Source organism: Erpetoichthys calabaricus, chromosome 15 (genome assembly GCF_900747795.2).
Source record: "Erpetoichthys calabaricus chromosome 15, fErpCal1.3, whole genome shotgun sequence".
NCBI classification, from domain to species: Eukaryota; Metazoa; Chordata; class Cladistia; order Polypteriformes; family Polypteridae; genus Erpetoichthys; species Erpetoichthys calabaricus.
This window is the reverse complement of record NC_041408.2, coordinates 4,667,329-4,739,417: the sequence shown is the minus strand read 5'-3', so window position 1 is coordinate 4,739,417 and position 72,089 is coordinate 4,667,329. Positions and strand designations below refer to the sequence as shown.

At 42.8% G+C, this 72,089-nt stretch overlaps 1 protein-coding gene across 1 annotated transcript; it reads left to right on the top strand.

Moving 5' to 3' along the window:
* Positions 1–18,907: 18,907 nt before the first annotated feature.
* On the top strand, positions 18,908–66,324 carry fermt1 (FERM domain containing kindlin 1). Its single transcript, XM_028820877.2, is given in 16 exon segments — positions 18,908–19,067; positions 26,093–26,259; positions 32,563–32,796; positions 36,098–36,241; positions 39,760–39,973; positions 44,320–44,422; positions 47,505–47,612; positions 51,319–51,420; positions 51,422–51,451; positions 58,303–58,352; positions 61,270–61,394; positions 61,766–61,872; positions 62,423–62,650; positions 63,781–63,905; positions 64,072–64,213; positions 65,951–66,324. Coding segments are annotated over 15 exon segments (2,037 nt in total). The 5' UTR covers positions 18,908–19,067; positions 26,093–26,108; the 3' UTR covers positions 66,125–66,324.
* Positions 66,325–72,089: the final 5,765 nt, after the last annotated feature.

Below are 72,089 nucleotides of genomic sequence, written 5' to 3'. Positions count from 1 at the left end.
AGATACAAAGAGGGATAAAAAGCATCTTATGGTCTTCTGCAGGGATCTGTTAGGGAAACGTCCCTACTGCTGCCCCTCCATCAAGGAGATGTTCTGAGATTAAGGGGGAAACATCTGCAAAAGGGGGCTCCCAGCTGACAACCCTGGTGGCAGAGGTGTGAAGGGCAGCAATGCCCGGCAGGTAGAGAGCACCTGTGCTTCCATCTCGATTTTGTACTTGCAGTTCATATCCAATTTGTTTGAAGATTGACCTTTTCTTACTTATCGGGTTGCCCCAGGCTGATTAGAAGATCTGATGGCACAGAAAGTGGACTTGATTTTATCAGTTGAGTGAAGAGTGCAATAAATAGCGCTCGTATAATTTGATTCACTCCAAGCACTAAAGTATTACTGAGCCTCCAGACTTTATTTTCCATTACCTCGTGGATTCGGGGACACAATAGAGAAGGCTCGGTTTTTTTTTATTTTTATGAGCTCAGTTTATTATTACAGCTGTAGGAAAAGCCATAAAGCTGAATAAAATTTGTCCGTAAAGAAATCATCTTCATTGAAAATGTCTTCGGTAATTACCTGAAAGTGTGTTTATGTGTGAAACAGACTCCTGGAGCGCAAGTAAAAATGTCTGCATGTTCCTCATATACACGACTCACCCTGTGTATATATATATATACATATATATATACTGTATATAGGGTGGCACGGTGGCAATAAGGAGACCTGGGTTTGCATGTTCTCCCCGTGTCTGCGTGGATTTCCTCCCACAGTCCATAGACATGCAGGTTAGGTGCATTGACGATCCTAAATTGTCCTAGTGTGTGCTTGGTGTGTGTGTGTGTGCCTGCGGTGGGCTGGCGCCCTGCCCGGGGTTCATTCCTGCCTTACGCCCCTATGCTGGCTGGGATTGGCTCCTGCAGACCCCTATAACCCTGTGTTAGGATATAGCGGGTTGATAATGGATGATTGGATGTTCCTGATGGAGTGTGTACATTTTGCCCTTTCTAGAATGAACATCTTGCATTACTCTCTAGAGATCTACTCCACCTCCATGTGATGCCAGCACGAGAGCTTAGACAAAGTATAGGAGCTCTAAAACCCTCCAAGCCTGTCCAATCTTCTCCTCAGCCTTGGGAAGACATGGCCAGGAGCAGTGGGCCTTCTACATAAGCAGTCTCTGCTGACCCCTTCCTCTAGAAACCATGTCTGTCACACATACTTTTCATTCCAGGCTTCAGAGCATGGCGGGCCCTGGGTAATCAGTACACACTATGACGCCCATGCCCAGGAGGATTAAGGAGACATATTTCATTAAAGACCTTCAAGATATACTGTGATGTCCAGGGCTCTCACTCTCGGCTCAATCCACAACCTTGGACATCTTGTAGTTCATGCCAGAGAGATAATGTCGCATACCCAGATAACTTCTCTAATAGGGCCAATCAAAATGGCCTCTTATTAAACCCAGTGAGGTCACTTATGTTAAATGTCAAGAGGTGCCATTGACTTTGTTTCCAGGAACCAATACGTTTCTGTATTATGTAGGTGCTGGAACACTTTTGTGAATTGCGTTCCCCCTGCACAGCAGGAACTGTAAGGTGTATGCGAAACACGTGACATGTAAAGGTAAGTGAAGCGGTGCAAAGTGAAGCTCGATCAGGAGTCCATGGGGGTAACCTCCACCTAATTGCTTCATTGCACCCTGGACTTGATGGGGTGATTATTACTTCGATATGGTGCATGGTGGGGTGGACCAAGGAGGTGGATATCAAGAATGATGCGGTGTGAAGTACAGCGTGATCGGGAGTTTACGGTGGGTCGATTGGGACTTCATGGGGTAAAAATTATTACTTCTACGTAGTGGATAGCGAGGCACACCAGGGTGGCAGCTATCAAGAATGATGCAGTGCAAAGTGCAGTGTGATGGAGAGTTCACGGTGGGGTGATCAGGACCTCACAGGGGACATTAAGGGAGGCGGCTATGAAAATTGATGCGGTGCAAATTGTGATACTCCATCTTCACTGAAGTCCAAACTACCTAAAGATTTGCAATATGGCGCCAGTGCTTGAGGTCAACCGACCAGCACAATTCATCACCCGACCCCCCAAACACAATACTTCCTGGTTGAACGAAAAGTACACACCCGGGATTAGGGGCTTAAAAAAATGTACCAGGAACTACAAATGGGTTGAGTTCCTGTGGTGGAAATTCTGTTAAAGTTCAAGAGTTTCTAAAAAGTCCAGGGTTCCTGCGGTGGGAAAGCACCTGTAGTCCACTTTGTTTGTGTCGGCTCACGAGAGAATAAAATCTTCCTAAAATACGCAAGAAAGAAATCCCAAAATCGAATTGTCAACCCTGATCCAACAACAGAAATCCTCGTCATCGGTGCCTTCCCCTGATCTCCTGCACTCCTCCACTCCTTTGTTAATCCAGGAGGCTTTAATCAAGAGCAACTTCGACGCCTTCCTCTCTGCCAAAACCCTTTTTTCCAGCTCTCCCCATTCTCAGATCCTTCGACATCCGCCAACCCCTTCTGTGCAGCACTACTGGAATCCGATGGCTTTCCTAAGCGTCCCTGCTTCCCCTCTGGATCTGTTCAGCAGGTCCACTACCGACACTCGGATTCTCTCACCTCCACCACTTCCTTTCTGCTGAATCTGTTTGCCACCCCAAGCTTCTTTGCTCCTTCTGGATCGGTTCAGCTGATTCACTACCAGTCTTCAGTGAGTTAAGAACAAAAAAACTCGTTGCTCTCCCGCTCTTGCCTCTCACTTATCCTCATCTGTAAAACACTTGGGCCTTACATACGTTCCCCATGGCATTTCAGTTCTGTGCAGCCGCCTCTAGTTCAATGATCAGGAGTAATAACCCTGCGTGTGGATCTAATCGGCATACCACTGGTACACGTTATCACCACCGTTTCTCTCATGTGCTCACATGAATCACGGCAGTCTCTTCTCCAACTGTGGATGAGTCGGTATCCCCAAGAACCTAAGCACATCTCCCTAGAACCCTAAGCTCTCACATGCTTTGCCGTGCAGCCAATGAGCATCAAGCTAACAACTCTCTCTTCTCCAACCATGGATGAGTAGGTATCCCCAAGAACCTAAGCACATCTCCCTAGAACCCTAAGCTCTCACATGCTTTGCCGTGCAGCCAACGAGCATCAAGGTGACGGCTCTCTCTTCTCCAACCATGGATGAGTCTGTATCCTCAATAACCTAAGCACATCTCCCTAGAACCCTAAGCTCTCACATGCTTTGCCGTGCAGCCAACGAGCATCAAGCTGATGGCTCTCCCTTCTCCAACCGTGATGAGTCGGTATCAAGAACCTAAGCACATCTACCTAGAACCCTAAGCTCTCGCATGCTTTGCCGTGCAGCCAAAGAGCATCAAGCTGATGGCTCTCCCTTCTCCAACCGTGGATGAGTCGGTATCAAGAACCTAAGCACATCTACCTAGAACCCTAAGCTCTCACATGCTTTGCCGTGCAGCCAACGAGCATCAAGCTGACGGCTCTCTCTTCTCCAACCATGGATGAGTCTGTATCCTCAATAACCTAAGCACATCTCCCTAGAACCCTAAGCTCTCCCATGCTTTGCCGTGCAGCCAACAAGCATCAAGCTGATGGCTCTCCCTTCTCCAACCGTGGATGAGTCGGTATCAAGAACCTAAGCACATCTACCTAGAACCCTAAGCTCTCGCATGCTTTGCCGTGCAGCCAACAAGCATCAAGCTGATGGCTCTCCCTTCTCCAACCGTGGATGAGTCGGTATCAAGAACCTAAGCACATCTACCTAGAACCCTAAGCTCTCGCATGCTTTGCCGTGCAGCCAACGAGCATCAAGCTGACGGCTCTCCCTTCTCCAACCGTGGATGAGTAGGTATCCCCAAGAACCTAAGCACATCTCCCTAGAACCTCAAGCTCTCCCATGTTTCCGTGCCACTGCCTGAGCGACACAACACACTGCATGACCCTCCATCTAAGGTTAGCGTGCTCACTTTTAACTACCAGCGCCTTCTCCTCCACAAATAGTTTAAACTTTAACCCCAAAAATGATCATTTTTTAAATGTTACTTACCCTGTGTGGACTATAGAAATGGCAGAGAAAATCTGTTCATCTCATAACTTTCATGCAGAAAGGGGGACAGCAAACGTTCTCATTATGATAACCAACGTAGGACAACCACAAACAAAAACGTCCTGCTAGATTTCAGCCTGGGTTCCGCACCCTGTGTCATGGACTAGGAGTCCAGCGCACTGAAGAGTTCCAAAGCACGTAGTCCCAGAAATGGCCACTAGAGGGGGAGATCGTCAAATCCAGCTAGTAAGAAGAGTAAACAAGAATGTTGGTATACTGTGTGCACCATAACTCTGGGCAGAGAGCCGATTATGTGAAATATGTAATAAAGTGCTGGATTGATGGCTTGATCAGCAGCATGGTGATGCCCGTCTGGGGGGGTCCTCTGTGAGTCTCTCTCTCTCTTTGTGTCTCCATCTTTCTCACTCTGTTTATTTGAGTTTCAAATGAACCTGTGGTAAACGGGGATGAACATCTCAGACCTTACTGGTGTACAAGAGTGTGTCAGCCTATAATTCCAGTCCTTGTTGGATCCTGACCTGGACTCCTCATCTTCTGGTGAATCCGTACGAGAACAAATGGGTTCTGAAAATGCCTGCCTTTTTGTGTTTTTGAGTCACTTTGAACACAATGACCGGTCTGAAAAGAAACATGATTTGTGCTTTCATTTTTAATTGTCCATCCAACAAATTTGATTTGTGATCACCTCATCTTGTTCAGGATTGCCAGTAGTGCCCTTGTTCTGGAGGAAGCCATTTCAACCATCACTGTGCTCCAGTAACCCAAAGTTACTCACAGTAGGCCACCAGCTCAGAGGCTCACACAGACACAAGGAGAACATTCAAAACTCCACACTGACAGCAACAAATTGGTACGGATAAGACACAGCGACCAGTATGTGGATAAAAAAAGAAAAACACGCACACACCTGTAACAAAATAATGTAGTGTTGGGAAAATGATGTCTACAGTGACAAAACAATAGCTAAGGGTAAACACGGGATTCCATTCCGGCCGGTATGATGAGGTGTGCAGTGACTAAAAATAGCAAAGCACACCACATGGCGCACTCTGAGCGGCTTCTTACATTTTTCATTCATTTCCAAGAATAGTTCATCTTTCATAAATACTGCAGCAAAAAAAGGTTCAGCATGGATGCTTTAAAATGTACCTTCTGAAACAGCGTATGAATGACAAGAAACCATTAAAGCTTTTAACAATACACAATATCCCTTTTATGGTTGTGGAGGTAAGAATGTTATTAGTCATTGTGTGTCACATCCCAGAAGAAAATGGAAATAAAATGAATAATAGGATGTGACCGGTGGCAAGGAACAAGTGTTGGGGTACCAACCTGGCAACTCCATTTAATGATAACAAAAACTGAAAGAAAAAGCAAAATGGGTGTGTGATGCACAATGAAGAAAAGACGCTGATTCAAAATCAACTGATGGCGCTTGCAACTGTCTTGGTTTTGAAGCTCCTAACGGACTTGGGTCCTGGTTGGCAATCAGACACCACCTTCCTGGCGGAGTGAGTGGAAAGGGTGTGGCTTGCTCCACACATCACAGCCAGGCAGAAGTGCCCTCAACTCATTGCTGTGGAAAAAGGAGAAGATACTGCTAGTGACAGCGCCCCCTCTCGCCATGGAGTGGTAGTGCTTTCCTCAGTCCTGGGATCAAATAATAATTTATGTTAACAAATACCTTCACAGAGATTATTCTTTAATACACACGCAACTGAAATTACATCTTCCTCTTCCTTCCACATTTTCAGGTAAGCTTTGTCCTCGGCTTCTCAACACTGACCCCTTGAGGTGAGGCAGCAAAGCCTTATTATGTCAGACCCGGGAGAGCTTCCGGTGTTACAGCACTGCACGTTGACAGCATTTCCACATCAGGTGGAAGTTTCTTTAAAGTAGAGAAGAACTGTCCCTGCAGGTCCCCCTGGCAGCACCCAAGGAACCCTGCAGGGCTGGGACTGCAGTTCACCAGCCTGCCCTGTGGGTATCCATGCAGGTACCATAGCCTTGAAATATCCCAGCAGGACCGTCAGCCCATGGTTGGTGTCCATGACAATAGATAGATAGATAGATAGATAGATAGATAGATAGATAGATAGATAGATAGATAGATAGATAGATAGATAGATAGATAGATAGATAGATAGATAGATAGATAGATAGATAGATAGACTGCGGTGGGTTGGCACCCTGCCCGGGATTGGTTCCTGCCTTGTGCCCTGTGTTGGCTGGGATTGGCTCCAGCAGACCCCCGTGACCCTGTGTTCGGATTCAGCGGGTTGGAAAATAGATAGATAGATAGATAGATAGATAGATAGATAGATAGATAGATAGATAGATAGATAGATAGATAGATAGATAGATAGATAGATAGATAGATAGATCCTGCCAACTACACTATCTATTTAGATAGATAGATAGATAGATAGATAGATAGATAGATAGATAGATAGATAGATAGATAGATAGATAGATAGATAGATAGATAGATAGATCCTGCCAACTACACTATCTATTTAGATAGATAGATAGATCCTGCCAACTACGCTTATCTATTTAGATAGATAGATAGATAGATAGATAGATAGATAGATAGATAGATAGATAGATAGATAGATAGATAGATAGATAGATAGATAGATAGATAGATAGATAGATAGATCCTGCCAACTACACTATCTATTTAGATAGATAGATAGATAGATAGATAGATAGATAGATAGATAGATAGATAGATAGATAGATAGATAGATAGATAGATAGATAGATAGATAGATAGATAGACTGCGGTGGGTTGGCACCCTGCCCGGGATTGATTCCTGCCTTGTGCCCTGTGTTGGCTGGGATTGGCTCCAGCAGACCCCCGTGACCCTGTGTTCGGATTCAGTGGGTTGGAAAATAGATAGATAGATAGATAGATAGATAGATAGATAGATAGATAGATAGATAGATAGATAGATAGATAGATAGATAGATAGATAGATAGATCCTGCCAACTACACTATCTATTTAGATAGATAGATAGATAGATAGATAGATAGATAGATAGATAGATAGATAGATAGATAGATAGATAGATAGATAGATAGATAGATAGATAGATAGATAGATAGATAGATAGATAGATCCTGCCAACTACACTATCTATTTAGATAGATAGATAGATAGATAGATAGATAGATAGATAGATAGATAGATAGATAGATAGATAGATAGATAGATAGATAGATAGATAGATAGATAGATAGATAGATCCTGCCAACTACACTATCTATATAGATAGATAGATAGATAGATAGATAGATAGATAGATAGATAGATAGATAGATAGATAGATAGATAGATAGATAGATAGATAGATCCTGCCAACTACGCTTATCTATTTAGATAGATAGATAGATAGATAGATAGATAGATAGATAGATAGATAGATAGATAGATAGATAGATAGATAGATAGATAGATAGATAGATAGATAGATAGATAGATAGATAGATAGATAGATAGATAGATACTGCCAACTATGCTATCTATGCTATCTGCTTTTACGAGGGTCAACTTAAAGATGGGGTAATATACCGTGTATATACAGTATATATATATATATACAGTATGTCTGGACAGGGAGGGGGTGTGGCTTGTGAGATCTGATGTGGTCAGGTGTCGTCTGACTGCAGTCCATCAGAGCTGCCAATGGAAATCTCATCCCCAGGTGGTAGTACTTACCTTCTTGGCACCTTGTAGGCACCCCCCTTGTGACAATGCACGTGTTTCCGTTTTCAAATGCTGGTAATCCTGCTCAGGCTCATTGAGTCCATAGCTCATCTTAGCACCATAAGCCATAAAGCAGCAACAAAGTCTGGATGGAGTATCAGACGCGTGCCTTTAAGGAACAATTAAATGACGACTTTCAACAAATAAATGTTATGTGAGTCTGTGCGTTTTGTTGCCGTTTCTCTTTGTCCGTTTAAGTCAGTATTTTTTTCTTTTTTCTTGACCGCATTAAGCTGCAATGGTGGAGTCTTTGTTTCTAAAAATGGCGGCTGCCCTACAGAAGTTAACACGTCGTGCTTATTCATCAATACGAGAGCAGGACTCCAGTATCGCCCTCATTAGGACCCCATCTGTCTGTCTAAAGTGTAATTATTTAACCTGACCTGAAATTCACTTTTCATTCACTTGAGCCAAAGCAACCTTGACACATGAGCCGAGACCCTCGAGAGCCACGCTGTTATGCAGACGTAAATTAACGTGATGTGAGCGGGGAGCCTTTTGATTTCTGTCAGACTTGCTTTTGTAGAGCTTAACATTTTGATTTCTAGGGCAAGCCTCTAAAATGCTTCATAATGCAAAAAGGACATCATGGGAAACAAACTAAGAAGACCTTCTTTGAAAATGTTTCATTGAAATTCCAAATCAGGTTTTGGTTTTTCATTAGCCCTACAGCATGTCCCCCTGGAGCTCTGCTACAAACAGGCCTTCCTTATCCATTTGTTATCCATTCCTCTTCTGGACCTGGTCATTCGGTTACAGGGTCACAAGGAGATGGAAACTTCCCTGGCAGCAGATGGCTTCAGGACACCCACCGATCTTAGCTGCAGGTCCATGGCGATGTGCAATTTTAAATAAAAACAATGTGTTTCAGGCTGCATAGGTGTGCATGTTCATGCGGCCCCCCGATGTTTAGTGGGGGGATTGGTGCCGATCGAGTTTACACATGAGGGCGCGGTTGGTTCCAGTTTCCTCATTGACTCTCCGTGGGTCGTGATTAGGACGCATCACCCACGAAAGAACAAAGAAGAACCTGATCAACAAAGAGGGAAAAGGAAGGAGTGATGAGAAAGACAGCCAAAGGTTAAAAGGAAGGATCAAGAGAAGGAGAGATAAAGAGTCAAAAGTGATGGTTACAAGAACACAAGGCAGTAATGGAGTGCCCCAATGATAATCGCTGAAAGTTTGATGGAAGTCTCAGGTTTTGGTTCTCAGCTGGAAAATGGTGGAGTGCCCCCTCCAGGATGTTGATGAAGTGTTGCCTCAGGGCGAGGAAGAAGAGAACAGGAGATCAACAGGAGGATCAACGCAGCATCAGCAGATATGCAGATGTTGTGCCGGTCAGTCGTGGTGAAGAGAGAGGTGAGAAAAAGTCAAAGCTCTCGATTTACCGGTCGATCCATGTTCCTGTCCTCACCAATGGTCATGACCTTTGGGTAGTAGCCAAAAGAACTGCGTCGCAGATAAAAGTGGTGGAAATGAGCTTCCTCGATACGGTGTCTGCTCTCAGCCTTCATGATGGAGCGAGGAGCTCAATGTAGAGCCACTGTCTCCTCTGCATCGGTAGAAGCCAGTTGAGGTGATTTTTGGGTATCGGATAAAGATGCCTTTCTGGACACTTCCCTGGGGAGATGTTTCATACAATTCCAACCAGGAGGAGACCTCAGGCCAGAGATTCTCTCTTACTGGAACCCTGGAAACAACTCACTATCCAATCAGAGGCGGTGGAGGAGGTGGTGGGGAATAAAGGGACATCTGGGCAGCTTTGCTTAGATTGCGACCAATGTGACCTGAACCCAGATAAGTGGCAGAAGATTGATGGATGGATGGATGGATGGATGGATGGATGGATGGATGGATGGATGGATGGATGGATGGACAAATTGATGACAGATATCTAAAGGAAGCACAGCCTGTCATCTCAAACCCCACCAACAGACTTAATTACAGAAGAACTGCAGGAGGACGCATCAATTTAATACAGTCACAGCGTCACTCACACATGTGGGGACAATTTAGTGTCACTAGGGAGCTTAATGTGCATCACTAGAGTGTAGGACAAAAATGGAGAAAGACAGAGGACATCCTCAGGAGCACAGAAAGAAGATGAATGCACACATTTCATGGAGACATAACCCCAGCTGAAGCTTGAAAGCTCCAAAGGATGCTCCACCATGATGCCAGCAGGAAAGTCAGAGCCTTCCAAAGCTCTCTGTGGCCACCGGGCTCAATGTCAGCTCTGATTGTTGTAGACAGGACTTGACCATAGTGACCTGCAGGAACGGTTCATGAAAATGTGACTCCATTAATGTGATATTAAATCTAAAAACACAAAGAGCTTTCAAATGCTCTTAATAAACTGAACTCTCACCATTAACTCCAGCCTTTTAATTAAGGATGAGCACATCACAGTGCAAGAAACTGATGGCAAACTTTGGGGTTCTACTTATGAAATATTGTGTCATTCCCCACACTTTTGAGATAGTTTGGTTTGGGTTGGCTACTCAGCTTTCCTCGTATACATATGGAAATATGACGTGCCTGAGGTCACCAAGGTAAATTCCAACCTTCATCACTCAGTTTCTCTGGATGTTTTCAAGGAGTTCACGCGTACCAAAGAAGAGCAGCATGCAGCGATCCACTTTTTTATGGGCTGATGAAATGCCGGGGGCCAAAACCCTCGTCAGTTCTTCAGAATCACGGTACGTGCTTGCTTGATGTTATCGTCAGTAGTGGGCATCCAGTTCCTTCTTCATGTTTAACACGTGTCTGACCCATTTGTGTGTTCATAAGAATCACTTCTGAATGCTTTGACAATTTTATTGTCCGGTGCCTCTGGACTCACCAATACGAGAAACCTTCACGTATCTTATATATAAACTTCTACACATGGAAGTGTGTCTGTCTGTCTGTCTGTCTGTCTGTCTGTCTGTCTGTCTGTCTGTCTGTCTGTCTGTCTGTCTGTCTGTCTGTCCGGCCTGCAAGTGAGAGTTGGAGTCAGGGTAAGAGCTCCACCTCCAAGGATACGCATGCGAGGACCACAAAACAAAACATCAGAAAAGAGAGTCACTCGCATATCCGCTAATACAGAAGCGAGGCGAGCACATCAGCAAAACAACACCTCTGAAGAAAGACACTTGCTTAGTCGCTGACGCACAAACTATGCGAGCACGTCGGCAAAACGAATCCTCCTAGGAGACAGAGAGACGCCCGGAGGAGTTCCTTTCAATTACCTGACATCTCTACATTTCATTTTTTTTTCTGACGATTTCAATAGTTTCTAGGATCCCGCTTACAGAGCTAGTTATCTTATATATAAATATCTATGAATGGAAGTGTGTGTCTGTCTGTCTGTCTATGTGTCTGTCTCTGTGGGTGTTTGCCTGTCTTTCTGTGCATTTATCTGTCTGTCAGTTAGTGTGTGTCTGTGTGTGTCTCCCTGTTTGTCTGTGTGTCTGTCTGTCTGCCTGTCTGTCTCTGTGTGTCTTCCTGTCTGTCTTTCTGTCTGTCTGTGTCTCTGTCTGTGTCTCTGTCTGTCTGTGTCTCTGTCTGTCTGTGTCTCTGTCTGTCTGTGTCTCTGTCTGTCTCTGTGTGTGTTGGTCTGTCTGTGTCTGTTTGTGTGTGTCTTCCTGTCTGTCTTTCTGTCTGTCTCTGTGTTTGTCTGTCTGTCTCTGTCTCTGTCTGTCTGTGTGTCTGTCTGTCTGTCTGTCTGTCTGTCTCTGTCTGTGTGTCTGTCTGTCTGTCTGTCTGTCTCTGTGTGTGTTGGTCTGACTGTCTGTCTGTGTGTGTGTCTGTCTGTCTGTGTGTCTGTCTGTGTGTCTGTCTGTTTCTGTCTGTCTGTCTCTGTGTGTGTTTTTCTGTCTGTGTGTCTGTTTGTGTGTGTCTACCTGTCTGTCTGTCTGTCACGGTGTCTGTGTGTCTGTCTGTCACTGTATTCTGTGTATCTGTCTGTCTGTCTCCTATACAATTCTACACCCTTTGACCATTCAGAACCAACCTTTGCACACAATCTCAAACTGAAGTGACGGTTCAATGACCCAAAGCCTACAGCCAAGACAACGCTGTGGTGGCTTCAGGGCGACACTCTGAGTGTCCTTGAGTGGCCCTGACTTACTGTAAATCCCATAACACATGTGCTGGGAGCCCAGAAGATGGCAGTTCACAGTCTCTTCCTTTCCAATCCAATGGAGCCAGAGAGGATAAACTGTCCAAATCCAGGTGTATAAAGCTGGCGGAGACTTAACCCTAAAAAAGAAGTGAAGTTGGAATGGCCGCCAAAGAATGTTCTACAACAATCTAGATGGATGGTCCGAATCTTTCTATGAGTGAGAGATTTCACTTTTTGATTTTCATTAAATTTGCAAACGTTCCAAACATTTCTTTCCACTTTATAATCAGTGGTTACTGAGTATAGACCCAGTCAAGACACCCGCTGGGCTGCTTGGGAGACGACGTGCTGAAGTGCAGCCCTGTTGGGGTCCCTGCTGACTCATAGAGAGTGCTGTCAGGGGAGGACCACCCTACTTTCTTTATGGCCTGGAAGTGCTTGCCAGAAGACATGGTGTGGCACCAGAAGCATTCCCAGGTCTGGCTTAAAAGGAGCCTGTTGCCTCACAATGGGGAGTCAGAGTCGGGGGGGGGGGGGGGGGGGGGGGGTATAGCAGTTAACCCTCAGCGGAGGCAGAATTTGCTTGTTTAATAGAATTATGGCTTCACTTTGGAGAGATGATTGTGAAGACATGCTTGGTGTGAACAAAATTTCCTTTATTCTATCACAACATCATGTCGGATAGTACTGTGTCTGGGGTTTGGGGTTCAGGGGTGCCCCCTTCTGGTCACAACCCATTTCAAATTAAATCTACAACACAGTAAAGTGTGCAGAAAGAGAAGGGGTCTGAAGACTTTCCAAATCTACTGCATGTTTCCAGTTGAGTTTATATTTTATTTACTCGTGAAACAAAGGGCGTCATCCTCTTGATATAAACTGCATATTCTTTATCAAAAAGAACAATCATCCTCTGACAAACCAGGCGGGATAATTCATGCGGTAGAGAGCATGGCAGGACAAAGCCCCCCATGTACTGTGATAGCAGATGGTCTTTAATGCCTGCTTTGAGGATTAGCAGTATAATTACCTTAATTAAAGGGTGTCATCAGAGGAGCAATTTCATTAGAAATTTTACACCAGTACAAAAATATTTTTACGGAACATTTGCTAAATTGCAATTTTTGAGGCTTTATTCCACATGAATCAAACGCTGATTGTTGCTTTGATGAATCATTCTTTGCTTTGAATGACCCATTAAGGAAAAGCCATTGGTTAAATTTTAATGTATAAAATGCTCAACACCTCCTAAAAATCATCTTCCCTTCTGTAAGGGGCCTTCCATACTGCCCTACACCCCCCATCCCAGTGGGTTAGGAGTTTAAAACTTCTAATGGCCTGAAGGTGGCACTAGTGAGCAGACCTCCAACCCACATAAAGACAAGGACACCAAAGGGACAGTCATTAGAAAATGAATTAGAAATATCAAAACTAATAATAAGTGAATAATAACAAACCTAACCTAAGGGGGCTGCCCCCTTCTAATGAGTCTGTGTTTCAGAACAGGACCTCCTCCCGACGCTACGCTTGTTCAGGCCCAGCCAGTACTTGGATGGGAGACCAACCTGGAAAAGCTTGGGTTGCTGCTGGTTGAAGGTGTGCAGTATCCACCAGTATGATGTGACGGCAGCCATTTTTGCACCCGTAGTCTCAACACACATGAGCTGTTAGGTGGTGAACTGATGAGTGACAGTTAGCTAATTAGAGACAGGGGATGATTAGGGTGGGCAGTTTAGCCAGGACGTCAGGAAACACCCTACTCTTTGTGTGCCCAGGGATCTTTCATGACCACAGAGAGTGAGAACCTCAGTATTACAGCTCATCTGAAGGATGGTGCCATTTGTACAGCACTGTGTCCTCATCACTGCACTGGGACATTGGGGTCCACATTCAGACCCCAGGGTAAGCGCCCCCTGCTGGCCTCACCAACACCTCTTCCAGCAGCAACCCAAGCTTTTCCTAGATGGTCTTCCATCCAAGTACTGGCCGGGCCTGAACACACTTAGCTACCAGTGGGCAACCTCTTCTGAAGTTTTTCATTTTCATTATATTTTTCATTCCAACAGATGGCACATCCCAAATATTTCTAATGATAAAATGTATTGTATTTATCACTTCAGCATATGGTACATCACAAACATTAACACAGCTTTGATGAATCCCATACCAAATGGCATATGACAGAGACATAGCAACCAAACAGACACACAGCCACACAGACACACACAGACACTTGTCCTCTTGTTATGGTGCATAAGCTGATTTCCATCTGTCTGGCAGTTACTCCTCGTACCACATGGCATATAACAGCGACATATGTATTGTATTTGCATTCCAACAGATGGCGCATCACAAACATTTGTAGTAACGCATTTAATTGCTATACATGTTTGCAGTGTGCCATCTGTTGGAATGACAAGTGCAATGCATTTTATTACAAGATACATTCCAATGGATGGTGCACTGCTGAGGTCTATGCTGATTACTTTGATTTCAAACCATCTTAGACGGGTGGCTCAGCAAGTTTTAAATGACATCTACAAAACACTAATGTATGCAGACAGTGAAGGGGTCCGAATATCAACACCAGCACCCTTACTTTCTCCCTCGTGACCAGCATGCGGCTAAGCAGAGTCGTGTAGAGCTGTTTGCACGAGCACCAAACACCCAGATATTGACTTGGAGATGTCAAAATCTTTTCTCATGAAGATAAAGTCTAAAAATCAGCAATGATGCAGCTCTGATAAATGAACAGTGGGAAGTGACTGTCTGTGTGAATTGATGGCAGCTCGGATAAAAACAACAAAGAACAGGTTTGCCACAATGTCACTCAAGTACACAGTCTGTAACATCCGTGCGATGACAAATTGGATTATTACTTCAGTCAGTTACAAATGGGATTATGATATACAAGAGCAGCGCAATTGAGGAGGAAGCAGTTGGGAGCACACGCTTGTCACAGTAACATGTTTGTTTCTGGTGAATCCACGGAGTATAAAAATAATAATCATAATAAAAAAATACTGCAGCTCATTTTGCTGCCTGCACAAACTGCATGATGGATGACTATGGGCCACCAACCCATGAAGTACTTTGTTCTGGCAAAACGTGTTCCTTTAAAGAAGGAAAAGATGGATGTGTTGTCATGAGTTACAATCCCCGGAGGGAACAAATCCTGAGTGCTGGGAATAATGAGCCCGATATTAATATTGTGTTAAAATTCTCACGTTCTCGTACAGTGCCCTTCATATCTGTCCATGCCACACTGAAACTGATTCAAAAGGAAGACGCTTTAGGCTGAACAGAACACTGCCCTCTGGCGTTTATAGTTGGCAGGATTAGATAGATAGATAGATAGATAGATAGATAGATAGATAGATAGATAGATAGATAGATAGATAGATAGATAGATAGATAGATAGATAGATCCTGCCAACTACGCTTATCTATTTAGATAGATAGATAGATAGATAGATAGATAGATAGATAGATAGATAGATAGATAGATAGATAGATAGATAGATAGATAGATAGATAGATAGATAGATAGTGTAGTTGGCAGGATCAGATAGATAGATAGATAGATAGATAGATAGATAGATAGATAGATAGATAGATAGATAGATAGATAGATAGATAGATAGATAGATAGATAGATATTTTAGCGTAGTTGGCAGGATTAGATAGATAGATAGATAGATAGATAGATAGATAGATAGATAGATAGATAGATAGATAGATAGATAGATAGATAGATAGATAGATAGATAGATCCTGCCAACTACGCTTATCTATTTAGATAGATAGATTGATAGATAGATAGATAGATAGATAGATAGATAGATAGATAGATAGATAGATAGATAGATAGATAGATAGATAGATAGATAGATAGATAGATAGATAGATAGATAGTGTAGTTGGCAGGATCAGATAGATAGATAGATAGATAGATAGATAGATAGATAGATAGATAGATAGATAGATAGATAGATAGATAGATAGATAGATAGATAGATAGTGTAGTTGGCAGGATCAGATAGATAGATAGATAGATAGATAGATAGATAGATAGATAGATAGATAGATAGATAGATAGATAGATAGATAGATAGATAGTGTAGTTGGCAGGATCAGATAGATAGATAGATAGATAGATAGATAGATAGATAGATAGATAGATAGATAGATAGATAGATAGATAGATATTTTAGCGTAGTTGGCAGGATTAGATAGATAGATAGATAGATAGATAGATAGATAGATAGATAGATAGATAGATAGATAGATAGATAGATAGATAGATAGATAGATAGATCCTGCCAACTACGCTTATCTATTTAGATAGATAGATTGATAGATAGATAGATAGATAGATAGATAGATAGATAGATAGATAGATAGATAGATAGATAGATAGATAGATAGATAGATAGATAGATAGATAGATAGATAGATAGATAGTGTAGTTGGCAGGATCAGATAGATAGATAGATAGATAGATAGATAGATAGATAGATAGATAGATAGATAGATAGATAGATAGATAGATAGATAGATAGATAGATAGATAGATATTTTAGCGTAGTTGGCAGGATTAGATAGATAGATAGATAGATAGATAGATAGATAGATAGATAGATAGATAGATAGATAGATAGATAGATAGATAGATAGATAGATAGATCCTGCCAACTACGCTTATCTATTTAGATAGATAGATAGATAGATAGATAGATAGATAGATAGATAGATAGATAGATAGATAGATAGATAGATAGATAGATAGATAGATAGATAGATATTTTAGCATAGTTGGCAGGATTAGATAGATAGATAGATAGATAGATAGATAGATAGATAGATAGATAGATAGATAGATAGATAGATAGATAGATAGATAGATATTTTAGCGTAGTTGGCAGGATTAGATAGATAGATAGATAGATAGATAGATAGATAGATAGATAGATAGATAGATAGATAGATAGATAGATAGATAGATAGATAGATAGATAGATAGATAGATAGATAGATTTGTCCCAAAGGGGACTTTTTCTTTTTACAGAAGCTCTTTAAAGTAATCCTACAATAAATAACTTAAACTACACATACATTCAGAGTGATACATAACAGCCCTTCCCTTCACTCACTGGCCAGTCTTCACACTCACACCTCGTCCAGCACTGACTTTGAGGACTTTGCTGGCAGAGTGTCACTGGCTCACTGACTGTATGTATGAACTTTCAAAGACTGCACTAAATTCGACAGACCTAAGCTGAATGGCCGCTCCATTGCGCTCCATTTGTTGACCTCCTGTTTACAGGATCTGCTATTCAAGTAAAAGTTTACCTTTCAGCCTCCCTGAGCACAGGTGTGTACACAAGATAAGGATTTATACGGACTATCGTTATTCTCCAAGTACACACCCTTCTTTAAAGTTTTTGTACAACACTGAGATGAATTTATGAGAAAAAATGAACATGGGACACGGAATACAGCCTGGAATTTAGCACGGCAAAACAGTGAAGGGGGGGGGGGGGGGGGGGGGGGAATTAGGGTGCTTTGATTTTCATAGGACTCATGGTATATTGTCACATAATGTTGTTTATATCTTTCTGGTGGTCATAAATAATGAAACTCTCATAAAAATAATAGTCATATGTCCATTTTCTAAACCCACGTTATCCTGAGCATGTCTGCAGAAGAGCTGAAGCCGATCCCAGCAAGCATCAGGTGTGAGGCAGGAACAACACGTGGACAGGCGCCAGTCCATCAGCATTGGCAACAAAATGATAGCAGCAATAATACACGGTGGGCAGTGCTGCTGCTTCAAAGCTCCAGGGTTCTGGCTTTAAATCCAACACCATACAATTGTGTTCATAAAAATGACCTCTGAATGCTTTGAATTGACTTTTGTTTAATTTATTTAATTGTTTGTTTGTTTTTTTATTGTCTGTCATATCCTGACTCACCAGTATGAGAAAACCCCACATATGCCATTCAAAGAGTGGCACCACGTGCGCGGCAGTTCCCAAGCTTATGCCACTACAGTACAGGTCACCCAGCTGAAGCTAAGCATGTTCAAGTCCAGCCAGTATACTTGGAAGGGAGACCACCTAGGAAAAGTTTGGGGTGTTGCTGGAAGAGGCGGTGGTGAGGCCAGTGGGGGGCACTTACCCTGAGGTCTGTGTGCGTGTATTCCAAAGACCCAGTGCAGAAACGGGGACACTGTGCTGTAAAAATGGCAGCATCCTTCAGATGAGACATAAAACTAAGGACCTGCATCTCTATGGTCATCAAAGATCCCTGGGCATCGTTTGAAACTGGTAGGGTGTACCGTGATATCCTGGCTAAATTGCCAATCGCGACCTTGTTCATTTTGGACCGCTACAAATTCCATGTCCTTCATTTTCTACCTATATCTATCATCCCTTCACCACATAACAGCGAATGTGTGATGTGCATACGGGTGCAAGAATGGCTGCTGTCACTGTGTCACAATATCCAGGTGGAGGCTGCATAGCCTACTGGTGGTAGTTAAAGTGGCACCAGATTCTCTATGTAAAGTGCAATATCTATCTATCTATCTATCTATCTATCTATCTATCTATCTATCTATCTATCTATCTATCTATCTATCTATCTATCTATCTATCTATCTATCTATCTATCTATCATGCTGCCGCTACCCTGACTTGAATTAGGCAGGTTTGTGAACTTCCTGTTGTACTTTTGAGACCCGCACTTTACTTTGTATGAAGTTAAACTGACACGCTCTGCTTCCTATCTCGTTTCGACTTGGATGTGTGCGTAATCGATCTATGACGTCACACCAGCAGTTACCCAAACATGAGTAAGGGGCGAGCACAGTCCTGCGCCCGCGCAGTCTACCCGTCTCCTCATGGACGAGCTTATGCGCGCTCGCCACTCGGCGGCGCGCCTCAGGTGAGGCACCCTGTTATTTACCTGCTGCTCGTCCCTGCTTGCGGCATTCCAGACTGGGCGGGGATCCTTCAATCCAGACTTCGTCTGAAGAGATTCGGGAAGAAATCTCAGGAAGAGCTGCGCACTGCAGAGAGGAACGACGCCGGTAAGTCGGAGAAGTGAACTTTTCCACTCGTTTGATTGAAGAACGCGCACTTTTTAATTTACTGAACTTACAAAAAAAGGATCGGCTTCATTCATCCCCTCTTCATGTGATAGAGCAGAGAAGCTAAAGTTCCATCCACAGGAATTCAAACGAAAAAGGTAAGACTGCACCGTCCTGCTCCCATTACACTGCTTCGTATCGGGGGGTGGGATACGGGGGTTGGATCGTAATGAAAGCCGAACAAACAACAGCGATATAGCGCCCGTTTCTTAATTCTTTTATTAAGGAACACATGTCATGGTTTCCCAGTCACTCACTCACTGTGGATTTTTACAAAGGGGAACTTAATTTGGCTGTTAAAAAAACAAAACGAGAAAAAAGGAGCAAGTCCACGGTGATCGAACATCACGTAGCTCTACGATGCTGCTGTTATTCGAATTTCTTTTTCTAACTTACTTTCTCTGAGAGATATTTATACGGTTTTGATCTCCAACAAGACTCAACATCAGCTTTGTGAATGTGCTGGGAGAAAATTACAGTCCGTAATTATATCCAACTCCAGCAGCTAACAAATATAATTGTACTCTGGGAGGAGCACTGGAAGAAAAATAATATAATATATAGTACACTCGCACACATATTCATATATAAATATACTATATAAAATGTGTGTGTGTGTTTTTGTGCTTGCTGGGATGATCTCCGGCTGCCCGATAAGCGGGTAATATAATATGTGTTGTGATGGACTGGCATCCCTGCCAGGAAGATCTCTAAATTCCTTACCTGGCCAGGTGGTCAAGACACAAAAGAGAGAAGGTGAACTTAATATTTGATATAAAAGACTCGTAAAATAAGAGACGTGTATTGGAGAGTGCAGCGATTTATATTCAAAATCATACCAATCAGCAATTGTCAGTCAGTCGTGTAGTTGAATATACTCAATTTCTAGACAGTCCCAAAGAAAACAGAGGTGACCAGGAGTAGTCCATTGTATTGACGTTTATTGCCAGAAGTGCCTCGTGCCTGAGCAAGTAGGTGGTGGCCGTTTGGGAGCCCAAGAGGTGCCTCAGGGTTTCAAACATTTTTTTTTAAACTATTGAAGAAGGCAGCCACAAAAAAGATCTGGGTTTCAGCTGCCCTGACCTCAGGGCTGAGCAGTGGGGTTTTTCCTGTAGCATCTAGCATTTGAATCACTGGAAGCCATCTGCCAATGGACAGTGTAAAGACCTCCAACAATATGCATACCTAATAATACTTGCCAAGGGCCAGACAAGATGGATTTAGGGCAATTACATCAGTTTACTCTCAAGATAGTGAGCAGCCAGACAAAGAGAAATGGTACTGCCAACTTCATAAGATGCCAGCAGAAAAACAGAGGCAGATATGCTGGCATCTGTCTATCTGGACAGGAGACCCTTACCCGGCTGGGAGGCCAGTATAATGTTAGGACAGGGGAAGACAGCCTTCCAAGACTGCATGTCCTAACCTGACATCACTAGGTGGCAGTATTCCTGGGCTGGGGTACCCATATGCACACCGGCAGGGCATGCTGGGAGCTGTAGTCCCATGGTGTTCCATAGGCGCGCAAAGGGTGAGCTGCAGGAATTGGCTGTCCTTACTCTGTGGGCTTTTTACAGAGGCTTAATAAGTAAATATGTACTTACATAAATATTATAACAAACAAATACACACAAGAATTACTAAAATAAAGAACTAAAGTTCTGAGTTGCCTAATGAGGACAGAGTGGCTCCAGTGAGGCACTATATAGGCTGTTTGTGTGAAGGACCCCCATTTGCGTTTTTTGACACACTTCTGCTGAATAATCCATTGGCTGAAAGTCCTCAGCACTGGGGTGTCAAGAGAGGATGTGCAGCATTGTTCATAATGTCATTCAGGTCTGTGTTCATTCTCTGCTCCACTACCACCTCCAGCAGGTCCAGAAGGCATCCTATAATCAAGTCTGCCATTTTAATCAGCTTGTTGATTTAGTGGGCTGCTTCTTCTTTGCCGAGCACAGCACACTGGCCTTCACCGGGTTGTAGAACAAGTAAAGGATGACATTAACTGAATTCTGTCCCATAAGAAGAGGAAAAAGAGTCTCTAGTTCTTCGGTGCTACAACCCAAGCCAGCCTGTCATTGACGTGGACCTCCCGTAACTGAGCCTGCCCATTTTCAATTAGCTTGTAGACTCGGTGGTCCTTTCTTGAAGTGAAATTGCCAGCCTGTCACACCAGAGCATAGAAAGTTGCACTGGCCATCACAGAGCTGTAGAAGATGTGAAGGATATTAAAATAATTAAATTAAAGGAATGAGGTCTCCTAAGAACAAAGAGTCTGCTCTGCCCTTTCTTCTCTAGTTCCTCTATGACAAGTCCAGCCTGTCATTGGGGGGGGGGGGGGGGTTGGGGGGGGCACACAGAACCATCTGAAAATTTCTGCAAATGACATGGCCTGCTGTTAAATGTTCTTGCTTGTTGTAGGTGGACACAGTGCAGAGGAAAGGTGACAGGACTGCCCCTTGTGGTGCTCCAGTGTTGCTCACACAATTCTCGGGTCTCACAAACTGGGGTCTTCCTGATCAATAGTCCATCATCATCATCATCCCGGACACCACAGGCTCATCCACCCCTTCACAGGGATAACTGGATGCCACAGTGCAGCCAGCTTTGTCCAGCCTGCCTCCTCCACTCCAATCATTGTCCAATAGTCAGACTGCAGGGGGTCCAGGTGGTCTTTCGCAAGAGGACACATGCAGTCCCGGACCATCCTCTCAAAGGTCTCCATGATGTGAGTTGTAGGCGCCACTGGTCTGTCGTCGTGAGGTGAAGTGCAGGATGTTTTTCCACAGCAGTGACACATTTTGGAGCCTTAGTGTCAGACTTTATATACCATTAAATAACATAATGATACGGACTCGTGAATCATCTGGAGATGACATCAGTGCTGAGTCAGCAGACATATGAGCTGGCATTCAATTAATCAGCTGAGAAAGGGGCCATTTAAAATAGATAAGCTGCCATAGTCGCATGGTCTCCATTCTAGTGTGGCTAAGGTGACCTTCTAATTAGAGCGAGCTGCCCAAAAAAGCAATGACATGAGCAAAAATCCATTGGGTTGGCGCTGGCCATAGTAGTGCCAGGTAGGTGCTAGTTGGTACCAAGTGTTAATCGATTCTTGTTCTTTATGTAGTTCTTTTAGGGAGCTCACATCCTTCTAATTATCCATCCATTCATTTTCCTTAAGTGCTTTTCCAGGACAGGGTCACAGGGCAACAGGAGCCAGGAATTACAAGGCAGGTACAACACCTGGAAAGGGAAAAATGATCAGACTCATTATAGGCCTCTTTGTAAGCAATTTGTAAAAGCAGTGTTAATGTTTGTGATGAGCCATCTGTTGGAATGACATGCAATGCAGATGTCTTTATTATATGCAAGTATATATCTCTGCAGCCTGGATCCTCCATCCTGGAGCTCCACATCGGTGGAGTTGACTCCAGTGGTCAGTTCGAGTAAGTGAAGTTGACTCAAAAAGGCACCAAAAAGTGTCCAGTTGCAGACCTCCAGAGCCCTACCTGGTTATACTATGGTTAAGATTAGGGTTGCGAGAGGCTTATCTGACTCAAATGATGCAACAGGGTGCCCATTAAGTCAGATTCAGGGTCATCAGACTAATTATATGCCGTTTGGTATGGGATTTGACAAAGTAATGAGCCATCTTTTGAAATCAACCGGATGGACACACAGGTACACAGACATGCAGACACTTATCATTATGTTATATTACTGCTACTCACCATATTGGTGTGACATTAAATTTAACATTGGCACTTTTAAGCACAAAATATTATTATGATTATTATTATTTTAACAGTCGGCACGTTTTTCGAGGTAAAAAGGAACAATTAAGATGAGAAACTCCGATTTAAACTCCGGTTACTATGTGCTGCGCCGCCATGCCTTCCTTACTGTGATGGTGACATCACGCAGGCGCTCGGGTTGGGCGCGTGGCTCACTAGTGAAGTGTGTCACATCCAATATTCTCTGCGCTCCACATTGTCGCCCCTGTTCCTTACGGTTTAGTTTCTCTCTTTATTTGTGTTTTTGGCTTTGTTTGTGCCGCGTCTTCCTCTTTCTAAGGCAGCCGATCCGCGGAATGCGCGTCCGTGCGCGGCGATGAGCGATGGGCTCTGCAGATAACTCGGGGCGCCTTTCTTCTCTTCTCGCCGCGGGGCACGTTCGCATGTCTTGTTTTAACAAGAATCGAGGCAGAATAAAGAGAAAATAAAAGTCGCCGCATAGCTTTCTGAGGAGAGGGCGGAGGAGATAAACGAGAGCGCCGCTTGTTAGCCAGACATTCGAGCGCCAATAATGTGAGGATGATGAGAAGCGCTGGGATGAAATCCTGCGTTTGGAGTGTTTATCAAAAATTAAAATCAACTCTTTAAGATAAAGAAATAAAGTTGTATGAGATCGCTCATTCATTCATTCATTTTGCCAACTTGTTCCAGCCCAAGTGGCACGAGAGCAGATGGCCATTGTTATTCCCGCTGTATCTGTCATTACCTGCAGTGGACTTCTAACAGGATGTGATAAAACTACTGACAACTGCAGAAATTCCACTTTCAAATAAACAAGTGTATGAATTTCATCAGATAAATGCCTGGAAGGGCATTTGAACTTTATTGAGTTAATCTCTAAAACTCGAACAACATTCAAACATCAAATGTTGGTTTAATCCATTAATCCTAACACACATTTTCTGAAACGACTTACTGTATTGCATCGAATACAACGCGTAACCATTTATTGTAATCTTTAGATAGATACTTTATTAATCCCAAGGGGAAATTCACATACTCCAGCAGCAGCATACTGATAAAAAAAAACAATATTAAATTAAAGATGGATAACAATGCAGGAAAAAACAGACAATAACTTTGTATAATGTTTTATCATGTTTTATGTCTTTATTTATCCAACATTTCCAAATGGATGGATAGATAGATAAATACTTTATTAATCCCAAGGGGAAATTCACAAAGCCTGCTGTGGTAGTCCTGGACCTGTCATAGCCGTAATGGCCACAGGACAGGCATGTCATTCCATCTCCTTTGTGACATAATGTCACTTGTGAGTGACACTGGGCTGCTGAAGTCCCCCTTCTACATCTCGGAGATGCTGCACCTCACTTCATTTTGGCTTTCCTATGCACGTTTATCGATTGGTTGCATCTCTTTTGAGACTGGGGGGGGGGGTGGTCTTTATTTGCAATTCATTGTAACTTCTAGAAGTTTTTTTAAGCAGCCTGCCAGAAGAGACGGGACTGCCGGGACACGGGGGGGGGGGGCTGCTGAGGGGGAGGAGATTTTTTACTTTAGCGGAAGCCCCCGACTCGCACACCTGCAGCAACACTCTTAAATTTGTCTCGCAAGTATCAACGATTTCCTCACTGCAGAGATTTGTGAATTTCCCCTTGGGATTAATAGATAGATAGATAGATAGATAGCGTAGTTGGCAGGATTAGACAGATAGATAGATAGATAGATAGATAGGATATCTATCTATCTATCTATCTGTCTAATCCTGCCAACTACGCTATCTATCTATCTATCTATCTATCTATCTATCTATCTATCTATCTATCTATCTATCTATCTATCTATCTATCTATCTATCTATCTATCTATCTATCTAATTTTTGTCTTTCTTGATGTCCTTCAAATTTGTACATAGACATCAGACTTTCATTTAATTCAATGCTTGCATGGGCTGGGTGCTGGGCAGAGTCGTAGGGTCCAGTGACTGTGGGGTATCTGTTGGTGAAGAGAGATTCGCTGATCTTAACTTTGCCAACGATCCTGTGATACAATACAATTTATTTTTGTATAACCCAAAATCACACAAGAAGTGCCGCAATTGGCTTTAACAGGCCCTGCCTCTTGGCAGACCCCCCAGCCTTGACTCTCTAAGAAGACAAGGAAAAACTCACCCCAAAAAACCCTTCTAGGGATAAAATGGAAGAAACCTCAGGAAAGGCAGTTCAAGGAGAGACCCCTTTCCAGGTAGGTTGGGCATGCAGTGGGTGTTAAAACAAAAGGGGGTCAATACAATACAATACAATACACGGAACAGAACAAATCCTCAATGCAGTATAAAAATAAAAATTTTAGAAGTATGTAGCAGAGTTTAACAGTAGATAATATCCCATAATATGATTTGAATATGTTTAGAGTCCTGGAGACCTCATCCATCAAGCTGCCTCCCCCATTTGGCCATTCCATGGCTGAAACAGTGCTGGGCCAGCCAATCCGATGAAAGGATCCCTCTTTCCCACAATTCCTGTAATCCTCCATCAGGGATGACTTTACATTAGGCAGGCAGAACACCTTGGCAGGTGGGCCGTGGCACCAAGTGCCACATTTGAGTACCGAGAAGAGAAACAGAATAGGTGAGGGTTAGTATCCAATTGTAACTATCCTGTTACTTATGTTGTAGTGCTAATAACTAACAAGAGATGGGAAGAGTAAGGGAAGAGGGAACTCGGTAAAATTGAAATGCTTGGGGTGGAGCGTACTGTGGTTTCCTTTCACCACTGAGTGTTTCTCCCTTCTCATTGATGTTCTCGTCAGCCTTCGAGAAATGCAGAAAAGGGCTTGGAGATAAACCAATGAGAGACCAGATGATAATCTTCAAAGGCCTTCACTGGGAGGCCTTCAGGACATTTCCTTCTGATGACCGTCCCGAGTGTGACTGAGTGATGCTGATTTCTGAACCAAACTAGGGAAGAACATGCAGTGATGCACGAGGAGATCCTCGTCTGTTTCCTTGGTTTATCCACATCTTGGACATCGCCAGCTGGAGGAGTGAACCACAACAACAGTTTATTGATGGCTTTCTGGTCCCAAGAACACGTCTACGGCGTTCTGTGCTCATATTTCGCTGAATCTGAAGTTTTCAAGGAGGGAAGTTGTTTTTTTAGAGATTTAATGAAACACTAAATCTTCAATCATTTGGTATTTTCACAGGTTAACCGTCAATAGAATGACCACGGCAGGTGAGTATGGAGCAAATTCGTGGGAGCTGTGTGTGCAGGTGGAGCACCAGTATGAAGGAGAACCCAAGGAATTTAAACTGAGAGTCTCTGGAGATCTGCATGTGGGAGGTCTGATGTTGAAGTTAGTCGAGAAAATCCGTAAGTCGTCTTATTATTGCAATGTTCTGCAAGGAAAGATTTTCTCCAGTGAGATATTTAAGGTTTATCAGTTCTTAACTCCGCTTACATCTCTGATTTGCTTTACTTGGTTCTTTATCTCTTGTTTTGACCTCGTTTCCATCATAACTACTTCTGATAAATATTTTGATCTCTTCTAGTATGTGACAGTGATGTTGCTTTCTTTTATAGTTTCTTCGTGCTGCTAATTTTATTTTACATTCCATTGGTGATCGTGATTTGTGTGATCGTTTTTTACAGGATGGTCTTTTAAAACATCGCCGAATGCACTATGTGCTGTGCAGGTCAATTTAGGTTAATTTCATGTTAGTTTTCCTTATTACAGTTGTTGTGTAATTTTGTGTGATTTGTTTTTTATGGGTCGGCCATTTTAAAACAATAAATGCAGAACATCGCCGAGTGATGTATGTGCTGTGCAAATCGTGATGTCCATACAGCAGCTCTGACCTCTGCCACAATCGACTATTTGTCAGGCTGTTCGTTAAGACATTAGCTCATCTCTCTCTAATTTCATGTTATTTTTTTTTTATTACATTTTATTGTGTAATTTTGTGTGATTGTTTTTTATTGGTCAGCCATTTTAAAGCTATAAATGTAGAACATCGCCGAGTGATGTATGTGCTGTGCAAATCGTGATGTCCACACAGCAGCTCTGATTTGTGTGATTATTGACTCTTCTTTTGCCCATTTCTCAGAATATGACGTTAACTCGTCTCTCAAATTTTATCATTAAATTTTGTCAAGATCTCGTTGATGCTGTTTTGTGTGATCATTTCTTATCGGCCAACCATTTTAAAACGAGAGACGTGGCTCACTGCCGAGTGCAGTATGTGCTGTGCAGATCATGATTTCCGCACAGCAGCTCTGATCTGCCCACAGTCGACTGTTCTTTTTGCTCAACTCTATAATTTTATTGTACTATTTTTTTCATTTCATCGGTGGCGTAATTTTTGTACTGATTGTTTCTTATCGGCCGGCGATTTTAAAACTATAAATGTAGAACATCGTGTGTGCTGTGCAAATTGTGATGTCCACACAGCAGCTTTGACGTCTGCAACAATCGACTATTCTTTCTTTCGTCTCTCAAATTTTAATGCACATTTTTATAAATACATCCGTGATGTCATTTTGTGTGATCATTTCATACATTTTAAAAGTATGGATGTAGCACATTGCTGAGTGCTGTATGTGCGTCTGCAATGATCGACTATTCATGTAGCTCAATTCTCTAATTTTGTTGTACATTTTTTTTATTACGTTGGTGATGTCATTTTGTGTGATCATTTCTTGTAGGCCGCTGCTCATTTTAAAATAAGAGACACGGCACATTGTCGAATGCTCTACTTGCCGTGCAAATCATGATGTCCCCACTGCAGTTCTGATCTGCCCACAGTCGATTATTCTTTTAGCTCAACTCTAATTTTATTGTACATTTTGTTTATTACTATGGTGGCATCATTTATGTGTATTGTTTCTTATGGGCCAGCCATTTTAAAACTATAAATGTAGAACATTGCGGTCTGCAAATTGTGATGTCCACATGGCAGCTTTGACCTCTGTAACAGTCGACTATTCTTTAGAACGTTCATCAGTATATGACGTTAACCCGTCTCTCCAATTTTATTGTACCTTTTATCAATACATCAGTGACGTGATTTTGTGCTATCATTTCTTATGGGTCGGCCATTTTAGAACCAAAGGTGTGGCACATTGTCAGGTGTTGTATGTGTTTGAGCAACAACCGACGATTCTAATTTTTTAGCTCAACTCTCTAATTTTATTGTACATTTTTCACTACATAGGTGACGTGATTTTGTGTGATCATTTCTTATGGGCTACAACAATCGACTATTCTTTGGAACGTTCCTCAGAATAAGATGTTTGCACATTTTATCAATATATCGGTGATGTCATTTTGTGTGATCATTTCATACACTTTAAAACTATGGATGTAGCACATTTGCTGTGTGTGTGTGTGTATGTGTGTGCAACGATTGACTATTCATGTAGCTCTATTCTCTAATTTTATTGTACATTTGTTTATTACATGGGTGACGTCATTTCGTGTGATCATTTCTTGTAGGCCGCTGCTCATTTTAAAACTAGAGATGTGACACACTGCTGAGTGCCGTACAGATCGTGATGTCCCCACAGCAGTTCTGATCTGCCCACAGTCGACTATTCATGTAGCTCCATTCGCTAATTTTATTGTACATTTTGTTTATTACTATGTTGGCATCATTTGTGTGTATTGTTTCTTATGGGCTAGCCATTTTAAAACTATAAATGTAGAACATTGCGGTCTGCAAATTGTGATGTTCACATGGCAGCTTTGACCTCTGTAACAATCGACTATTCTTTAGAACATTCATCAGAATATGATGTTAACTCGTATCTCCAATTTTATTGTACATTTGTACATGGGTGACGTGACTTTGTGTGATTGTTTCTTATGGGTCGGCCATTTTAGATCCATAGGTGTGGCACATTGTGAGGTGTTGCATTCGCTTGGGCAACAATCAACTAATCTTTTAGCTCAACTCTCTAATTTTATTGTACATTTTTCATTACATTGGTAATGTAATTTTATGTGATCATTTCTTATAGGCCGTAACAATCAACTATTCTTTAGACCATTCGTCAAAATACAATGTTGTCTCTCCAATTTTATTGTACATTTTTACATGGGTGACATGATTTTGTGTGATTGTTTCTTATGGGTCAGCCATTTTAGATCCAAAGGTGTGGCACATTGTCAGGTGTTGTATTCGCTTGGGCAACAATCAACTAATCTTTTAGCTCAACTCTCTAATTTTGTTGTACATTTTTCACTACATTGGTGACGTGATTTTGTGTGATCATTTTTTACAAGCCGTAACAATCGACTATTCTTTAGAACATTTGTCAGAATACGATGTTGTTAACTAGTCTCTGATTTTATTGAACTTTTTTTATCAATACATGGGTGACGTGATTTTGTGTGATCGCTTCTAATGGGCTATAACAATCGATTATTCTTTAGAACATTCGTAAGAATATGATGTTAACTCGTATCTCCAATTTTATTGTACATTTTTACATGGGTGACGTGATTTTGTGAGATTGTTTCTTATGGGTCGGCCATTTTAGATCCATAGGTGTGGCACATTGTCAGGTGTTGTATTTGCTTAGGCAACAATCAACTAATCTTTCAGCTCAACTCTCTAATTTTATTGTACATTTTTCACTACATTGGTGACGTGATTTTATGTGATCATTTCTTATGGGCCGTAACAATCAACTATTCTTTAGACCATTCGTCAAAATACGATGTTAACTTGTCTCTCCAATTTTATTGTACATTTTTACATGGGTGACTTGATTTTGTGTGATCGTTTCTTATGGGTTGGCCATTTTTGATCCAATGGTGTGGCGCATTGTCAGGTGTTGTATTTGCTTGGGCAACAATCGATGATTCTTTTAGCTCAAATCTCTCTAATTTTATTGTACATTTTTATCAATCCCTCAGTGACGTGATTTTGTGTGATGTTTTCTTATGGGGCCTGGTCTGGCTATTTTATAACTAAAGACGCTGCACATTGCCGAGTGCTGTATGTGCTGTGGAAATCATGATGTCCGCTCTGCAGCTCTGACCTGTGTAACAGTCGATTATTCTTTCACTCATTCCTCAGAGAAACATGTTAGCTCATCTGTCAAATTTTATTTTAGATTCTTATTATTACATCAGTGATGTCAGTTTTGTGCAATTCTTCATTACGTCGGCTGGTGGGACTGGAGCCTATCCCAGCAAACACTGGGCACAAGGCAGGGACACACCCTGGACAGGATGCCAGTCCATCACAGGCTGAACAATCGCAGGCCATTACTGCATCGCCAGTCCACCTAACCTGCATGTCTTTGGACTGTGGGTAGAAAGTGCACCTACCCAGCACACCCGGGAGAACATACAAACTCCAGCAGGGCAGTTAACTCCACTCTCCTTACTGCCAGGGAGCAGCTCTACCACAGACTGCCATGCTGCACTTAGATTTTTGGGATGTGACTGTGGAAACGGCCCTCAATAAACACAACAAATGGAAACAAGACAGACAACTGATTTACAGCTCATATCTACAGGAACCTCTTTTGTTTCTCGACAGGTGAACACTCGTGACTCATACGCCATTCCCGTGTTACAACAGACACAAATCAAACTTCAGATGACCTCACAGACAGACTAATCCTTTATTTATGCTTTATCTTTTATCCTTTTCTGGGTCTGTTTAAGGCCATGTCATGCCAGCTCATACACACTGAATCACACTCTGGAGCTGTTACCTCATTAAATTCTGATTTATATGAAGTATCGTGTTTCATTTTTTTTTTTTTAAATATGGAATGAAATAAACAAATTAAAAAAACACGGATCTCAAAAGCATCCCAAAAGCTAAAAAAAAAAAAAATGAGAAAAACAAAACTAGGGTCTCGGCCTCAAAACCTTTTTTTTTTTTTTTTTAAACAGTTTATATCTTCAGTAAAAGTCCATATAGAGATTAGAACATTTGTGGGTGAAAAGCCATGATGGAGATAATAATCATTTCTGAAGGGCTTTGTGGGGGGTCTCACTTACTTTTTGAAGGTACAGTTTTATGCAAAATTTAGGGCAACCCTGAGAAAACTTACATAAGTTGTTGATTTTTTGAAGTGAAAAGCATTAAATACAACCCCTGCACCAAACAGACATTCAAACACAAACCTTTTGTTAACTTTTAAGGCGGCGTTACATTTTATTCCATGAACTTAAACATAGAAAACAATATAGAAAGACTGAAATAAAAAAAAAGGTACTCCACCCCTCACCCTTACCCTGTCCCTAACCTCAATTCTGTCCCTTGCCTTGGCTCCACCCCTCACATCTACCCGGCCCCTAACCTCAACTCTACCACTTGCCTTGGCTCCGCCCCTAACCTCAACTCTACCACTTGCCTTGACTCCACCCCTCACCTCTACCCTGCCCCTAACCTCAACTCCACCCCTTGACTTGCCTCCACCCCTCACCTCTACTCTGCCCCAACCTCAACTCCGTCCCTTGCCTTGGCTGCACCCCTCACCTCTACTCTGCCCCTGCTTCTACCCTACCCTACCCTAACCTCAACTCCTCCCATTGCCTCTGCTTCACCAATCACCTCTACTCCGCCCCTTCTTTTACCGTACCCCTGTCTGAACCCCTCCCCTTACCTCTACTCCGCCCTTGCTCCACTCATCACCTCTGCTCTTCACTTTGCCTGTACTCCGCCCCACCTCTACTCTTCACCTCATCTCTGCTCCGCCCCACATCTACCCTTCCCCTTCCCTTTGCCCCGCCCCTCACCACTTCACTGACCTGCTATTTGCTGCTGGACACTCCATTTCATATTTGACTAGACAAAGAGCCCGTTTCCACAATGTAAGATGAAACGGGCACGAGTTTGTGTCAGCAGTACAATATGGAATAGTAATAAGTATAAGCACCACAAAGCTGATACAGGTGTATTGAATGAATGCGTAATTGAATCAGAATGCGTAATTAGGCCTCGAGCTGTAGTCGAAATCGCCTTTCAGGCCTCTAGAGCTTTAATCGAAGTCGCCTTTCTCTTTGAATTTTTGCGGCCGTAAATCCGCCACCTGCCGCGATGTTGGGGTTGGATGTTGGGCTCGTAAGGTTTTTCGGGCAGCTGTGCAGAAGGCGACTGCGCATTCGTCTTTGGACGGACGTGAGTGAGTGAGTGAGTGAGTGAGTGAGTGAGTGAGTGAGTGAGTGAGGAGGCACGCGAATTATGTATTAAGATACGTGAAACAAATAAAGTGTCATCTCTGTGGGAAGTTTAGCTTTTTCAGAAGCTCAGGATATATAGAAATACTATAACTATTATGATGATTTTGGGACAAACTTTTGTCCATCTTTAATTAGGGTCCTCCTGACCAGTAAAGGGAGGACTAATGGTTTCAGCTGAGATGCCCATCTATCCAGGCTGTCCACCCATTTTTAATGGCCTCCCAACCAGGTAAGCAGACACCATCACCCCTTGCCAGGATGCCACCCCATCTATTACAGTATGTGTAGACATGAATAGCAAATGTAAGGAAATTTTTTAAAAATAGTAATAAAAATACAAAGGAATGTTAAATGATGCAATAAAGAAAATCTAATTTTGAGCAGCTGGTAACTAATTTTTAGAAGGGTTGGCTTCAGAAATAGAAACTTTTGATAAATCATTAAATACCAAAGTGGGCTTTCTGTTTCAGAGATTAATCAAGACTGGTCAGATTATGGTCTTTGGTGGGAGCAGAAGAACAGCTGGCTGCTGAAAACCCACTGGACGTTGGACAAGTATGGTGTGCAGGCGGATGCCAAACTCCTCTTCACGCCACAGCATAAAGCGCTCAGGCTCCAGCTACCCAATATGAAGACCGTGCGGCTCCGAGTCAGTTTCTCTGCTATGGTGTTCAAGGCTGTGGTGGAAATCTGCAAGATGCTCAGTAAGTTGGCCCAGGGAGTAATGGGCTGTATTTGGCGGTGGAATAAAAAATGAGTGGTGGGCATTCATCCAGTCATCCATTTTATAAAGCACTGTTTACCATAGCAGGATCATAAGAACATACGAGATCTGACAAACGAGAGGAGACCATTCACTCCATCAAGTCTGTTTGTTTATCTAATAGCTAAGCTGTCCTGATATCTCCTCCAGATTCGTCTTCAGGTGTTGTCTGGGATTCTCCTTCAGCTTTGTGTCTCAGGATTTTGTTCCAAAACTCTTTGTGTAACTTCCTGGTTTACGTCCTACACGCATTTCCCCTTAATTTCCACTGCTGTTCTGGAGTCTGCTGGATCTACTTCATGAACGTCTTTTAGAATTTTAAGGACCTGGATGAGGTCCCCACACAGTCTTCTCTGCTCGAGGTTAATTCTCTCAGTCTGTCAAAGTAGGACATGTCGTTAATAGCTAGATAGACAGACATGCTGTATTGTCCCTCAAAGTGGAATTAAAACTTTACAGAAGCTCAAGAGGAAAAAAAGTAAAAATAGTAATAATATATGAGTGGGGAGTCAAGCTAAAGTTACAAAATAGGATTTATTAGAAAACGGAACAACACCTTCACAAACCTATTAATGTCATCTCCACCCTTCTCAATGCACTTGCGCCACCCTGCCTAGAAGTGCCTGGATTCCAGCAGAATAAAAGGTCTTGTCTTGTCCTCACAAACCACTCGTGCACCGGAGTTACTGTCGAACACAACCTGCCGAGGGGGTCCTACAATCACCAGTGCAGGTTACTGTGACTTGCAGGAGACCAATGTGAAGCGGCGGGGACTGTTGTCTCAAGGACAAGACAATGAGGGCCACACACTGCTAAGAACACCAAGGCTTGTCTGGAGAAACTGAAGTTTGAGGTATTGCCACTTCTTCCTTATTCGCCAGATTTGGCACCGTGTGATCTCCACCTTTTTGGACCGCTACTACAAAATCTGGGCGGTCGTTGATTCAAGACAGATGGCAACGTGAAGAAAGCGATGTACAGGTAGTCTGCGAGGACGAGATGAAACCTTTTATTCTGCTGGAATCCTGGCCCTTCCAGGCAGGTGGCACAAGTGCATTGAGAAGAGTGGAGATGACATTGAGAAAAGACAGCATCTGTTTTGTTAAGGTTTCATTCCATTTTCGCTTGACCCCCCCCCCCCCCATACCCCCCCCCAAAGGTACATACAGTACGTACGGTGTATGTAAACAAAATATATACTAGCTGTGCTACCCATCTGAAATCTAGTAATCAGCATAGACCTCAGTATTAACATTTGCAGTGCACCATGTGATGTGTATGTCTTTTTTATATGGCATTTGGTGTGGGATTCATAACAGCAGTGCTAATGTTTGTAATGTGTCATCTGATTGAATGAAAAGTGCAGTGCATTTTATTAGCAAAAATATCTGTGATGCCTCATCTTTTGGAATAACATTGCAGAAACATTGCCACTGTGTGGACACACACAGACACTTGTCCTTTTATTAAGTACTAGCCGTCCCCCGTGGCTTCACTCGCGCATTAGTGAAACAGGACAGTGAGGAGGGTCCCGCCCAGCTCTCTACTCCTGACGTCACTCTTCCCCCTCCGTCTCGGATTAACGTGAATATATCGCTCATGCAAAGCGAACTATTGATTCTTAGCGCAATGAGAGAAATCGCAAAATCAACTGGAATGTTCAAGCAAATTATATATAAAAAAAAGATCTAAATCCGTTAAGTAGTCCTCACGTTTGGTAAGTAAGTGGAGTTAAGGTTACGCCCCGAGGCTGACACGTGAGTGAGGAGGGCCCCGCCCCCCCTCGCCACAGCACGATGGGTCTCTCTCGGATTTGCGCTAATAAATTGGTACCGCAAGTGAATTATGATACTTAGCGTGATGGAAAAGTCACAAAATCAACGGAATGTTCAAGCAAATTATAGAAAGAAACCCAATCTAAATCCGTTAAGTAGTTCAATCGTGAAAAGAGGACAGACATAGTTTTTGAGAACCATTTGTATAAGAAATTTCGCACTTGGACCACAAAATTTTTAAAACTGTTACTTAGCGAGCACCTATGGGCCAAGGGTAACCTACATTCCAAATTTCAAGTCCCAAGACCTCATTTTGTGATGAGTGGTATTTGGCTTTATTATATATATATATATATATATATATATATATATATATATATATATATATATATATATATATATAAAATATTATATATACTGTATAATCTAGATAGATAGATATATACTGTACAGTTTTTGTGCACTTGGGGACTACCTTACAGCCACTGAGAAGACAAGCAATACCAACTTGGGACGAGAAGGCGCACTGGCATGAAACATTTCTTCTCTCTTCTGAGAGGACATCCCAGGATGGCTCTTGGCCCTGCCCACAATGCATGAAGGCCCCGCCCCTTCTTCCCAGGATGCCATAACGGCCCCTGGATGGAGATGCTCATTCTTAAACTGAACATCAATAGACACAGAGCTCCAAATGAAACTCAATATCTTGGGCTATTAAAGTTGCATTGACCTGATTGCCAACTGGCGCTTATTCCTTTTATTTTTTTGATTCTGTGATTAAACGGGGTTGCCCATTAGACACTCCAACATTCTACCTTGGCACCCCTGGTCTGTTTCATCCATTCTCTTTATACGTATGTATGTATATATACCGTTTATAAGGGTCTTTGAGGTGTTCTGATCAGGGTCTGTTAATTTCCCCAAGCACCTGACTTAAGACTAAAGGAGATTATGCGTTTGTGGCACCTAAATCGTGGGCCTCTCTTCCTGTAAACGCGAGATCAGCAGAGATGTTGGGCATTTTTAAAAAGAAGCTTATGACCCGTTTATTCCAACTTTCCTTTGTTGGTTTGTTTCGTTGTTCCAGCTCACTTTTGTGTTATCGAATTTTATAAACTTTGCCTGTGCAAATTCTTTCTATTAATTTTTGAAGTTTGCGTTTGTGTGTTACTGAGTTTTAATGTGTATGTCTCTGCATTTTATTCCCGGTTTTAATTTATTAACTCATTTTTGTGTTAGTGTCGGTGATAACTGTTTTTATAAAGCACTTTGTGACATTTCTTCTTGAAAAGCGTTATATAAATAAAATAGATAGATACTTTATTAATCCCAAGGGGAAATTCACTTACTCCAGCAGCACCTTACTGATACAAAAAACAATATTAAATTAAAGATTGATAATAATGCAGGTAAAAACAGACAATAACTTTATATAATGTTACTTACTTTCTTTCCATCCAATTCCAGATATAAGAAGGCCAGAGGAGCTGTCGCTGCTGAGAGCTGCAGATGACATTCTGAAGAAGAAAAAGAAAAAAGATAAAAACCGGGATCCAGTTATTGAGGACATTTTAAATTTGGACAACTCTGCTGTGTTGCCAGGGTCTACAGGTAAAATAGCAGGACCATCTCCGAGGGGCCGAGCCTGGAGAAGTGGGCGGTGCTGCTGGATGTGTGGCTTTGGCGTGGTGGTGAAGACGCTCAGATTCTCACGGTCTTCGAGCGTTGATTTGTTAATTTTATTTAGGGGCGTCAGGAGTGCACCCAGCCTTCACTCGGCTCGCACACACTCACATACAGAGATGTGCAAAAAGTGGCTCAAAATGAGTAAATAGCAAGTAATATATAAAAATTATTAAACAACTAACATGTATGCAAAAGTCCTCCCTAATTCCCCAATGGCGATAATTATTTAACACGTACTAAACAAATTGCAGCAGATGAAGCACTGAGCACAAAACGGTTAACGTTAAACGCTCACAGTTCAGTTCACAAATGGTCCAAGTCCACAGATGCCATGATGGCAAAAATGATTTGAGATGCCAAGTGAACAGTTTCCTAAACGTTATGAACGGTTGCCAGTTGTTGTGTGAAGATCTGAAGAATTTAGGAACTTCCCCAGACAAAGACGTTTACCATTCTAGATAAAATCACAAACAAGCAGACACAAGACAAATGCATAAATCCACAAAAACTGTCATCTAATATGTGACACGTAATCCAGGAGTGGAGCAAAGCGCGGAAAAACAAAAGATGGACGTTTTCTGACCGCTTCTTCTGGTGCATCTTTAAGGTCTGTGTTGACCTTATTTTCCCCCAGCAGCACCCAAAGCGGACCAATGGCGAAGCACTACCGGGGATGCTGGGATTTGTAGTTAATTTAAGTAGCACTGCTACAACCTAAGCTTGCATCTTTGGATGAAATGGCAAATGGTGTTGACTGACAAAGGTTTCCCGGAGTATCCCCGAGCCCTTGTTACAGGCACATGACGGTTTTTAAGACCGTGATGTCTGTGGGGTCGGAGATCAAGCGCATTCAGAATTAGTTTTTAAAGTTGCCTTTTACGCTCTGAGATCTGATCGAATTCCTTGCATCTTTTTAATTGTGCACTTTAGAGGGTGAAATTCCCAAAGCCCTAATAATTTATATTTGGAGAACATTATTCTCAAAGTGTTAGACTATTCACTAACGCATCTGTTGGCAAGTTGTCGAGTTCTTCTTGAAGGACTCTGCCTTTTTTTTTTTTTGGCAGCTCCTTATATACCGTTATGCCCAGAAGGTATGAGCCTTCTGTTTCCAATAGGAGGCGCTAGCTCTCTGGAAATAAGTTTGTTTTGTAATTGTGGCATCTTAATTAACCTAAATCTTTATAGATAAAATACAAAGAGCGATATCCCTCCCTCAATGTTTAATATCGACTTACGCTGCATATTAGGCGAAGGAAGTGAAAAGCTGGGAGTGGGGGCCCGATGTGTAGAGTATGGCATCTTTGTCGCTGCGTTGGAAAGATTTTCAGGATCAAATGATGTAATCTTCCATCTGTCCGTCGGCTTCCACTCCCAGACCGAGTTTTGCTTTTCGCTTCCCTCGTCTAATATACAAGTGTAAGCCGATATTAAACAAAGCCAAGTTATTTTCTCCTATGTGATTTCTTACTGCCGTGTCACTGAGGGAGGGATATCACTCTTTATACTATATCTATTGTCACACACGTGCACATGGGAGGCAGCTAAAGGGCTTGAGTAAGGGCGATTCCGATTCAAACCAGGATGTGACAGAGTGCACGGACTCTTTTATATTTTGAAAGTCTTTACCCCAGACCGGCTGGGCGAAACTGCTGGGTAGTGCCCTTAGGAGCAGGTAGCAAGCCACCTGCTCTACTATTTGGTAGGGCTTGTTTTCACCTGGCACATAACCAGTGCCCTACCACAGCGCATAATGCCCAGGCTTGCTTGTGGGTCAGCCACTATGGGTTGAACCTGCACTTTCTTATTTCATTCACCTGCCAGTCTGGGGGTACCCCTAGGTGAAACCCAGGATACCGCCTTCACAGGGAGACAGGCACTCTCTCCCGGGAGAGCATAATAAGCCCCCTTCGCCTCCCTCCTCCGGGGCAGTCCAAGTCTGTGAGCCCCTCTCACACACTCCCTGGCCCACCAGTAAAGTGGGCTGGGAGCGGAGCCTGCACCGGGTCTTTCCGAATCGCGGGACACCCTCCCCGCCTGAAAACTCGGCCCCGGTACGCTCCACCTTGGTATGGAGCAAGTTCTGTTCCCTTCTCTTCTGGGACCTTTCCATCCTGCCGACTATGCCACTGTCACAAACTCCACATGGAGCCATAGCAAGGTTTGGGGCAGCCACCCGTATAATTGGTATCCTGGCTGCAAAATCGTAAAAAATGAATACAGCACTGATGTGCACAGAACCGAGTCCAAAACAGAACTGAGGGAATAGGGAAAAGCTGGAGGCTTTTAAAAGGGAAGGCAGGAAGTGAGGTGAAAGGGGCGGGGCTCATGAAGGTCATCAACCATAGGCTTGAGCCCGGACGTGACATCACAGGGGCCGGAGCCAGCAAAGTCTTCTTCCATAGGCTCAGTCCCGGAAGTGACGTCAAGAGGAGCAGGTGGAATCTTCCATGAATGGTCTGCAGGAAAGGGAGAAAAAGAGTCCGTGCACTCCATCACATCCTGGTCTGATTCGGAATTGCCCTCATTCAAGCCCTTTAGCTGCCTCCCATGTGCATGTGTGTGACACTATATAGATTTAGGTTAATTGAGACGGCACAATTACAAAACAAACTTATTTCCAGAGAGGAAACACCTTCAGAGGGCAACCGGAACACACAATCATAGTCAAAAATCCATAGTGAGGGTCCGAGCCAGGAGAACACCAATGAGAAACCTAAACCAAGAACTGCGAGATAAAACCGAAGTCAAAAGGAGTGCAGAGATCTCAAAACATAGAGAAATAAAGCAAGGACAATTTGAAAATAAAATGTTTGAAGGGTTTTGGAATCTGAGGAGTTGGATAGGGAAGCAAACCCGTAGATGACCCTTCATCCGGTCGTGTTGTGATTGACAGGCCATGACCTCTAAGGTCACGCCCACTCTGGGATGATCCTAGCAACGGAAATCAACAGTAGTGCCGTCAAAATGGCAGCGATATAGTTTTAATTTTGACTTGCGACTTTATAACTATATTTTGAAAACAGTGGATACCTTAGGGTATAAAAATCCTCTAAAATAAGCAAATCCAATATTTAAAATAGGACATATACAGGAACACTTACAATTTCAATTCATCACATCATTATTAGTTCTAAACTTCCTCATCTTGGCTTTTCCGGAAGGCATTTCAGGCATCAGTTTCACAATAAATGCATTTCTTCCAAAAAACAATGCAGATGATTCGTTAAAACGTGAACCACCTCGTCTTTATTCTGTTTGTATTTGAAAACAAGTCAAAGATCAATTTACAGATCACCCCTTCTTGTTTTTAATTCTCCACATTGTCACAAGTTTTTTGGAAATTGGGCTCATAAACAAAACAACTGAAACCTTGACATAGGAATTGTGACTTGGAATGTGCACGGAGTTAACTAAGCACGTCTCCTTCTTTGTTACTGTAGCAAGTCCTGGACTCTACAGCAAAACGATGACACCGATGTATGACCCAGTCAATGGAACTCCAGCGTCGTCAACCATCACCTGGTTCAGCGACAGTCCACTAACAGAGCAGAACTGCAACATTCTGGCGGTCAGCCAGCCAAGTTGCCCCCCTGAAGTGCTGACTAAGCTGCACCAGCCCTTAACGTTGGGAGACAAGGCAGTAATCAGTTCTGGGTAAGATGTCTTCGTGGGTGGGGATGACTTTCAATGTATTGGAAATGTAAAAATTCTCTTCCTTGTTTGACTGATCTCATTTTAGAACTTGGTGAGGACCAGATGATTCTTAATTTTGTCCTGATTTGGAAAACTGTAGACGTGAAGTGGGGCATATTTATTTTTTTAATATACAGTAGCTGTACTTCCTTAAAAGGTGGTGATAACAAATTGATATCTTTAGAGTGTGGGCACCTCGAAGATGTAAGTAACATCTAAGACTCTAATTAAAGGTTTGCTGAGTTATTTAAGTTTACTTTTCTACTCATACTTGTGATTACTTGGATATTCTGGGAGAAGGAGCCGAGTTGTACGGCTAAGGAACAAAAACTACACAGCTAGGATTGCTCTTTAATGAGTTCTTGGGCACGGCCATCAGCAGTGTGTCCGCCTGCAGAGAGAGTGTCAACCTTGTTGAGAGGTTTACTGACCTCGGCGGTGACATTCATGTCTCTGGTGACTCTTCCTATGAAGCCAGTAGACGGATTGGGAGAGCATGGAGGGGTCATGCGGTCACTGGAAAGGAGTATGTGGCGCTCCCAATATCTCCGCAAAAGGACGAAGGTCTGAGTTTTTAGAGTCTGATGCTTCCTGTTTTCCAGACATGAATGCTATCCAGTGACCTGAGATGAAGACTAGACTCCTTCATGTGTCTCTTCGGAGAATCCTTGGGTCCCACTGGTTTGACTTTGTGTTGCTCATGGAGTCCCAAATGAGGCACATGACCTTCATTTTGAGGAAGCGTTAGCGGGCATGTGGCGCGATTACCTGAGGGTGATCCGGCTGGCAGGATCCTCATTGTTGAGGACCAGGCCAAGGGGACACCTATGTAATAGCTGGCTGTGGAAGATAGAGGGTCATTTCCGGAAGGTGGGACTCGACCGCATGTCCACCTAGGGGGGATGCCAACTGAGATCCTGAGCTGTTTCATTGTGTGGTGGGTACGGCAACACACTGTACCAGTGCATGCTCAGTGACCTGACCTGACCTAGGGGTGGTCAGACTTCATCCAGCTTACCCAATAGTTCAACGGATATCCAAAATGACCCTGTAAAATAATGTTAGGGAAACTGTAATGGCCTATTCAAAACTCAATTAAGGTTCTAACTGAACCCAACAAATGAACGATAAAATATGCTTCCGATATTATTGACAGACAATTACAAAACAAATATCGACTGAATGCGGACCACATCTCGACAGAAGCATCAGAATCACCGGGCTGCCTTTTCATGAAGCCCTTGAATTGTTAAGTACCTAGGCTCCTAAATTGACCTGAAAGGAAGTATTCTGGAAGGTCTTAAGAACCCAGTATCCAACATTCTGGCTAAGATGGGAGCAACTGACCAGTGCCCTTTGCAACAAGGTGATACTAAAGTTCAAAATGTATAAGACTGCGGGCCGACCCATTTCAGAAAAACTGGAAAAATCTAACCCAGTTTCCAGCGAAAGTCCATTGACAACATATTATTCAAGTTAATTGCCGTTGGTGTCTCACCAGTAAAAGAAAAAATAAAAGACCACTTTCCTTCAAAGACGACTGTAATTTTGATTTGGTCCTCTCCTACCCGGGCAATTTCTTTCAGCTGGTGGTCACCCTGTTCTATTTTTTTTCCATTGGTTTGATTATCCTTCTTTATGGAAGCCGGCGAGAGGGCACGCAATATCGTTATTTTTTTTAAATGGTCTCCACGAGATAACAGACTAATTTTATCGAGATCTCGAGAAAATGAAAATTTGTTTTCTTGAGATAACGGAATAATTTTATCGCAATCTCGAGAAAATGAAACTTAACCTTTGCTCCTGGCATCAGGCTCGCTTAGGTTGCAACGCCTACACAGCTGAAGCCTTGCTAACCATCGTCTTAAATGACGGACACTAACCTTATTATTTTCATAAACATATTTCAACCTGCGTCGGCACTTGATTGAATAAAAATGTGACACGCTGATCGATACAGTTCTGCTCTTCTGCCGTTTCAAACAGGACGTGGCCTCAATAAACTAAACATTAAACATTAGATACAATTATTGCATAATTTCAAGAAAACAAGATCTTTTGTTCTATCGGGATGTTGCTAAAATTATTCCGTTATCTCGAGAAAATGAAGTTTGTTTTCTCGAGATCTCGATAAAATGAGTCCGTTATATAGAGGAAACAATTAAAAAAAAAAAAAAACGATATTGCACGTCCTCTCTCAGCTTCCGTACTTCTTTCTCTCCACTGCTTATCCTTCTGCTGTCCTTTTCAAACTTTCACACAGTCCTTACCATGTGACTCTTTTCTCCACTCCACTCCACTTTGTGTTCCGGTGACATTCGGCTACATGCACACGGTAGTGCTGACGTACAAATCGATGAAATCTCAACCCGCTCTTTCACTTCCGTTGTCCATACTGCAGTTGTGATTTTTGTTTAGTGGCGAGAATGTCCAAGAAGAAGCCGTTTACGTTTCATCGTACAGATGGCTCTACAGCTGAACTTTGCTGTGTACCTTTATGTCGAGTTTCCAGTAAGTACAAGGTATTTAGTTTTCAGACATTTCCCTCCGATGTGGAAACCCGATCTAAATGGGTCACCACTATCCAGAGAGTCCCAATACCCGAATTTTAAAAAAAGAGGATTTCCATGAGCCAGAGTCTGAGACAGGGCGGTGGCTGTTGAAGAAGGGAGCGGTCCCTGTGTTGTCTGAGTGGGACGATTTCTCGATTCCTCTTTCAAGACCAGGGGTTTGTGACGGGAGAAAGCAACCAATGAAGGATGACGTAATCGGGCGAGGAGGAGGATGTTAAAATCCTTGAGAACCACAACTACACTTCAGCTCCGGATCCAGCAGTTGTCAACCTAGCACTTGATGAGAACATGTCACTCATAGAGGAGATCCTCCAGCTGAGGAAACAAATGGAGACCCTTGTAATCAAGCAGGGGTTTGGCATTCACCATTTTGCTGGCTCAGACCTTTTTCACAAGGCATGATGTTCAGCAGACTAGTGTTATTATGTATTAAGCTAACATACATATTCACTTGTCCCTGAATAAAGTTTAATGACTAATTATTGAAATTAAGCCTTAATGTAATCATGTATCCATCCCATGTAAGTTCATAGCAGACACAAGTTCTTAACACATCCAGATCTTACCATCGTAATTGTGCATGTAGCTCAAACCCTGTAGTTTTGAAGCCCTTCGCCTTTTTAGCTCCTGACATTTGGCACAATGTCTGAATAACGCGACTTATGTTGTTCACCGTAATTCTGGGCACGTCTTGAAGTGATTGGATGAAAACATCATAGCTCTCCGCAGCAGCTGACTGACGTGGAATCTAGAAGAGTGTGTGCATACGGCTTGCTCCAGACTCCGAGTCATCCGGTGAGCTGCTATCAACCGGTAGACGTTGTGACGTTGTGGGATTATGTGTCCCTGTTACCCCTGAACCCCTGAACCCACAGACAACACGTTCAGACACCAGATAAAAGTACCAGAAATTATTTAAATTTCTTCAATAATGTGCACAAAGCACTTCCACCTCCACTATACTCACAAATAAATCAATTCAATAAACAATACTATTCCTCCATTCCCAGCAGCTCCGTTCCACACCCTCCCAACTCGGCTCAATCTGCTGGGGTTTCCCATAGTCCTTTTATGTTCCTTGACCTGGAAGTGCTTCTGTCCCTCAGTCCATGTGATTTCATAGCACTTCCGGGTCAGATAAAAACTTCTTTTCTTCAGCCCGGGCTATAATAAAAACCATTGTGCTTCCCTGCAGCGTCCCCTGGTGGCCCCCACGGTATCCAGCAGGGCTGTGCAGTAAAAATCCATTGTCCATGATGCCCTGCTGGAATTCAGGGCACCTCCATGTTGCAGGGAGGACTCCATCGAGCGGCCTATAAACTGCCGGCCAAACAGTATATCACAACGTGCCATCACTCCTTAGTGCCACTGTCACGACTGCAGATAAACAGGGGTGATATTAAACTGACATGGTAACTACAGGACCAGATCAGCTGTGTAAGAACAATACAATCCATTTCCTGAATTCATTAAAGGCAATTGTAGACTGCAGGGAATTGCCAACCATTCGGAGCTGGATAAGCAATGGCAGTGGATTCGGTAAGTTTAAGGGAGTTTTGTGAATTCGTCCCACTCAATCGGAATCTCTTTCTTCGACCCCCCCCCCCACCCCCACCCCCACACAAAAAGGTCAGTTCCAAGACTTTGAGTTCTTTTAGATTCGACTGAAACTAATGACATAACATGAGATAACAAATGGAATTTCTCATCCATGGTGTGTGTGATTCATTGTAGATGGCTCGACTCGTCCCGCTCCTTAATGGAACAAGGCTTCCAGGAGGATGACAAACTGCTGCTACGCTTCAAATACTACAGCTTCTTTGACTTGAATCCCAAAGTAAGTGAACTGGACGGAATCCTGTCCATTAGTCATCAGTCTTACTTTAGTTGCGTACTGTAGATAAGTAAAATGGGAATGTTTGGTAACGATTCAACCAAGTACAAGTTGGAACGGTGAAATCAAAATGGTGTTTTTCCTTGCGTCCTCACAAAACTCAAATTGTGTTGTGATCAGAGTTGTAGTATTCTATCTACCCCTCCGTCCCTAACCCGCTTATTCAGGGCAGGGTCACGGGGCAGCCAGAGCCTATCCCAGCAATCATCGGGTGCAAGGCAGGAACAACACCTGGACAGGGTGCCAGTCTGCCACAGGGTGGACGCTCGCATACTGACGCCCACACATCAGGGACAGTTCACCAAACCAACAGGGAGAACATGAAAACTCCACGCCAGGAACCCTTGGGACTCGAACCCCAGCCTCCTTGTTGCAAGGCCGCAACCTTAGTATTCCATTATATCAATTTTTGCATTTTGTGAGGACTTGTGTTTGAAAATGATAAAATTATTTTGCTGTGTGAGGTCAACACTGTCACCGGGTCATATTCATATATTTTTAATTTTTTTTCAGTCATTCTTTAGCCTAGGCATTGTTTTGTGGGTTTTGAAGACAAGAGATTCATTCCTTTTTGTTTAGATACCTTCTGTCACAAATAATCACACCAGACATCATAAAGGTTTGGGGCAGCCACCCGTAGAATGGTTCCTGGCTGCAAATATAGTCCATTTTCCAAGAGTTGTTCACAAGACGGAGTCCAAAACAGAACTGATTACAGGAGACAAAGATGGAGGCTTTAAAGGCCCGTATAGGAAGTGACATCATCAAAGGGGCCGGATGCCCTAAACTTACATTTTTCTGAGGTGTTTCCAAGTGAGCAAGTGGATAACCTCACAGAGGTAACAGGGACTACTAAGGAGGTACTGAGGGATTTGGAAATTGTAGAGAGAGAAGTGCTGCTCAGATTAAATAAGCTGAAATCAAACAAATCACCAGGACCAGATAATATTTACCCTCGAGTTTTTAAGGAGGCTAGTGAGTACAGATATAAACCCTTGACACGTATTTTTAGGAAGTCACTGCACACTGGAGAGATTCCGAAGGACTGGAAAACGGCAAATATCATCCCAATATATAAAAAGGGTGACAGGGCAGATCCAAGAAACTATAGGCCAGTAAACTTAACATGCATCACAGGAACATTTAATGGAAGGAATTATTAAGGATTAGATTGAGCAACACCTGGCAAGGACAGGAGTTATTAGGAACAGTCAGCGTAGGTTCAGAAGAGGGAGGTCGTGTTTTACTAACATGCTGGAATTCTATGAGGAGGCAACAAAAGGATACGAACAAAGTGGAGCTCATGATATTATTTATCTGTCCTTCAGGCAGAAAGCACATGAGGGTGGGCATCAAATTTAAAAGAAGTGGGAGTTCAGGGAGTGGAGTGTAGATGAGTGCAGAATTGGCTCAGACATAGGAAGCAGAGGGTGATGGTGCGAGGAACCTCATGAGAACTGGCCGATGTTTAAGAGTGGTGACCTGCAGGGGGCAGTGCAGGTGCCGCTGCTATTTTTAATATCTATAAATGATTTAGATAGGAATATAAGGAACAAGCTGGTTAAGTTTGCAGAAGATACCAAAATAGGAGGATTAGCAGATAATTTGGAATCCGTTATATCATCACAGAAGGACTTGGATAGCAGACAGGCTTGGGCAGATTTGTGGCAGATTAAATTTAATGTCAGTAAATGTAAAGAATTACACATCGGAAGTAAAAATGTGAGGTTTGAATACACAATGAGAGGTCTGAAAATTGAGAGTCCACCTTATGAGAAGGAGTTAGGAGTCAAAGTGGACTCTAAGCTATCGACAGTGTTCAGATGCCATTAAGAAGGCTAACAGAATGTCAGGTTATATAGCACCTTGACATGTGGAGTACAAGTCACAGGAGGTTCTGCTCAAGCTTTATAACACACTGGTGAGGCCTCATCTGGAATCCTGGGTGCAGCTTTGGTCTCCAGGCTACAAAAAGGGCATAACAGCACAAGAAAAGGTCCAGAGAAGAGCAACTGGGCTGATTCCAAAGCTACAGGGGATGAGTTAGGAGGAAAGATTAAAAGAGCTGAGCCTTTACAGTTTAAACAAAAGAAGATTAAGAGGAGACCTGATTGAAGTGTTTACAATTATGAAGGGAATTAGTCCAGTGGATCGAGAAGGTGACTTTAAATGAGTTCATCAAAAACATGGGGACAAAGTTAGAAACTTGTGAAAGGGTAAATTTTGCACAAACATAGGAAGTTTTTCTTTACACACAAAGAACGATAAGACACTTGGAATAAGCGACCAAGTAGTGTGGTAGACAGTAAGACTTTAGGGACTTTCAAAACTCGACTTGATGTTTTTTTGAAGAAATAAGAGGAAAGGACTGGCGAGCTTTGTTGGGCTGAATGGCCTGCTTTCGTCTAGAGTGTTCTAATGATGGAACCTTGCAGGATTTCCCAGGACAGGTCTTTAAGGAACTGAGAAAGACAGTCCGTACACTCTGCCACCCCCTGGTTGGATATTTTATTACAATTACTCAGGCCCTTTAGCTGCCTCGTACTCGGACATGTGTGACACTTCTTATAACATTCAAAGCAAATACATTAAAATGTGACTTTGTCTTTGTTCTCAATTATGTGGCATTTGGTGTGGGACTCTCAAAAGCCATTCTAATGTTTGTAATGTGCCATCTGTTTGGAATGAAAAACACAGTGATTTGTTTTTACCTAACAAAGTGTTCCAGTAGATGGCACATCATATGCATAAAAGTTGAATCCACCCAATGGAGTGTAACTGCCAGGCCAACAGAAATCCCATATTGTCCATCCATATTCCAAGAATGCTTATGCAGGAGCCGGGTCACTGAGAATTTGCATTGGACACAAGGCAGGAACAATCCCTAGACAGGGTGAACACACACACATCAGGCAGCGATGTAGCACCACAAATCTGCAGAAATTGAAGTTCATTTAAAACTTAGAGTCAGGAGCGGGAGACTCTCTATTCTTGTTTATTTATTTATTTATTTTTTATTCCACAGTATGACGCAGTGAGAATAAACCAACTTTACGAGCAGGCGAGGTGGGCGATTTTACTGGAGGAGATTGACTGCACGGAGGAAGAAATGCTAATGTTTGCTGCTCTCCAGGTTATTCTTTGTCATAGTTGTTAAACCAGTTCCCACCCCCCCCTTATTTATGACGAAAAGAGCAGGCTGGACAAGAAGGTGAGGAATCGAGCAGAGCTGCGCTTCCAGCTGGAGTTAGGAGTCGGATTTCAGACACCAGCTCCATAGAGGGAAATATTTTTCATGGTGATCCACCTGCGTAAATCTGTAAGCTCATAAAATGATACTGGTGTTGGATTGTCCGGCGTACAGAGTGTAGTGGGATTAGAGGATTAGAACAATATGGACGAGAGCAGGCCATTCAGCCCGACAAAGCCTGCCAGTCTTCTCCACTTAACTCGACTTGATGGGAGGAGGCCCCTAATGTCCTACTGTCCACCACACCACTTGGTCCTTTATTCCATGTGTTCTCTGTGTGAAGAAAAAACTTCATGATGTTTGTGTAGTGAGAAGTCAAGCCAAAAGACACCTTTTGTTGGCTAACTAAAAAGATTACAATATGCAAGCTTTCGAGGCAACTCGGACCTCTTCTGTGAAATTTACCCTTCCACAACTTTTCCAATGGTGTCCCCGTGTTCTTGAAGAACTCATTTTTAATGTCACTGTCTCAATCCACTGGACTAATTCCCTTCATTATTTTAAACACTTCAGTCAGGTCCCTCTTCATCTTCTTTTGCTTAAACTGTAAAGGCTCTCAGCTCTTTTAATCTTTCCTCCTAACTCATCCCCTGTAGCCCTCTAATCAGCCTAGTCGCTCTTCTCTGGACCTTCTCTAGTGCTACTATGTCCTTTTTGTAGCCTGGAGACCAAAACTGCACACAGGACTCCAGATGAGGCCTCACTAGTGTGTTATAAACCTATTGCAGAACCTCTTTGGACTTGTACTGCACACATCAAGGCGCTATATAACATGACACTCTGTGAGCCTTCTTAATGGCTTCTGAACACTGTCCAGAAGTCAATAGCTTAGAGTTCACTACGACTCTTAAAGTCCTTCTCATAAGGTGGACTTCCAATTTTCAGATCTCCCATTGTGTATTAATCCTCACATTTTTACTTCTCACATGTAATACTTTACATTTATGATGTTACAATTCATGGTCCAGAATTCTGCCCAAACTTGTGTGCTGTCCAAGTCCTTCTGTGATGATTCAATGGATTCTCAATTATCTGCCAATCCACCTATTTTGGTATCATCTGCAAAGTTCACCAGCTTGTTACTTGCATTCCTATCCAAATCATTTATAGTTATTAAAAATAGGCAGCGGCCCCAGAACTGACCCCTGCTGGCACCACTCTTAACTTCACCCAATTCTGATGAGGTTCCTTACATGATCACCCTCCGCTTTCTGTGCCTGAGCCAATTCTGCACTCATCTAAACACCACTCCCTAAACTGCCACTTCTTTTAGTTTGCTTCCCAACCTCTCGTTCGGCACCTCATCAAACGCTTTCTCAAATCCACGATAAATAATATCATACACTCCACTTTAGTCATAAACCTTTTGTCGCTTCCTAATAGAATTCCATCATATCTTAATAAACCATGGCCTCCCTCGTCTGAGCCCACGCTGACTGCTCAGTTAAAACTCCTGATCTTGCAATTCTTATTTGAATGTCTGACCAACGTATGACTCTCAGGATAGTAGAGAACCCTATTCTGTATGTAAGTCGTTTTACATTTATATGCCTACCTCTGATAAAGTTGAATTGATAAATTACGCACAGTAAGACATTGCCAACATGAAATAATAATAAAATAGATTGTACATTAGTATACTTGTGCTCTCTCTCTCTCTCCCTTGAATGAACGCGAGTCTGGCAGGGGATGAAGGAGCCATGAGAAACGTTCTGTACACACACATCTGTCTCAGAAGATCTTCCTGTGTTTCCCAGAGCACAATGCGCAGCACGACGACGGATGTCATTTTGACATCCCTTTGAGTTGAGTCGGCTGTCTATGAAGATTCTGTCAGGCGTTATTTTTGAAGCCTAGTGGTCCGTAGAATTACATTCTGATTTTTTTTTCTGTGTGTGTGTATGGCTCATTGCTACAAAATGATTTCACAAACAAAACTTTCATTATGCTTAGGTAAGTCCCTGTACAGTGTAGGTGTTTTTTACTTTCTCATTTGCGAAGTATTGGGAAAGTATTGGAATCGTGCCAAAATTCGATATCGAGATGTTCAAGAATCTCGATGTTTTAGACCTCCCTGACTTTCTTGCATACGAAGTATTGGAATCGTCCCAAAATTCGATGTCGAGATGTTCATGAATCTCGACGTTTTAGACCTTCCTGACTTTCTCGCATACGAAGTATTGGAATCGTCCCAAAAATTCAATATAAAATTTTGATGAATCTCAATGTTTTAGACCTCCCTGACTTTCTTGCATACGAAGTATTGGAATCGTCCCAAAATTCGATGTCGAGATGTTCATGAATCTCAACGTTTTAGACCTCCCCTGACTTTCTCGCATACTAAGTATTGGAATCGTCCCAAAATTCGATGTCGAGATGTTCAAGAATCTCTGTTTTAGACCTCCCTGACTTTCTTGCATACGAAGTATTGGAATCGTCCCAAAATTCGATGTCGAGATGTTCATGAATCTCGACGTTTTAGACCTTCCTGACTTTCTCGCATACGAAGTATTGGAATCGTCCAAAAATTCGATATCAAGATGTTCATGAATCTCGACATTTTAGACCTCCCTGACTTTCTCATATACAAAGTATTGGAATTGTCCAAAAATTCAATATAAAAATTTTGATGAATCTCGATGTTTTAGACCTCCCTGACTTTCTTGCATACGAAGTATTGGAATCGTCCCAAAATTCGATGTCGAGATGTCATGAATCTCAACGTTTTTAGACCTCCCTGACTTTCTCGCATACTAAGTATTGGAATCGTCCCAAAATTTGATGTCGAGATGTTCAAGAATCTCTGTTTTAGACCTCCCTGACTTTCTTGCATACGAAGTATTGGAATCGTCCAAAAATTCGATATCAAGATGTTCATGAATCTCGACATTTTAGACCTCCCTGACTTTCTCATATGCGAAGTATTGGAATCGTCCCAAAAATTCAATGTCAAGATGTTCATGAATCTCAACGTTTTAGACCTCCTTGACTTTCTCGCATACGAAGTATTGGAATCGTCCCAAAATTCGATGTCGAGATGTTCATGAATCTCGACATTTTAGACCTCCCTGACTTTCTCATATACAAAGTATTGGATTGTCCAAAAATTCAATATAAAAATTTTGATGAATCTCAATGTTTTTAGACCTCCCTGAGGCCGAAAATACCATTTTTGGAATTATGTCTCTGTGCGTGTGTTTGTGTTTGTGTGTGTGTGTATATAAACACGATAACTTGAGGTCACTTAGGTCAACCAATTTTGCATACAAGTATTAGTACAAAACGTAGATTTCTATCAACTTTTGGGCTATTTCCACTAATGGGAAGTGGTACTTTACCTTTTATCCATGCAGCTGCAGAGTCCGATTTATTCAACTTTGCTTTTGTAATATTTGTTCAATATATTATTAATTGTGATTTGATTTGTTGTTGATGGTTCTTTAATGTACAGAATATAAAATTATAATCATTGTCTTGCGGTTTACTCCTCAAATATCCATCCCCATATCTGAGTATATGAGAAAGTCGAGGGGAGAGCACTCCCAATTTTTTCAATTACTAAGCTGTCACAATTCTCCTTTACTTCCAGTACCACATAAGCAAGCTATCAAAGTCTTCCGAAAATTTGGATTTCTCAAACGAACCTGATGTGGATGAGGTGGAAGCTGCCCTGGCCAACCTGGAAGTGACACCTGGAAGGAGGAAATACTGACCGAATTCTGGTAACTTTCTCATTTCGATTCACTTTACCGGCCTTGGCCAAAAAATCGGCACAAAAGAAATGGTTCAGAATGAAGGTTCTGTCGTTAGCAGATGGGGTCACCCTGATGAGTGTTTTTTGGAAGTTTACGGTGGATTCAGACCCTTCACCTTCTGCACTCTTTATTGTGTTGTAGATTGAATTTGATATGGACCAATATGCCATTTTTGCCCATTAATCTGCCACTCAATAACCCATCATGACAAAGTGAGAACATGTCTTCAGAAAGGTTTGCAAATGTATTGAAATCTCTCATTCCTATAAGTATTCCGACCCTTCATTCATTATATTGTAGAATCCCCTTTGGAAGCAATTCAGCTCCGACTCTTCTTGGGTGCAGTCTCTACATGCGTTGCACAACTAGATTTGGCCAGCAGATCCTCTCCAGGTCGACTAGATTGGATGGGAAGCGTCTGTGATCCTCCATCTTCAGGTCTCTCCCACGCATGTTCTGTGGGAATTAAGTCTGGGCTGCACAAGGACAATCTGAGACTTGTCCTAAAGCCACTCAAGCATTGTCTTGACTGTATGCTTCAGGTCACCATCAAGCTGAAAAGTCAACCATCGCTCGAGTCTGAGGTCACATGCATTCTGGAGCAGGTTGTCTTCAAGGACCCCTCTGTATTTGGCTTCATTCATTCCTCCCTCAATTCCAACCAGTCTACCTGTCCTGTATCTCCATAACATGACGCCACCACTACCATGCTTCACTGTATGGATGGTTTTGGGCAGGCAATGAGCAATTCCTGGTCTTCACCTGACATAGAGCTTGCAGTTCTGCTCAAAGAGTTTAGAGGTTCAGACCAGGGAGTCATTTTCCTTGGGCTATCGGAGTATTTTATTCTGGAGTTGAGTCCGTCCTGCCACTCTACCATAAATACTTGATTGGTGGAGTGCTACTGAGGTGGTTGTCCTTCAGGCAGGTTCTCCCACTTCAGCAGATGAATTATGAAGCTCTGTTAGAGTGACCACTGGGTTCTTGCTCACTTCCCTGACCAACCCTCTTCTTACATGGTTATTCAGTTTGGCTTGATGGCAAACTCTGGGAAGAGTCCTGGCAGTTTTAAACTTCTTCCAGTTCACAATTATTGAGGCTACTCTGCTCCTGGGAGCATTCAAAGCTTTAGAAAGGGTTTGATCCCCTTGCTTTGATCTCTGCCTCACCACAATTTGATCACGGAAGTCTACAGAGAGTCCTTTGGACTTCATGGCTTGGTTAGTGCAGTGTGAATTGTGAGATCTTCTCTACAATGGGTGCACAGTTGTGACTTTCTAAATTTGGTCCAAGTAATCCATTTTGCCACAGGTGGACTCCGATCAAGTTCTGGACGTGTCTTAAGGAGAATTAAAGCAAACAGCAGGCACCTGGAGTGTCGTAGCAAAGGGTCTGATGTGATGGAAAGGAGGCACCAAACATCCCCAAACACACAAACGGTCTTGGGTTTAAAATAAAGGGGTGTTTATTACACAAAATACCTTTTTACAAAGAATGCATACGGTGTCTCTCTCTCACTCTCGCTCTTTCTTTCTCTCCATACTGCCAATCCTCCAGTCGAGTGTTGCCCTCCTTCCTCCCAACTTTGACTCACCTGAACAAGGCAGTGTGTTCCCTTTTATTGAGGACCCGGGGGTACTTCCATTGCCAGGGATTCATCCATTGAAAGCCCTTCCGGGTCAAACGGAAGTCCCAAATGGTAGGAAGTGTAACTCCCTGCAGCTCCCACGGACCCCAGCAGGGCTGAGCTACCAGACTGCAATTCTCGGCATTCTCTGCTGGTGTCTGAACAGGTATCGATATAAAGCGCTGCTGCCATCTAGTGTCCTGGGGGATAAAGAGCCCCTAGAGACAGTCCTTCCCTTTTAGACCAGCCGGGGAAGGTATTATAAATAGTCTACATCCAGTCAGGACGCCTGTCCATCTGTCTGGAACCTTCCTTTCTCTTGGCCGGGATACCCGTCCGTCCTGTACAGCACTTACACTGGAAACGTCTGTGTAGGAGAGATGTCCACTGGTGATATTGAATAAATTGGCCAACCTTTCTGAAAACATGGCGTCACTTTGTCATTATGGGTTACTGAGTGAAGATAAATGAGCAAAAGTGTCAAATTTATCAATTTCAAATGAAATGTTCAACACAATAAAGCACATCAATGGATGTCATTTTGACAAAGTGAAGGGGTTAGCGTTCGTCTCACCAAGTTGGTCAAGTTATTGATTGTGCTTGAAGGACGTTTAATTGTCTACGTGGCCCTGAAGAAAGAAAGCAAATTCCGAAATGCGGAAGCCTAAGGAAACCTGCCTGGATATAAATGATGGGACACGGTTTTCAGATTCCCTGTTAATATCACACTTCAAGTGTTTAATTTCCTATCTCTGGAAGATCGTCTTGCATTGCTATGACCGCAAAAGACAATGAGAAGCCTGATGGATCAAAACTGGTAGCTTTATAGCTCAGATGTGGTTTTGTTGCTTCTTCACAATGGTGTTACACTTGTTTGAAGTATACTCGGCGGTTTTCTGTCATCGGTATTTGCAAACGGGGGGCTTTACATGATTCATTAGGCAAGACAATGGTTCCCATGCAAGAACATTCTGGAATGGCCCAACCACAATTTTCACCTGGAAATGCCACAGGAAATGTTTTCCGTTTCTGCTCACCTTTGTAGTAGAATCCCATCCGCCTCGCAGCCAATGGCCACACTGCGGCAGACACACTAAACTCCTTGGTAGAACATCCATGGCAGGTCTCACCTCGCCGGGCTTCATTCATTTGTCTTTGTCTCTTTTGTTCAGTTTTTCAGTCTTTTCATTATGTCTATCATTCTTCATTTTTGGTTTTGTCTACATATATAAACGTTACTTGGTTATGTTCCATGTGTTGTGTGGGTGGTTCCCCCAAGAGCCGGGACCACCTTTCATTCACTGCTGGAAACTGCCCTCCATCAGGGTCTCCCAGCATTCCTGGTGGTTCATTGTGAATGCGCTCAGGAGTCGAGTTATTTTTGTGTTTCTCTGTCCTTGTGCCCTTTGCATACTGTATTTTGGAATTTTTGACTTTCTTGCTGTTTTCTTGATTTGGATTCTGTATCGGGACTTTGTTTGACTTGCATTGCCTTTGTTACAGGCAATTCCACTTTGCCTTTGTGATCCATGGAGCTTCCTTGTGATTGGAGGAATAAACCTTTTATTTTGCTAAGATTCGGTGCTTGCCCTTATAGTCCCCCTCTAGTGGGCATTAATAATAATAATAATTCTTTACATTTTATATTGCGCCTTTTCTCACTACTCAAAGCGCTCAGCAATTTCAGGTTAAGGGCCTTGCTCAAGGCCAGAGTTCCTATTGGCATTTACGGGATTCAAACTGGCAACCTTCCGATTGCCAGTGCAGATCTCTAGCCTCAGAGCCACCACTCTGCCATTATTGGAAGTGTTTGGGATTATGCGCTTTGGAACCCTTTAGTGCTTGGGACTTGTAGTTCATGACAATATCGGTGAGTGCAAACATCTCTCACAAAGTCTGTTACTTTGGATTCAATTCTATTTTCTTGATGCTCCCACAATCACCTGGACCATGCATGGACTACCTGACCAACAGCCAGCAGTTTGTGAGTCTGAAGGACTGTGTGCCAAAAATAGTGATGGTGTGTAATACTGAGGCACCTCAGGTAGCTGTCCTGTCTCCCTTCTTGTTCACCCTCAGCACAACGGACTTCCAGAACAATACCAGCGCTTTGCATCTACAGAAATTTTCAGATGACTATTCCATCATAGGCAGCATTAATAACACTGCACAACAAAGTTTTTTCTTCTTGAACACTGCTGGGTGTTTCTTATAGATTTTTGGGTGCTGATCACGAATATCACATCAAAATGTACCCATCATGTACCGTTTTGTCAATATCATTTCTGATATTTGTATCCAAACATTTTCGCTCCTGTAAGTGACTTCTCAACAACGGTTTGTGCAGCCTGGGCATGTCCAGCCATGGAATCAGGGCAGGTTGGCAGCTGTTCTGTGGAAGTTGACATACTGGGCACGTCTGAAGGAGCTTGACGCTCTCAGCATGCTATAAAGGTGGCTGGCATACACCGATCCTGCTCATTTGGTTAATATCGATAGTCAGTGCGTATGTAGAGTATCAATATAGTAAAGTAGAGTATCTGTAGCAATAGAACAGTAAGTAAGCTTGATGCTATAGACGTTTTGGTGTCTCGTCAATGTCGTAACAGCCGCGATACATTCTGTTATATCTGTGTGTGGCGAATATCCACTTGTGCCTCAGAGACCTTGGATGACTGCTCTTGTGAAGAAAGCTTATCATCTGTATTTTGGCTGGTGATCAAGACAAGGAATGGCCGCCTCACATTTGCTGTGCGACACTTGCTGTCAGTCTGAGAGCCTGGCTCAGAGGCACTCGAAAGACGATGCCGTTTGCTGTCCTGATGATATGGCGAGAACAGAAAGACCATGTGACGGACTGTTACTTCTGTTTGACTAATGTGTCTGGTTTCTCTGCAAAAAACAAGAAGTCAATTGAATCTCCTAATCTGCCTTCAGCAATGAGACCCGTGCCACATGACGACAGTCTTCCAATTCCGAAAACACCAGAGGACTGGACCTTAGATGAACCAGATGAAGAAACTGCAATGCCGGGTACTGACAGTGACATTGACCCGGATTGTGAACCGTGCTCATTAGGCGATCCACATCTGATAACAGTCTGAATTGAACGATTTGGTCAGAGATTTGGGTTTGTCAAAAGCAAATGCTGAGCTGCTGGGTTCGAGACTGCAGGAATGGTGTTTGCTGTCACCAGGTATAAAAATGTCTGTGTTTCAATGCCGACATCATGATATAACCACATTTTTTGCACAAGTCGACAGTCTCTGTTTCTGTTGTGACATTGAAGGATTGTTCTCGGCCTTGGGTTGTGATCACAGACTAGAAGAGTGGCGTCTCTTCATTGATTCGTCAATGTTGAGCCTGAAAGCTGTTCTGCTACACAATGGCAACGTTTATCCTTCAGTACCTGTTGGCTATGCAGCACACATGAAAGAAACGTATGAGAATATGGAACTGCTGCTGAAGCACATCCAGTATAGCAAGTACAACTGAATATCTGTGGAGATCTTAAAGTCATTGATCTGTTACTAGGATTGCAGCTCGGCTATACAAAGTACTGTTGTCTCATCTGTGATTCCGTAAAAAGTTAGTGCCAGGACAGAAAAATGTGGCACATGAATCGCTTGTCGACCCGGCAAAGATATTTTTGCCTCCTCTTCACATGAAACTGAGACTCATGAAGAATTTCACAAAAGCACTGAACAAGGAAGGCGAAGGTTTTCGTTATTTAAGACAGATGTTCCCAAGAATAACTGACGCCAAGATCAAAGAGGGCATTTTTGTTGGCCCCCAGATCAGAGATGTTATGAGTGACAAGCAGTTTGAAGATTTGTTTGTTGGACTGGAAAGCCTTCAAAGACGTTGTTGATGATTTTCTGGGCAATCACAGAGCCCCAAATTTTAATCTGCTGGTAGACAAACTTCTCAAAGCATACAAGACAATGAAGTGCAACATGTCACTCGAGATTCATTTCCTCCACTCACACTTGGACTTCTTCCCCACAAATCTTGGTGCTGTCAGTGACGAACACGGTGGAAGGTTTCACCAGGACATTACTACAATGGAGAGACGATACCAGGGCAACTGGAATCCGTCAATGCTTGCTGACTACTGTTGGACACTGCAACGTGATGCACCAGACATTGAATACAAAAGAAGATCAGGAGCAAAACACTTTGAATTCTGTTGAATTTAATAGCTTATGCGAAACATAAACAGGACTAAATACGTTATTGTCAGTAAATATATAAATGTCTGTTTCTTGGAGTTCCTATGTGATGCAGTAAAACCAAAGATATATTTGTGCACACCCAGTAGGTACCTGTCACAATCAGCAAAAACTGCACAGGAAGCACTTTAGAAGACTTTTCAAAAAAATTGTTGTTCAGTGTAATGGAGATGAGTCAGAGTATTGGAATGTCATGGAGGACTTTGTTTTGTGGTGCAGGGACCACAACCTGTGGCTCTATCATCAGAAACAAAAGAGTTGTTGGTGGACTCCAGGCGTGAATGGAGACCATTCACCATTCAGGGGGAGGACGTGGAAGTGGTGCAGAGCTACAATTACCAGCAAACCAGACTGGTCTGACAACACAGTCGCGCACTGGTCAAGAAGGGTCAGAGCAGACTGAACTTGCTAAGGAGACTCTGGAGGTCTTTTGATATGTGCAGGAAGCTGCTGGAAATGTTCTGCCAGTCCATAGTAGCCAGTGTGGTGGTCTACGCTATGCTCTCCTGGGGAAGTAACCTGAGCACAAAAAAGAAGCACAACGCCTGGACAAACTTATCAGGAGAGCCTGTGCCATCACAGGACCAACACACTGGAAGCCGTTGTGGAAAAAAGGATGGTAGGGAAATCGGATGTTCTCACGAAAAAAATCCCCTCTCATTAGAAGTACTTTCAACCACAGGCTCATTTATTCACAATTAGTTAAGAAGCACCTCTGGGGGTCTTTTCTGCTTACTGCCATCGGGTAATTCAAAGCTTCCATGTGATGTTTATTGATTGATTGGCTGTATTATCTTTCCTGTGGCTCTATATTCTTAATTTTTTTGTATGTTTCTGTAGATGTATGCATTTGAATAACCCCATTGGTATTAATAAAGTGTATCTAATGACATTTACATTCAGCATTGTCCATCTGTTCTCCTGCCACTTACTGAGGTTTTTTTTTTGTTTTATGACAGGAGGACATCACTGACATTCCAAAGCTTTCGGACAAACTGAAGTTATTCAGGTAACTGTGGAGCTTTACGCTTACCTTTAGCCGCCTTATGTGAGATGATGACATATAAGCTCAAGTTGTGTCTTTTTAAAAGTTCTGGTAGTCTTGGAAAGCTTCTGGGAACATCTAGTAAGGAGCAGACCAAAGGTCATTCAAGACGTTAAAATGGATCATCTCGATATTATCAGGAAGGGCCAATCAGATTAGTCCGATGTCTTGATTTTCAATGGTCTTCTCGAGGACTGGAGTTGGCACCTAATGTGGGGCGAGAACAGAGAGAGTTCGCTTCATGGAATGGGTGTAATGATGGTGGATAGTTTATCTATTTTTGAGTTTTGGATACTTTTAAGTGAAGTCTAATAATGTTTTACTTTGGTTTTGAATCAGAGAATTCGACTATATTTCTTTTTTTCTAATTGTACTGCCTAAATGGGAAAGACAAACAACTGTGTAAGAAAATAACTGGGAGATAAGACGCCAACCTGGGGACAGGCGAGATTTCTAACCAGGAACTGCCCAACCTGAATGTCAAAATCTTAAAGTCAAAGTACAAAATTCATTAACCAGTAAAGCTCTCACCAATAAATGAGTGCCACAGTCCATATTTGTTTGATTCTCTGCAAACTCCGATCAAAAGGAAGTGCTCATCGTGATTTTTGTAACCATGAGCCTGTCATGTCACCGCTACTAACTGCCAGTTGGTTTCTCTAACAATGTAGAACTGTTTTGATTTCAGCTCTTTATTCGTTTCTCCGAGGTATAAACATGGTTTTGGTAGCAGTACGTTCTGCAAAAAAGACAGTCGGTTCAAAAATAGGAGTGAGGCACAGGAGGCAGAACAGAGTCGGGGCAAAATGAAGGTCCAAACCAAAAGTCTAAAGGAGAGAACATCAGAGTCGAATCGTAAACCAAAACTTTGAGTCAAAAGGCAGAGCTTTGTTTCAATAACTATTAATCAAAATGACAAGTTAAGGGACTCGCTAGAATTAGTCTGGTCTCAGATACAAAATGGCCCCCGAGCCGACCTTTTAACCACTCCCCATGACCCTAGAGGCCACACCCCTAGCAACCAGGATGAGCCTCATGACAAGTTCAAGTTCAAAGTTTATTGTCCTGTGCGCAGTAAGGAGACACGTCTCCCTGTACAATGAAATTCTTACTTTGCTGTCCACACCAAATGACAAAACCAACGTATAAAGATAAACCTAAATAATAAGTAGCAGATAGATAATAAGTAACAGAGGCAGCATAAAGTATAAAACCAGAATAGAAGTATAAAGTGTAATGTGCAGGTAAGTCCAAAACAGTTGTGTGAGGTAGATAGAATGAGGTGGACCACGGTTATAAACTCTAGTCAGTTATTTAGGAGTCTAATGGCCTTTGGAAAGAAAGAGTTCTTTAGCCTGGAAGTCCTGAATTTCATACATCGATACCTCCTGCCTGAGGGTAGAAGTGTGAACAGTTCATGTTGTGGGGTCCCTGAGGATCGAGGCAGTTCTCCTGTGGACTCTGCAGCTGTAGATGCTCTGCAGAGCGGGCAGTTGGGTCCTGGTGATCTTCTCGGCAGTCTTTACCACTCTCTGCAGGCGTTTGTGGTCCATAACAGTAGTGTTTTCGTACCACACGGTGATGCAGCTGGTCAAGATGCTCTCAACAATGCAGCTGTAAAAGTTGCAGAGGATCTGTCAACATATCAAACTTCCTCAGCCTCCTCAGAAAGTCCTCCCGCTGTTAAGCCCTCTTGACCAGCCGTGTGGTGTTAAGTGTCCAAGTGAGGTCCTCACTGATGTAGACGCCCAGGTATTTAATGCCACTCACCCTCTCCACTTCAAGCCCTCGGATGAACAGTGGCCAGTGAGGTCTCCTCTTCTTCCTCATGTCCACTATCATCTCCTTTGTCTTGTCTGTGTTGAGGGTGAGGTTGTTGTCCTCACACCATGACGCCAGACTGTCCACCTCCCTCCTGTAGGCCGCCTCATTCCCACCAGTGATGCGTTCTATCATTGCGGTGTCGTCTGTGAACCTTAGGATGATGTAATCTTTGTGGGAGGTGACACAGTCGTGAATGAACAGGGTGTAGAGGATGGGGCTGAGGACACATCCCTGTGGGGCGCCTGTGTTTGTGATAATGATGGCTGAAATCCTATTACCAATCCTGACAGACTGGGGCCTACCAGTCAGAAAGTCTAGGAGCCAGTCACACAGGGTGGGCTGCAGGCCAAGTGCAGACAGTTTATGGGGGATAACCGTGTTAAAGGCGGAGCTGTAGTCAACAAAGAGCATCCTGATGTAGGAGTCTTTGTTCTCCAGATGGGAGATGACAACTGAAATCGCAAAATGGCTACCCAACAATTGGCACCAAAGTGTAATTCTTTGTCCAAGATTGTGGATAAAAAGAATCTAGAAGAGTGTCCTATTGTATTGTGAACATATTTAGGGTTCCAACTTCTTGCTCAGAGTTTGGACTAGTGGTTAGGCTTTAGTGCAAAAGAGTTTTGAGTTTGTGGTTTTGAATCTTTGCTTTGGACTTTGATTTCAACCCTTGATGCTTTCCTCCCTCTGGTGCTGTTTTGTCCTGCCAGTTTTTTCACCCGTTTCAAAACGACGAGATTATCACCTCTGCTGAAAAGAAAAATGTTGTTGCAACAGAAGAACCAAATAGCTATTCAAAGTACCGTGACTCCGTAATACGGAGAGACTTCAACACTTGGTCTGTTTGAATACCGTCATGGAAGGTTCATTGAGCTAATCATGGCCTTTAGCTTACTACGTTTGCAGAAGCCATGAGAAATGATAATGAAGGGATGGATGGCGTAGGCCTCCTTGATTATAGCGAACGATCGAGTTTACTGTGTGATCCTTGAGGTCTTCAGGCTTCGAAGCACAACAGTGTACAATATGAGTCTGAATTTCATTCTCTTGCTTACAGGCCTAAAAAGCTGACCCTGAAAGCGTATAAGGAGTACTGGTTTGTTTTTAGAGACACCACCATATCCTACTACAAGAATAAGGAGTCCGCCCGAGGAGAGCCAATCGAACAACTGCATCTAAGAGGTACGTCAGCCTAGCGGATCTCCACACACATGCAACACAAGGGATGGGGTTTTTGCTCTGGTGTAAATTTATTACTTGTATAATTAATATTTTTATTGTTGCTTATTAAGTTCCCTTGTTTGTTATTTCCGTTTTTTGGTTTCTCTTTATGTGACGCCATGATTATATCTTCTTTAAGGTATAAGTTTACTCTTTTTCAATTTGAAGTTACCTTCACAAACATGACATATATGTGCACGTGCCCTATGGAATTGTGTTCTAAAGTGAAGCGTTTTCTGTTGCCGTCTATCGGGCACGGAGGAAAAACTTAACAAATGTACCTGTAATGAACGTCTCTGTGATCACATTGGATTTAACTGTTTCGTTGACAGGCTGTGAAGTCGTACCCGATGTTAACGTTACTGGAAGAAAATTTGGCATCAAGTTGTTAATACCAGTGGCGGACGGCATGAATGAAGTCTACCTGCGATGTGAAGATGTAAGCCAGTGAAAGACCATCTTGATCTCGTTTATACTGTTCACGTTGCCCATTCTACTTACCTAGGTGGTTCTATAGAAATGTATTTGCTTAAAAAAAAGACCAAGAATGAATTTGCAAGTCTCAAACCCCACTGTGGTGAGTTGTGTGGCCCTGAAATACTAGCTAACCGCTTTACTGCCTGGTTTACTCCCTCAAGCTCCATTGGTCCTCAAACTCAGACATGGGGGACCCCCTGAGACTGCAGGTTTTTCTTCGGACCAACTTCTCCATTTAATTTGACTCCTAGTGTCATTAAGCAAGCGCTTATTTCCCAGTGTTTCTGTATTTTGGGGGTCCAAGAAAGTTTTATTAGAATAGGCAGAGGATTTAAGTAAGTTACTTGGGCATAATTTACCATTTTGTTTACTGATTTGGAGAAGTCTTATGTTAGAGTTCCATGTTGTCCAAGGAAACATTGCTTAAATTTCAACCCGTCTTAGATGGGCAGCACAGCTAGTATTGTGTATACAATAACGTTAAATCACGTACAAATTCTGCTCTTTCAAAGGAATCTCAATACGCAAGGTGGATGGCTGCATGTATGTTGGCATCAAAGGGAAAAACCATGGCATACAGCTCTTACCGGACTGAGGTTCACAACATCCAGTCTTTCCTGAAAATGAAAAATGTGAATTCCGCTCCTCAGGCACCGGCGTCTTCGGATCCAGAGGCTATCGACATGACTTCGGAGTGCTTTGTGTCTCCACGATACATTAAAAAGTACAAAACCAAGCAGGTAGGATGAATCCTTTACACACGGGCAAGTGATGTTGTCCTCCCATTTTTTGGTGCCCAAATTAAATGCAATCAAAGGTGTTAAGTACAAGGGAGGAACCTGAGGTGGTCTTCTGCCGTGGTAGCCCATCCATCTCAAGGTTCTATGTTGTCTGCCCACCACAGTTATGGTTTTCTGAGTTCTCGTAGTCTTTCTCTCCAGTCTGGCCATTCTCCTCAGAAATCTCTCATCAACCAAGGTGTTTCCGTCCACCAGATGGTTCTTGTTTTTCCACACCATTCTGAGTAAACTCCACTGTTGCTTGTGAAAATCCCAGGAGATCAGCAGATCCAGAAATACTCAAGCCAGCCCTTCTGACACCAACACTCAGATCACGGAGATCCCACTTTTTACCCCCATTCTGGTGTTTGTTGTGAACACAAACTGAAGCCCCTGACCTGTACCTGCATTATTTTATTCATTGCACTGTGTGAAATGAAATGCCTTGACACAGGGAAAAGGTTTGAGGCAGCCACCCGTATACTTGAAGAAGGCTGCAAAAAAGTGAAGATTGGTAGTGTAGTAGTGAACAGATTGAGTCCAAAACAGAACTGAATTCACAGAAGGAAGTTGTCTGGCTTTTAAGGCAGGTTAGCGTAAGTGACATCAGCGGGCCCAGGCAGAATTTCCAAATTTTTGGTCTGTGGGGATAAAAGAGAAAGGTTTATTGCACCTTGCCACCACTTGGCCTGGCATGGAATTGCTTTCTTTTGGCCTTCCTAGCTACCTCCCATGTGCACGTGTGTGACAACTGCTGCCCCATGATTGGCTGACTAGCAGGTGTTGAGGTGTTCCTCATGATTTGCTTTGTGGATGTTGATCAGATCATTCCACTGAAGTCCTTAACCTACTATTTTTATTCTTTTTGTCGAGAGAAGACCAACACGGGCATGGAAGGACCATGCAAACTCCACAGAGCGCGTCGTCTTAGCTGGGGTCGAGCCTTGAGTATTCAAGTAGTAGAAAGGAAACGTGTCCACCCCTGCACCACCTTGCCGCCTGCATCTATTTTATAACAATTATTAATTAAACTTTAATCAACTTTGATTGTACTTCACTTTTATTTGAAAAATGATTTGTCCTGCTTACAGCTCACAGCCCGCATCCTCGAAGCCCACCAGAACGTGTCACAGATGTCACTCATGGAAGCCAAGATGCGATTTATTCAGGCGTGGCAGTCTTTACCCGAGTTCGGCATTGCCTACTACATTGTAAGGTACGCCACACCCTATCATCTTACTCACCTTCTCCAGCATGGCTATACTTGCTTATCCTCAAAAAATATTCCTGGAAGCCCTGAAAGTCGTTTCCGTCTCAGTTCAGTGGTGTATAGATTCCTTAAACTGTTCTAGAATTGTTTTTTTTATTTTTTTTTTTCCCAGGTTTCGGGGCAGTAAGAAGGACGAGATCCTTGGGATTTCCTACAACAGACTGATAAGGATAGACATGGCTACAGGCCTGCCAGTTATAACCTGGAGGTTCTCCAACATGAAACAGTGGAACGTCAACTGGGAAATCCGACAGGTACTCCATCGCACTGCCGGTTGTTCCGTAGAATACTTTTATCAGTCCACAAAACTCACTGAATTCTCAGGGCATGAACAATTTTCAGATAATATTTTGAACGAAAAATTGCATCATGTCCGGCCCTTTGTATTCAGTGTACACGTAAAGCCCATGTCACATTAGACGACTGTTCCAGGCTTCATTTACATAATCTTAATCAGTCAGTCTAATAGGCTGTGACAGGCTAGGATGAAATCGAACAGGCATGAAATTCTCGTTAGTTGGAGGGGTCGGGCCTTACGCAGCAGAGATGACAGCCGAATGAACCAATGAATGCTCATCCAGAAGTATAACGCATAGAATGTAGCGATGAGGAATAAGAAACACGCGTTTGAAAATCACTAGCAGAAGAGAAGCTTGTCTGTCTGATGTCTCGTGTTTTACGTACTATAATAGTATGGGAGGAAAAGAAGATTTAAAGGGCAGAGATTGCTGCTGAACTCACTGCAGCTGCTAAACCTTCATGAAGAGTCAATCCATCAGGCCACTCGCTATTGGCTGTCGGAAACAAAGGTTGAAAGATAACTCCGCTAGAAGTGCTCAGAGTTGGTACGAGGTAATCACTAGATGGTGTGGGTTTGTGGCTGACCTGGAGCTGAGAAGCTTTGAAGTGCGAGACCACAGCAATTTATTTGGCGACAAAGATGGGATTTGCACTGTTTGACAGGTGGAGTTTAGCAGCAACACTGTGGAGAAAAAGTGGGTGATGCCAGTGATGGAGCAGCTGATGTCACCTATAAGCATTCCACTCACAGTGCTCAGAGGTGGCCTCTGCATGGCCGACTTTAGCTCACTCTACAAGGAGATCACTTGATGCTGTGGGTGTAAAGCTGACCTGGAGCTGAGATGCTTTGAGGTGTGAGTCCACAGCAATTTACTTGGCGACGAGAATGGGATTAGCACTGTGAACGAGTGGAATGTAGTGACGACGCAGCCCAGAAAAGGGGAGGGGGCTAACGCAGAGAGAGATCAGCTCCAGTCACAGTGCGAAGATGATGGTCTCATGGCCGAAGTTACTCCATCAGCTCACTCTATTAGAAGATCGCTTCTGAGCAAAATGGTGAGGGACGTCAAGCTGAGATGCTTTGTGGTGTAAGTCCACAGTAATATATTTGGCGACGAAGATGGGATTTGCACTGATTTGACGGGTGCAGTTTAGTGGCAACACTGCAGAGAAAAGTGGGTACTGCCAGTCATGGGGTAGCTGATGTCACCTGGAAGCATTCTGCTCACAGTGCTTAGTGATGGTCTCTGCATGGCCGACTCTAGCTCATGATACAAGGAGATCACTTCTGTGCCAGATGGTGTAAAGCTAGCCTGGAGCTGAGAAGCTTTGAGGTGTGAGTCCACAGCCATTTTCTTGGTGACGAGAATAGGAATTGCACTGTGGACGGGTGGAGTGTAGTGGTGACGTGGTGCAGAAAAGGTGAGGAGGCTAACGCAGAGAGAGATCAGCTGATGTCACCATAAATTACACCAGTCACTGTGCTCAGAAGACGGTTTTCTGCAAGGCTGGCTAATGGAGTTACTCCATCAGCTCACTCTATAAGAAGATCTCTTCTGAGCAAAATGGTGAGGGACCTCAAGCTGAGATGTTTCATGGTCCGAGTCCACAGCACTTCAGTATTTTACAGGTGTTGAAGATGTTCATCTGTCCTTTTATAAGAAATACATTACAGTCTTTTGTTTTTGCAGGTGGCAATTGAATTTGATCAGAACGTGTCCATCGCGTTCAGCTGTTTAAGCTGTGATTGCAAGATTGTCCACGAGTACATCGGTGGCTATATCTTCCTTTCCACACGATCTAAAGACCAAAATGAAACCCTGGATGAAGAGCTTTTCCATAGACTCACTGGAGGACAGGAATGAAATGGTTTTCCAAGACGGCTGGAAACATCGACATTCTTCTTCCCGATTTTCTTTTTAAACATCACGAAGATCACTCCTCGAGCGATTTTCAATGGTCATTAAACTAGTGTTGGTTAAAAGTCAGACATTTTCAAGTTATACCGTAATGAAGTTAAAAAAAAAAGAAAAAAATAATAAAAACAGGTTTTATTTCTACACTAGTCACTCCAACTGAAAAATTATTTCCTGGATTATGAAAACGGATGGTTGGATGGATGGACGGAGGGATGAGATGTGTGGCAGGTCCAAGCGGACAGCTCTAAATGCCAAAGTCATTCCTCACTCAACCACAATATATGTGTACTGAATACCTATATATATATATATATATATATATATATATATATATATATATATATATATATATATATATATATATATATATATATATATATATATATATATATATATATATATATATATATATATAGATAGATGTAGAGATATGGATATACATAGGTATTCAATATACAAGTGTGTATGTATTTATGTATTTACAGTGTGTGTGTGTATATATATATATATATATATATAATATAAATAAAAATATGGTAGTATATTATATAAGAAGATATCTATGTATATATGATATAGATATATATAGATAGATTATCTATCTATATACAGTGCATCTGGAAAGTATTCACAGCGTATCAGTTTTTTTATTTTTAATAAATTTGCAAAAACCTCAAACTTTTTTCACATTGTCATTATGGGGTGTTGTGTGTAGAATTCTGAGGAAAAAAATGAATTTAATCCATTTTGGAATAAGGCTGTAACATAACAAAATGTGGACAAAGCGATGCGCTGTGAATACTTTCCGAATGCACTGTATATCTATAGATTTATATAGATAGATAATCTATATATATATATATATATATCCTCTTTAATAAAATCCCTGTGTGCGTCCAGGTGTCCGTGTGTGGGTGTCTTCTGGTGAAGTGCACATGCGCGGGGCACGGTGCGACGCGCGATATTACTGTCAGAGAAAGTTAGAGGCGTTTTACAGAAATAAAAGCCAGTATTACTGCGAGAGGAAATTAAAGGTACACAATACAGTGACGCTTATTACAGCCACATACAAGCCAGTATTACTGTCAGAGGAGATTAAAGGCATATTACCGAAGCACACGTCTGTATTACCGCCAGAAAAAATTAAAGGTATATTACGGACGTTCAAGATGGTATCCTTCAATAAGGGTGCGCACAAAAAGGCGACCTCAATTTGGCGCAGTGAATAAAAGCGCGCGTAAATAAAGATCTGCACCTTTGTTGCTCTTCACATATTCCAGAGCCATTTGAACTAAATTATCTACGAACGCCTTTATTCGCCGCGCTCAATTGAGGTCGCCCTTTTGAAGCTCGCCCTTTTGTGCACACCCTTATTGAATAGAGCCGTACAAGACAGTATTACTGTCACAGAAAATTAAAGACACACAATACACGACGGCAGCCCACGAAGAACGGTCAGCTCAGCAAGTAAACATCAACAAAAGAAAGGCTGAAAGAAAGAAAAATACGACCAACAAAAAGAATGAGGTCAAAGTCCCCTGCCATTTAATATAGACTGTTCCTACTAATGTTTAAGCACTACTTTTCTACCGACCGTTATTGTAACGGGTTAAATGACTAGTCTAATATATATTATTTGACAATAAAACTATTTTCAACCATTCTATGATCTGCTTCTCGCAACTGAAAGAGGGCACCGTGGCGGATGTTAGCCGACTTGCTGACCAACTACAAGCGTTACCTGGTAGGTAACCACCCATACAATCAGATTGTGATTCAGACTACGAATGCCATATATATATATATATATATATATATATATATATATATATATATATATATATATATATAATAAGAGAGAGATATACTAGCCATCCCCCGTGGCTTCGCCCGCATATTAGTGAAACAGGACAGCAAGGAGGCCCCGCCCAGCTCTGTACTGGTGACGTTCCGCTTCCCCATCCCCTCAGCTCGCAGCCTCCATCTTGGATTAGCGTGACTATATCGCTCCTGAAAGCAAACTTTGATTCTTAGCGCGGTGAGAGAAGTCGCAAAATCCACCAGAATATTCAAGCAAATTACAGAAAAAAAAAAGATCTAAATCCGTTCCCTCATTCGCTAACTAAGCGGAGTTAAGGTTACGCCCCAAGGCTAACGCGTGAGTGAGGAGGCCCCGCCCCCCCTTCCCCCTCAGTCCAGATTCACACTAATAAATCGGCACTGCAAGCAAACTTAGATACTTAGAGCGATGTGAAAGTCGTAAATTCAACAGAATGTCCAAGCAAATTATAGAAAGAAACCCGATCTAAATCCATGAAGTGGTTTTCTCGTGAAATGTGGACAGAAATACAAACGGGTCTGAAAAAACTATAAAAAATTTTGCATTTGGATCACAATATTTTTAAAACTGTTTCTTAGCCAGCACCTATGGGCTGAGGGTAACCTACATTCTAAATTTCAAGTCCCAAGTCCTCATGGCTCGGGAGATTTCGTGATGAGTGAATCAGTGGGATTTAGCTTTTTTTATATATAAATTTTATCCGGTATCTGCCAAATAATACAAAGAGTACACGACACGTGATTCGCCCTTATTGAGGATCATCAAGTGCTTCTCCTTACGGTGGTCAAACTTCGGACGTCAGCGCCTCAGACGAAACCTCTGGTGTCGCGCCACAGCAGCTGGTTTGCTAACTTGACAGGGTGGAGATCGGAGTATTAGTTTCTTAGGTCAGAGTCTCAGTCTGATTATGTGGGTTGTGGCTGTGTCCATCTGCCATGTGATTTCTTACAGACCCCTGGGCCTAGAACTGTGGTCATCCTCTTAGCTTATGACGTGATACATGCTGGCGAACCTCCACAAAGCTATCGGGGTCCACATTTTTGTTACGGCAAACTGATTGAGGTGACATGCCAGAAAGAAAAAGAAGAGCAGTGACATCGGCCGAGCGTGAAGCCAATTGCAGTAACTAATTGGTATTTCTCAAAAACTTTTTGATGTCACAACCCACTTTTTCACGTGTGCTTCAAGAGCCCCCAGTGACCATCTATAAAAGAAAATGAACTTGCGACCCACTGGCTTGTTTGCATGATAGGAAGAAGAAGAAGAAGAGGAGGAGGAATGGCAGCTCCGTCATCCATTGTGTGTCAAGCGCATGCAGCGTAGCAACCTGCAGATACTTGCGAACTACTGGTGCTGGGACCTTGAGAGGACTGGAGGTCCTTGTGTTTCCTAAGAAGAACAGTAATAATGAATCTGTCCATCCATTTTCAAACCTGCTTATCCTGGGGACGCTGGAGACTAAACCAGCAAGCATCGGGCATAAGGGAGGAACAATCCCTGGACGGGACGCCTGTCCATTGCATGGTAAAAAAATCAAAATGACAAAAATAGCAACCAGCTGCCATGGCCTTCTCCTTAAACCTTTCCCTCTCCTGGGCTGTTTTGATGGCGTCCCGCCTGCTAACTAACAAAGTGCAGCCCACACTGGAATGTGCAAGGCAGTGATTCCTCAAGATGGTACCACCTCCCCCAAACATTTTATCAAAGCTCCAGCTTATCTCGCCTGTCACAATGGAATGTGTCCTCCTCCTCCTCCTTCAACCTGCCTCTTGAGTTCTCTCAATTGCTCTCCTTTAGGACAAGAAGCAGAAACCCATCCGAGTTTTCTCCGTGTTACTTTTAGAAGCCAATAGAAATCAAAGCTCACGTACCGTCTGTCTGCATGAAGGTCCCATCAGCCTTGTCCTTCTTGTTCCCGTCTACGGGTGCGGATGTGCCGCTCGGAGCCGTTCAGCCCCAGACGTGTTTATCTGACAGCTTGACGTCACCGGCTGCCTGGTAATTTCCCACATTTCTTGCCTAAGAGCTACGACGCTGCAGGTCCGACTCCCACTCCTAGTGAACGGAGTGACCACTTCTGAGGTGGGCTTTTCAGTGGAGATCATCGGGACGGGCACCAGCTAGTCTGCTCAGGTCATGGAGACACCCGCTTTACTAAGCCTGTTCTTGTTCACTGCATTAGACCTTTCATTATAGAATAACAAAATCAAATGAACATAACCTTGAAGTTTAAAAACAAATATGACTAACCCTTGAAGTTTCGATGTGCAGTTTATTCTGAAATATCATCGTTACTGATGGAAACCTTTCAGATCGCTTCTTTAGCACTTAGTGCTTGATGCTCTTTTGTTCTTGCGCCATTATTTATTATTACGTAATTCCATCCATCCATTCATTTTCTAAACCCAATGATCCAGAGCAGGATGCCTGGGAAAGCTGGCAGCTATCCCAGAAATCCTAGGGTGGACACACATACACATCGACCTGACCTGCAAAGGACTGTGGGAGGAACCCCACACAGACTCGGGGAGAACATGCAAACTCCATGAAGGGAGCACCTGAAAGGCAAAACCCCGATCTCCTTACCAGGTGGTGGTGGCAGTACTACCACCGGGCCACCGTGCTGCCCAAACTTTTTCATTTATTGTAGAAAGTTGATTCAGCTCATCTGGACAAAGTTCTTTTCCAGGGAGATACGTTACATCACTCATCTAAGTGACGTCCTCCGTCGCAGTTGACTGCAGGTTTCTCCAACCTTCTAAACAGTACCTTGGCATAATGACAGAAACTAGCAGCATTGACTGACAATGGGCCGTGTGATCAATGACATGCAAATCGTCCATCGATCAATGGCCATGAGTACCAGTCACAGAGAGTTGGGGAATGGCTGCGATCACAGCATTGTAAGATGGTGAAAGATGTACCCTTCGGCCCCCTCGTCGGTTCAGAGACAGTCGTTCCTTTTTCACGTAAACGGCCTCCTTGACTCCTCGCTCAAACCAGCGTTCCTCCCTGTCCAGGATGTGCACATCTTCATCACGTCTAGGCGGAGTGGTGGCTCTGAGGCTAGGGATATGCACTGGCAATCGGAAGGTTCCCGGTTCGAATCCCGTCAATGCCAAAAGGGACTCTGCTCTGTTGGGCCCTTATCCTGCAATTGCTGAGCGCTTTGAGTAGTGAGAAAAGCACTATATAAATGCAAAGAATTATTATTATTATTATCACTGAAAGAGTGACCACTGTCCTGTAGGTGGAAATAGACTGTGGGGTCCTGGCCTGACAAGGTAGCTCTTCTGTGTTGTGCCATCCGCTTCGCCAGTGGTTTGGTTTCCCCGATTATATAATTCACGGCAATCCTCTTGGCACTAAACTGCGTAAACTATATTACTCTGTCTGTGCCGGGGCACCCGGTCCTTGGGGTGGACCAACTTTTGCCGTAGCGTGTTTTGGGGTTTGAAAGCCACCGAGACCTGCTGTTTTGAAAAAATGCGTCTCAGCTGTTCTGATACTCCTGACAGATAAGGGATCACCAAAGGTTTTCGCTTAGGCAGCGGTTGTCGTTGATTATTTATTCTAAACAGTTGTACAAAATCTGCTGCCTGGGCATCGCCTTTCTCATCCCATCAAGGTAAGTCGTACCACCAGCAGGCAGCAGTGCACTGAAAAAAAGTATAACATGGATGTTGTTCATTCAACGTAAATTTTCTCTTTCAAGCAACTTAAGATTAGTCATTTAGTGTTGTAGCTTGAAATATTTGGTTTCAGATCTCAATCAAAGTAAAAAAAATTTGTTTGTACCAAAGTAAGTTATGGTGGAAGGAATAAACGTAGAAATCCTATCTCAGTTAACTTAATATTTTAGTTTGTTCGTGTGCTGTGTGCGAGGGGCCGTTTGTATTTTCTTCTGGTCGAACTTTCCAGCGTGCTGGCTTTCCAACTGCCAAAAAAGAACAACAACTTGAAAAATAGATTTAGTATAAAACAAGTGAATTGCACCCAATCACTCTAAATGATTTGCCTCAACTTAAAAATTGTGGGATCAATAAGCTAAAAAGAATTATATTGGTTCAG